Source organism: Anser brachyrhynchus (genome assembly GCF_964034855.1).
Source record: "Anser brachyrhynchus genome assembly, chromosome: 1".
Taxonomy (NCBI): Eukaryota; Metazoa; Chordata; class Aves; order Anseriformes; family Anatidae; genus Anser; species Anser brachyrhynchus.
The window spans coordinates 5,547,069-5,619,157 of record NC_137694.1 but is presented as its reverse complement, the minus strand read 5'-3'; the positions used below and the strand labels follow the sequence as shown (position 1 = coordinate 5,619,157).

The 72,089-nt window shown below is 36.6% G+C and overlaps 1 long non-coding RNA gene across 7 annotated transcripts; it reads left to right on the top strand.

The window, feature by feature from the left end:
• Positions 1 to 18,358: 18,358 nt before the first annotated feature.
• Positions 18,359 to 70,938, top strand: LOC308190161. 7 transcript variants are annotated; one of them, XR_013946956.1, is made up of 10 exons: positions 18,359 to 18,924; positions 29,657 to 29,723; positions 33,660 to 33,724; positions 45,118 to 45,302; positions 45,679 to 45,799; positions 47,558 to 47,685; positions 57,375 to 57,576; positions 62,374 to 63,111; positions 65,870 to 66,057; positions 68,215 to 70,938. It is a non-coding gene; the product is annotated as an uncharacterized lncRNA (long non-coding RNA). The 7 variants fall into 7 exon arrangements; XR_013946957.1 differs by having other exon boundaries at positions 62,374 to 66,057; XR_013946958.1 differs by having other exon boundaries at positions 45,516 to 45,799; positions 62,374 to 66,057.
• The last annotated feature ends 1,151 nt before the right edge of the window (positions 70,939 to 72,089 follow it).

The window sequence follows — 72,089 nt, the reverse complement described above, 5'->3', positions numbered from 1 at the left end:
TGTTTTTTAGAAGTGTTCAAATGGTTCTGAATATCTTTCTGAGACATATTAAGGATGGGAGTTGTGTCATCTATGTGAAGGAGAAGGTGCTTGTTAGAAGACAGGGTACGTATTTCCAACAAATAACTGAGATTTGTGTGGTAACTTGGAATAGAAACCATATTGGCAAGAGTTCCCCGACACTAATTTCACAGGTAATCAGAGATTATTTTCTCTCCTGTGGAAATTTCTCACCTCATTAAAATAGTTCAGTGGACATGGATCAGAGACTGAAATCATCACGTGCCCACAGATCACAAGTGGGTGACCTGTCTAGAAAGATCAAGGACTTGCTGTTACTCTTAAGCAACAGTAGTTTCCAGAAAGAATTAGTGTTTTAATATTAGTTATGCTATCACCTGACCAAAATGTAAAGATAACCATCTTTTTTTTTTGGGTGAATTACTCAAATTGAGATTGCTGTTATGAATCAGGCAGAAATGGGCAAAGAATTGAAGTCACGAGTAATCCTACATGGTACCTGAGTGATTGGAATGTGAATCAACACATCCATTTTATTAGAGGTATCTTTTGAGTTTTTAGCTTTGTTATTTAAAAAAACATTTTTAAATGACCAGCACCTTTGTTATTTAAAAATAACTCAGAAAACAGTGCAACGTTTCATATCATCCAAAATAAAGTATGATGATAAACAAAATAACAACAACAGCCATTTGGTCAATTTGGAAACAATTTGTTATGATTTGGCCAAGAAAGCAGAATAAAAATGAGGTATGCAGCTTTAAACAGGAAAACTTAGCATTTTACAACAATAATACTTCTGCTGGTAACACAAATTTTATGCACACATCTTCCAGATCTGTTCTTAAAGTCAGAATCTAGATCAATCTTTTCTTAGCTACTTGTTAATGACACGTATACTTTGGGTAAATATCACTCACAGTTCAAAGACCTTTGATATTTAGTCTATACACTGTATGTGTAAATCCTGGGGATGAAAACTTATGCAATCAGCCTCTGTTAGGAAATGCGGAGTTAGAAACTGAAAACTAATCAACAAGTAGAACCTAATCTAAGCATTGCTGAATCTTCCTGTGGTGTGTCTACCCAGCTTCCTTTCTCCAATAGCAACACACTGGCTGCTGGATTGGTCTTAACAAAGTTTCTAAAGCATATAAAATGTTCTGAGTCTAGGGTGGAAATCGTCTGGACAAATATTTAAATGTCTACATTGTAATGCAGTTAGCTAAAACAGGTAATAAGAATCATTGTCTAAATTTCTCTTCACTAATTTTACAAAGAGATGAAGGTGACTAGATCAGATGGAGACATTTGCATTGCAGATGTCTAAAGTAATATAAGACATTCCCAGTCCTCATCATCACTTTTAATTACGTCAGCCATTTAATTCTGGACATTTTTGATAACTATTTTAAGTCACCTTGTGGCCCTAGAAGATCACGGAAATTTTCAAAAGAATGTAGAGAAATAAACTTTCCTAGGACAAAAAAGATTGAAAAGGATTGTGATTAGTTTCCTCCTAAAATTAACATTCTGTATGAGTAAACTACATAAGGGGTTGGACTTTCAGGTGAAAAAAAAAAAAAAAAAAGGCAAACAGGCAAACTTGACTACAGAGTTTCAGCATGTGTTTTTTTTTCTATTTTTTCCTTTGGACTATTTTACTTAAAAAATCACAACACCTTAGTGAAATGAAAGGACAAAATACTAATTCAGAAGAATTAAAATGATAATAATAAAAATCAGTAGAAACTATTTACTGCATTTTAATTAGAGAAGGGCTGTAAGTAAAGATAATAACTTCTGTTAAACTAATTAGACAAAATGTAGACATTTTTGAACACACAAGTGAAGTAGTGTGTTTTAATGCTGAAGCCAAACTGAAAAAAAATTTGGTCATCTTAATTCGACAAGTATCAGGTAATATCCCTATAAAAAGCAGTAGATACCATTAGATAGGATGGATATTTGCAGAAGAACATGAAGCTATTCTTTGGCAATGGGGGAAATATTATAATGCACCACAAAATCAATGTGCTGATTGAATCCTGTTTTCTGACAAGCATCACAAATTTTAGTTCCCAGTTTCAGCTTTGGGAGGTTTTTGTAAATTTGTTTTGATGTCCAGGACTGAGTAGTGAGTAACTGTTTAGTAGGAAAAGGAATGTCCCTGACCGGGGGTGTTTTTGTTCATTATTTATCACCTCATGGTTCATTCTTTTTCCTTCATTTCATGAGTGGGACATCTGGTGAATTTCATGAAGTATATTCAGTTCTGTGAAAAGACAAGTGAAATATCAAGTGTTTTATGAGCCCACTGTGAGAATATTTACTGTGGTTTTACTGGAGATGACCTGATAAGGTTTAAATTTCTTCTTCAGTTATGATCCGAATCCCTTAGTCACGCTTTTGTCCTACCGGGTAATTTTCTTTTTCTGACGAGTTTAGGGATTTGTAGACTGCATGAATAGTTTGAAGAATTCTGATCAGATATGATCTTCCAATATAAGCTTAATGTATAATTAAATAAGTTATTTAATCATATTGTTCATCTATTTCCCACATAGATTCCAAGGAAGGATGGCTTGTAACATGTTGTGACTACAACATGTGGAAATAATTCTTGTGATGTATTTGAATGCTTCTTTCAAAATAATCTATTCCCTTGGAAAAGTGCCTTGCTGGATAAGAGTCCTCTTTTAATTATTTAGGTAGGGATCATGAGTGTTCTCCTCAGAGCAAATATAGAGGTGTCCAAGGGAATGGTTTCATAACATAACTGTTTTTATGTATTTTGGATTGTTAGTGTCTTCATGGAAACAGATGTGTTGATTTGGAGGTTTTCCATAGATTATAGCTGGCAGGTTGTTGATTTTGATTTTGTCTCTAGTATCTAAAACCTGAAGATTATGTTGAAGGATTCCAAACAAAGTATAATCCAATGCTGTTTGTTACTGAAATAGTGGTGGAAATGAACAAGAAAATCTAGATATCTAGTACAGATGACAAACACACTGATTTTATAAATTATGTACAACAAAAACTTTATACTACAATTGTTAAAAAATATTTTTATTTACATTTACTTCCATTTAGATGTCTTCTTTCAGATTAGAAATATAAACTGTGGTTAGAAACTGATAGTGATAGCCTTATATGAAGATCGCCATTAAAAACAAACAAAAAATAAAGATAGAAAAGCAGAAGACAACCATGAAGTACAAAACTTAAAAAAAATAAAATAAAAAAATGTGTGATTGCTCACAATAACATTTTCTATCATTTCTATTTCATCATTTTTCTATGCAATGTAATTTATTCTCAGTTCATAATGATGAAAGCGATGCTCTGGACCAATTTTAAATGTTACTCCCTAGTGGGGCAGATTCATTGCAAATGGTTGAATAAACAGTACAAGCATCTGGCCAACTGGGAAAATACATCCAATATGTCTACTTGGGTGAATCCAAGTAAAGCACCCACACTGATGTACTGACCTCTTCTCTATACGAGACTTTCCCTTTTCCCTATTTTTATGCTTTTATGTGCGTGTTAAGTGGTGTGAGATCTGAATGGATATATTTAAACATCAGGCAGAGGAATTCAACAGTGGTTGAATGAACTGACCTGATTATCGGAGGCTGGGTTAGTGAAACAGGCTGGCTACAGCAATTCTTATACACCCTTTGAAGAATTCAACTTTAGATGAAGTTTGTCACCCACCCCCAGACATATGAATAAATCATGTAGAGATGTAAAAAAATATAAAAATTAAAAAAAAAAAAGATCAATCATAAGAGGGAAAAAAATGTAGCAAATGAAAATCTGAATGCTGAAGAGAAAAATTAAGCGATTTTCTTTCCCACCTTTACTAGATAAGGAGTTGATACTTCCTACTTAAGAGTTCTGTTTCCTTCTTTTTCAGCTACCTTAGTAAATTCAGATTATAAACTCACTTGGTAGAAGAATCTGAGCCTGGGATATTTTGAGTGCTCATGATCCCATACAGTTTAGCAGCCTTGTCAGAGGCACTGGCTCAGGCCTCTTCAGAGACATGAGCGAGCTGACCCTGATGTCTTAGAGCCAGGGTTAAATGTGCTAACTCTTAAGCTACTGAGTAAATGGTAGATGATGTTGTTGCCTCAGTGACTGCTTTCCTTTTATTTTTCTTTTATTTATTTATTTATTTATTTATTTATTTATTTATTTATTGCTTGTTTCTTTGTTTTTGTCTTACAAGTGCCTGTAACAGAACTTTTCATTTGGGGTTGAGGAAAATAACTTTTCTTATTTTAACAGTAAATCTTTCCCCTTCATTCCCTCCCCCCAAGTTCTACACCTAGGTCAATTTGCTGTTGTTGTTTTTCTATTGGTACTACCACTTTTTTCCCTACTTTGACAGCAAACTCCGAGAAATCAATTTTTCAATCAGACTGACTCAAGAACGCAGGTTGATGTTGGGCTTTCACCAAACATGGGGCTCTCAATACGTCAGGCCAACCTGGGTGCACACTCAGAAAAGATCTCTCCTCTATGACTACACCTGCCTGTGCTTCCTTTATTGCTAATGCAACAAGGGTGACAATACGTGGAAGGCCTGGTCCTTGCAGCAGACGTGCAGTCAGCTACAGCCTGCTGTCAATTTTACCTGCTGGCAACTCCTCCCAGAGGCCTGAGTCTGACATAGTTCACAAAAACAAGGACAAACAATGCTGCTGTTGTTGTTATTGATGGTGTGCTTTTTCTTATTTGTTTGTTTGCTTTGTTTTGTTTCATAAACCAAATCAGAAAACAGGCTGACAGAGGGCATGTTTTGCCTTCCTATTTGCACACACACGTAAAATTCACTGTCAAACAGAACTTGACAAGGAGAAAAAAAAATCACTCTCATTTTATACATTGCATAAGACAATTTAGTAATCTCAGACTTCAGATGTTAAACTTGGTTTGCAATCCATTAGGAAGACAATATTCACACACACATAGACACCCTGTAAGAACAGTATATCTGATTAACAGCAAGAACAAAGTTTGCTTTCTGCATTGACATCTTCCAGAAGTGGCTTAAATAAATCAGTCAGATATTGGCTTAAATAAATCAGTCAGCTACTTGATTTTGGATAATTTTGTGTCCCTCCAGATGATAACATGCAGGGGGACTGTGTACAAAATGTCTTTGTTCATTATTAGTTTTGCATGGCTTGGACTGGGCTGTGTGTTGATGAGAAGTTTGACGCTATCTCTAAGGAAAAGATTCAAACTGAGGTCCCATTCCAAGAAACCATCTTCTTCTTTTTTTTTTTTTTTCTTATTAAAAAAAAGGGGGTGGGGTGGGTGGGGAGTATTCTGTACAAAATACGCCTTAGCACCTTAGGCATTGCAGGGATCACCAGCCAATGTGCTGAGGAATAGCATAGCAACCGTCACTAGGGAGAATGTCAAAACTCTGAGACATGCAGACAAGAAAAAAATAAAAAAAAATGAAAAGAAAAAAAACAAGAAACAGGCAACTGGGGGAAGTTCGAGCTTCCTTTAGATCTCTGAAAAATTATTTAATTCCCAATTCTGGCAGATAAAATACAGTTCAACTGCATTGAATCTAACAACGACAAAAAAGGAAAAAAATGTATATTTTAAAATATATAAAGTAAACTAAAATATTTTTCAGAAGGAGGATGCAAACTTTTCAAAGAGAGAAGGTGAAAATGTGTTTTTAGTATAATGTAGAGAATAAGCTGGTTGTATTCAATAATGCACTTATTTAGGGTAAAATCCTGTATGTATTGTGGATTGTATTGTGGATCTTTTTTTTTTTTTTTTTTTTTTTTATTTAAGATCTCCAAAGATCAAGAGCTCTTTCAAAGATCAAGTTCTCCTTTCAGTCCTTGCTTGGGGATACAGTGAGAAATCTCAACTTTAACTTCTAAAATTATTTTTAAACAAGTACCAAATCCTTGCTGTCACAGCATCCAGATAGAGAAAGTGGCCTACATGCACAGCACAGATGCAAAAATACGAAGACATACATCAACTGCTTAACTATATAACCAGTCTTGCTTTTCTTTTCTTTTACTCGTGATTTGTATACTTGGCTGCACTGAAGATTTTTATTTTTTTAAAAATCTAACTTCTCTCCCATCTATTTCTGGTCAGTCCGTAAGTCCATAACTCTATATTTTGGCTCACTTCTGAGAAGTGGAAGATAGGACTTGGCAATGCTGTAGACAAAAAAGGAACTCATATACTGATGTCTTCATCCTGGGCAAAATATTCTTACCCATAACTCTAAAATGACTCTTCAAAACCATGTGTTATTCAGTTGTTCCCTTTTGGGTGAGGACATGGAACTCTGTTCTCAGTAGATACTGACAATAACTATGAAGCCATGATTTGTAATTTTTTTTTTTTTTCTTAATGGACTGGAAAGATCACTGTTCTGATAGTTCTTCTTGGCAAAACCTTTTACTCAGCATGTAGGAGCCTTGCATTATTATTTTGTAAGCATTAGTTATGTAACAAGCTGAGGCCAGAAGCTTTTTCTTTAGGCATCTGGATATCCAAAGTAGATGTGTTGACCTTGTTCCATCACTATTTCACTAAGAGATTTAGGAACTGGGAACAATTCTCATTTAACTGTGAGAACATTTTCCCCTAATTCTGCTGGAGAAAAATACAGACATATCAAAACCATGTCATGCATTTTCTTCTTCATTCAGTACTTGTAATTATTTCCTTCCCTCTTGAATTATTGCCTATGGAACTTTGACACCATTATTTAACTATGTTAAAAATCTTGAGGTAAAGTATTCATGAAAGAAAAAATCTGTAGGACTCACTGGGAAATTTTAAACTATTTCTTTAACTGACAATAAATTGTTGATCTGTTGGAAACAGTCTCCTTTTGGAAAGTAGTTCTATCGCTAAATAAAGGATTAGCAAAAACATTCAGAAATTTCTGGAATAACAAATGTGGATAGGTACAAATATATAAAGGAATAACTCACTTTTTTGAATTTAAAGATTTAGACTAAGTTAAAAAGAATCAGAAAAGTGTCAGTGTTAAAAGGAGGTTTCTCATGAGAACTTCTCCTAATAGATCAAATGATACTTAAAAAATACATAATGTTTCAATTTTTTTCCTAATATATCTCTCTAATAAAAATAAAAATTACTACTTTTCTTTTTTTAAAGTTTTACATACTGCAGACTCATAGCAGACAGTATGAAATAGTTCCGTTAAGCAGAGTTTATCCTCTATATGTGTTTGTCAGTTTATTAGTATTTTGTAAGTCACAAGGTTTTGTCCAGTTCAGAATAGAGAAAACCTGTAAAATATGTATTAAAAAAAATCAGGTAAAATATGGTTCTTACCAATTACTAAATATGTTTATGTTGTTCTTGTTGGTTTTGTTAGTTTGTTTATTTGTTTTAAATAAAAATGTGGATTAGAGTAGTAAGCATATTAGCAAGAAAGCAACTTTACTGTGCTTGAGCTGTTCAAAATTATGCAAGTTAATTTTCTCTCTTGTGTTACAGTTCTGATGCATGGATACTCCCAGGAAGTCAAAGGAGAATATGTTTGGAACAGACCATTCTGCATATGGTCACTCTGGCTAATTCATTGCAAACGGGAATCATTGAGAAAAATTCTGACTCCATCTGATAAGAAACTCAGTAATTTTACAGCCATTAGCACTGCAAACTAAGTCTGTAAGGATGGTAATCAAACATCACACTTCAGGGCATAAACTAATTGCCCAGCAGGTCAGAAAATTGTGTGTTGCTCCTATGGTCCATAAACAGTTAGATGTCCTATGAGTTTTCACCTTTTTTCCTGAAACAAGGGAAAATCGAATACCGAGTGAGCCTCTATTTGCTTGGATGTAGCAATGAAGAAATCCAGAACTGTAAGTGGTGAAATAAATTTTGCATTAACATAGACCTCATTTTCCTGGGTAATTCCATTATTTAACATATAACATCTTTCCACTGTATCATATTTCTAAGTAACTTAAATGAGAACTGTGCCAGAAAGAAATTAAAAGACATAAGAAGAGCTTGAGATATAATATGTCAGGGTTGTAGGCTGACAAAAATTTAGCCATACAGGTGGCTCCTTTTCACTTTATTACCCTCATTGATTAAAATCAGAGATGGGGTTTTGACCCCAGCCTTTCACGATGAAACTGTTGTGATGGTTAACTGGGAAAATAGAAGGAAATGTCATGAAGGATCCCCATCTCAATACAGAAATGCGTACTAGTAGTTGTATCCAATTTATGTCTCTTAAGAGGCACAGAAAGAACAAAAGAAAGGAGAAAGCACCATATAGCAACACAAGGATGCCTCTATTTCATTGTTTGCCTACAGGGCTGCCCTGAATCCTTGATCCCATTCCATCATAATACAAGCAGCAATCATTTTCCCTTCAAAGTACAAAGGTTGGCCACTTATGGAAAAGAAAATGAAAAGGAAAAAAAAAAAAAAGAAAAAAAAAGAAAAAAAAAGAAAAAAAAAGAAAAAAAAAGAAAAAAAAAGAAAAAAAAAGAAAAAAAAAGAAAAAAAAAAAGAGGCCTTCCTAGCTTGGAAGGTCTTTACTAGGAAAAACCACCATTCAGGGGAGCATTGCAAGGACACATTTAAGTAGTGGTTATCAGGAGCTGGGAGGGTCTGAGAGAGAAAGGTCAAGTCTATACATATCCTAAGCATTTGCTACTTGCTGTTTCCAGGCAAAGGTTACCCGGCTAAATGAACCTTATGTCTAACCCCATGTGGTATTTTTTGTGTTCTTATCTGAACTCCTGTCATGCTGAGCAGAGCAGCTCGCACCTGACATTTTTCCCTTTACGGCCTTTTAAGCTTCTAAGTCTGATTGGTATAGCGTCCTTAAGGAGTGGGAAGATGCAGGGCAGGAGGAAAAAGGGGGCAGGCATTTGCAAGGCATGAGAAGGGTCTCCCTCCCTCCCAGACTTTTAGCCATCTGTGTGGCTGATTCTCTCCTTCCCTCCCCTCAGTGACTAAAGTCGAAGGTGACAATCTGACCCTCAGTCTTCAGGATCAGTGGTTTTGGTGGCTGCCCATGAGAAAAAAAAAAATCCCTCTTTGTTAATGAAACATTTAAATCTAAGATTTTAATCACACATCAGGACACTCAAAGTTAAGGTTGCCACAGCAACCTTACAATAAAGCTTTGCACATAACAGTTAGTGAAATGCACAGTTCAATTAAAAATTGTCTCAATTACCTGACAGCTTTTCATTCCTCCCCCCCCCCAGTTCTGTTCTCTCCTCCACCCTCTCCAAATTTTTGTTCAAATGAGGGGAAGGACAAGAGCCACGACGGCAGAGCTGAGAGCACTGTGCTGCTGCATAGAAGGGCTGGAGCCAGTACAATGCACTGTGCTGGGCGGCCTTCATCTTGGGGGGAGTGTGTAAAATCATCATGAGTTGGCAGAACCAAAAGCTTTGCTGGAGTCTAGGTGGAAAAAAAACAAAACAAAACAAAGCAATAGTAATCACAGTAATAACAGTAATAACAGTAATAATAATAATAATAATAATTAATAATAATAATGTAATAATCAATCAAACAAGCAAAAAACCTACAACCAATTCTTTGCTAATTTGAAGACTTTTTCAGTAATAAGCTTCTAATACAAAAGTGGGGATGTTTTGGGGACATGAAATGTGAAAAGGTGTTAGGGGAGAATGGCTTTGTGGGGCAGAAGTGTTGGTCACAGATGACCTTGAGTGGTGGCTATGTTCACTGACCAACAGCGACACGAGCCAACAGATCAACCTCAAAAAAAAAAAAAAAAGTAATATTCATACTTCGCAAACTGCATAATGATATTATGGTGCTTTAGTTTTATAGGTCAAGCATTTTGCATTCCTCAATGAGAAATTAGTATAGAAGTGTCTCATTAACATCACAAGCTGATTTTGCCTTGTGCTTTCTGCAAAGTGAGTGTCACTTCGTGTCGTTTCTTGTTTTCACAGCACCTCCCTGTCTGCATGCTACCTGTAATGACTTCTTGTCCTGTGGTGAATTGCTGGTGTCCCATGCCAGCAATGGTAGGTTAGCACCTGGTTCAATCCTGTTGTTGTTAGAGCAGCACGACATGGTGAGTGCTGGGCTGCTCGACAGCCCTTCAGCACTCATCTTTTTCCCCCTCCATTTTTCAACCTGAGGTCAGAGCCTCCTGCTCTGTGGGCAGGAACAGCGGTGGCAGAGCAGCCCTTTATAAGACTGCAAGAGAAGCCGATTTGACGTGGACTCATGGGGAAGGAGCCAGCAGAAATGAGAAGAGGCAGCCAAAGGTCGCTCTGGTCTGCCAGCTGTAAAAACAATCCAAGTGACATGACTATAAAATCCAGGGCTTGGGAGCGACCTCCCCCAGCTCCTAATGGTGTACTCGCTTACCCCTCCCCACTCCTGCCTGCTCCCTGCATAGTGCCAGCATGGAAGACGTAAGGAAGCCAGCAGGAGGTATGAAGCAGGGAGCAAGGGTTGCACGGAGTGAGAGGAAGCTCTGCCTGGCAAAGGCCAGCGATGATGGGGGGGCAGCCACTGCAGGCCATTGAGATCGAGCTTTTTAAGTACATTTCAGCATAGCATGTTTGCTCCTAAGAAATCTAATATCCTTTGGGTCAGTGCAGGCCAACTGTTAGATATAAAGAATTCATAGCACTTGCAATCCCCAGATGAACCATTTTCAATTCTTCATGTTTGTGAAAAACCATTGTGTCGATCTATCAGCAGTGGCTGTGCCGCATAACAAGGGCCGTCTCCTGCCTTAATGCTAAAGTGTAAATATTGCATTGCAGCAAGCAGCAGTAGATAATGCATAATAATGAGCTGGGTTTGTTATGTGATGTGCTATCCAGAGCCCTTGAAAACAATGCATCAGTTTAAAAAAAAAAAAAAAAAAAGTGAAAGATTTTTTTTCCAGAAAAAAAAAAAAACAGCCTTTGTGCTGCATGTACAAGTGAAATAATCATTTACAATTCTGAAAAATAGATGACATGGTCAGAAATATGAAGACAAGGATAAAAGACCAACTCTGATCTGATGAGCCATTGGAGTCGTCAGTATAAATTCACTTAGACACCAACAGAGCTCTAAGCAGAGCTGAATTTTCATGCTGGAAAGATGGATGTTTTTATAAAGACTCCTCACTCTTATTTAATGGGACAGGAATTTTAGTCTCAGCACATGATTAAACATGATGAAAAGAAATATTGTTTGAGCCAATAGTAATCAAGTGCTAGTTCCATGATTTTCATAGTTAATTTTTACAGTTCTCATCAGTAATGTGTTTTTCCTCTCTCAAAAGACAAGGTATAGCACTTTAATGGCTGTCAATCATCACACATTGTAAGCTACAAGCACTTTAGGAATTACTGAACCAGTGTTTGGCAGAGGCTAACAAAATCACATCCATGCGGTGTGAAGAATCTGATTCATGTATCTTCATCCAAGAATTTTAACAATGTGGGCCAAAATGAAGGGCAGTTTGCTCTCTTCTTAATGCATATTGTGTTAAAATGTTTGCAGCAGAAAACAAGCTAACGGCTAATGATCAAGTTTCTGACTGCTGAAGAAATGCAGTATCTGCAGGCACTTACATGAATCCCACCTGGTCCTCCAGTGCTCTCTCAGATGTCCCTTGCCTGTACGGCTCTTAGCAACTCAGATGGGACTGACTGCTGGCAAGTTGCTGAATATCATCAGTTTTCACTGTAAGCAGTGGGAGCTGATGGAGCTCTGCATCTTCCCAGATTCAATTCTGAAGGTGCCAGTAGTTTTATAATTCAATCCACCAAGAAACAGGCTGAAAAACCATTTCATACAGATCAACACACAGACTAGGCAGCAATCTCTCTCACTCATAGCAAGGCAAGGACTTCGATGCCAAAGGCTCTGCAATATATATTTTTTCACAAGCTGTCATAATGCTGTTTCCAGGTGTTTATTCCCTTCTGAGGTATCCAGGAGAATAAGAACTTGACAGGTACACTAATCCTCGAAGATTTGCTTAGTTAAGTTTGCACTGAAGAAAAAGGTCCATACTAACCCAGTTCATTCCAAGCAAAAACTCAAAATAACATTATTACCTACATCTTGGAAACATTTTGACTAAGTCTTTAGTAACCTAAATTTAAACATCTAAGATTTAGACACCTAACCTTTATCAATTATCTAGGTTTCATCAAAAGTGCATAGAGATAAGTATAGCTAAGGTAAAGAACTATCTGTAGATAGGACTCAGAAATATAGTTTAGGCTAATAATAAATCAACTAATTACACTAAAAAACCCTTTTGCACTTAATTTTAAAACTTTCACCGTATATTTTTTATTTTTTTCCAGCACACATTCAAAAATAATACAGTGGAGTAATAACACCTAAGAGTTTACTTCACATTAGCAATGAAGACGAGATCCAGGAATTGATCATGCTCCACAGAAATTCAATAGAGAAAAAGAAGTTTGTTTGGCATTAAGTGCTGCAACATGGCACAAGCCAGTCCTTCTATTTCCACACTGCGCCTGTGTATTTTGTGTGGACTCGTGACTAACTGAGTACTGTTACCCTGCCTATTTCTCTTTGTTGATACAGCACTTTCTCCTTTAAGTGTGAAGTAATTGATGATCTGCTACCAGAGATTTCAACTAATTCTGAACACACTCAGGCATTATTCCATTGGAAATTCCAACTTGAATGCTGGTATATTTGGAAGAGCTCAGACAAAGAGAGGAAAGGGGTATAAGCGGAAATAGTGAAAAAAAAGCAGAATGAAAACTTAAGCTAAAATACAGAGTAAAGAGGAGAACAGCTATGGAGCGATTATTTTTTTAGGAAGAAGGATTATCATTACGAAATCTTGGACCTTTACCTAATGATAGATTGAGCTAACACACAGTTATACAAAAGTGAGTGGCAGAAAGAGTCCTCTGGCAGATGGGTCCTCAAATTAGGACGTGATTTTCACAGACCTCTACTGTGACTAGGACAAGTCTTTCTCTAGTGAAGTTCTGTGAAAGTAGAATGGGAGTTTACAGTTTTGGAGGGATGTTGAGAAAAAACTTCGTCCCATTCTTCCCGAGGTCTTCAGATGTATGTGTGTGTAATCATCTAAATAGAGACGATAGTAATAATAATATAATATAATATAATATAATATAATATAATACAATATAATATAATATAATATATATATACAATATATATAATAATATAATCATCTAAATAGTTCTATACAACAGCAGTATTAGAATCATAGAATCATTAAGTTTGGAAAAGACCTTCAAGATCATCTGGTCTAACCATCACCGTACTACCAATGTCACTCACTAAACCATGTCCCTACTCTTTACAAAGACCTTCCCACCATTAAAAACACTGAGAACTTTCAAATATAATGTGGAATACAGAAACCAGTTATTCACCTTCACTAAGGGTAAACAAATATTTTATCTGCTAATTTTTGAATACAGATTGTGTAAAGTACCAAATTATTTCCTCAGTACCTAACTCAACAGTGCTTTTTGATTTGATGCAAACAATGGATTTTTGTCTTCAGTTCGTTATGACCAAAATAGATACATCTGATGTCACAGATACAGACTCAAGTTATCCATGAGTAGTCCTAAGTATTTCAAAATTACAGTTTATGTACAATGGTATCATTTTAGTATTAATTTTAATATCACAAAGTTTCTTAACTAAACCATCTTGTATGGCCTCCACTGTTCAAAAAGTAAGTAATAGTAGATAGGTAACAATTTCAACTTTTCTGAAAACATACTTAGGTATTAAATTCTATATTTAAAGTACTCTGGACTCTGTCCAGTGACCATTACCATGACTGGAAGGCTTAAATAAACACATATGCCTTTAAAGGAAAAAATGGACCTTGGAGGAACTAAACATCCACAGAACTTAATGAGTTCTATTTAAAATAGTGACAAATGTTCATCTGGGAAACTACAAATCATTTGGGTGACTTAAAATCAGCTTCTGTATTAAAACAAAGACAGTTCACTGCTGGATTCTAAGAAAACACAGAAGTTTTGTGCTCAAAACATAGGCTTGGAAGCCAAGAAATCTTTAGTTTTATTATCAGCTCAGCTAATGACTCCCAGGGTAGCCATGGGAGTTTAATACATCTCTCTCTGTCTTTGTTTGTATATCTGATATTTATTATAGTATATTGCTAGCATGAGAAATAATTAAAATGGAGAGTACATTTCCTTTTCCTTCTAAATCTCCCAGACATCCCCCCATCCTTGTTTGTCATAGGCAGAATTGAAAAACAAATAAAAGCATTGCTGAAATATTTTATGTAAAGAATATTTTAACTTAGATTTTGCACTTATCAGAAAAATGACCATTACATTTTATTTGAAGCAGAAAAAGAAACAAAGTAAATCAGACTGAACCCTTTCCCGGGAAGTATTTTTTTTCTTCTTTTATAAAAGCAGGAACTTTTTCATTGATGATGGCATTTGAACCCCAGGACTATCAAGTGTCCATTACTGAAATTCACCAAATGATTTTATATCTACTGCAACATTGGTTTTACCCTCCATTATTGCTCTGCCTGGGAGGAATGGAAGATGTACTACAGTGCAAGTAACCTATTAAAAGGGGGATATTTTACTAATTTTAAAGCATAGACCGAAGTGTTTATTAGTTAAAAGTTTTGGGTGGCACTGTTGTTTAATATTTAGCATCCAAATTATGGCTGTCAGTATCAGAGACATAAAATTAATTGCATTTATAAAAGAAGTGGAGAAACTATTGTCTTCAAAATGCCTTCTGTCAGAAAATACCCAGGTGTAAAACTGATATAACCAGTAATATTGGGTTTGAGTTTATATTTATAGAAAAACTGAGTACAACTCTGTACCAAACTGCTTTTGTTGTCAGTAGACCCTGGAAACATCATGTGTCTTCCAGCCTCTCCAAAAGGAAGGCTAATAGAGAAAGAAAAAGATGCTCCTTTGCTGTCAGAGTGCATCACACTTCTTTTCCATCCTGTAAAGTGGAACCTGTGGCTTCAGGAGCTCTGATCGTCATATTGGGCAATTGAGCAATTGGTAGTGGTTTCACAAGGCATTTAAATGAATGTCCACAACGAGCTGTGAGGTAGAATGAACTCATCTGAAGACTAATACTAAAAATACAAGCATCAGTTGAGGTCAAAGGACTATAATATATTCAAATTTCCTTTTTTGTTATTATTTCTTTTAATCTCTGGTACATCAAGGAAAGTAGGTGCACACTTCAGAGAATGAATACTACTCTATATGGACAGCTATCATCTGATGAGTCTCTGTGTATCACTAGTTCCACATTTAGTGAAACCTTTGCTTACACGTCGTGACTGCCTTTCCTACTCTCTGTTAGAGTATTTTATTAACAGAATTTGAGGATTTGCTTGGATACCAGAAGCTCAAACTTTCAGATACTTTTCAGACTTCAAGTGAGATTAGGTCTTACATATTTTACATAAGAAAGGTTCCCAAGATGAATATTAAAATATATAATGATGCATGTAAAAAAAGCTACATGCCAATGCACCCTTCTTATCCATTTCCATATTCAGACAACCTATCTCTGTCTCTGAATGAAGCACACAAAAAAAAAAAAATTGAAAAGAAATACAAAACAGTCTTTGTCTCAGTCAATAGGCCTTAGACAGACAGCACTAGATCTTTTCTTCAGATGTCCAGTCTGGCATCCAGAATATTTAATGATATGTCCACGACTTCTTCAGAGCCACATTGATGCTATCTTGTGTTAGGCTAAGCAGCATCCGGCTTCCTGGAGAAGACAACTGCATATATTATTCTGATATCAGCCACAAGCTGTATTTCAAAAATCAGGTGCTTTAAGATGACATGGGAACATCTGGCAGTGACAGATATTTTCTTGATTTTAAGCTGTCAATTGGCAAGATTCTTAGATGAACTACGATCGTTCTGATTTTCATATATGAAATTGGCTGTAGGGCAGACCTGACTTGGAAACATTTTTCCAGGAGGCAACAGTTGACAGTTGGATTGTCTTGTGCTAGCTGAAGTATGGAAAACATTTCTCCTAAACCATCTATTGTCTATCTAGACAAAACTAAAGCAGAAGAAGGTATTTATAGATGAACAACAGCAATGTTCTAACTTAACCAGAGTGTCTGATAAGATCTGGAGACTAACTATAGGTTTCCTAAGTCCTGCTCTGAGTTCTTCATAAGAAAACTCTAGTTTTTTTCAAAAAAATAGATTAAATTGATTTCAAAAAAAAATAGATTTTCCTACAGAAAAGGAAAACACTGGGAAAGCAGCACTTAGCAATTTGAGCAAGCCCTGGCTATAACATGGGGGAAGCAGGGCTATCTCTCAACCATTTAGAATTCATGTGTTATAACAGCAGGACATGATCATTCAACATGGCAAGAAAAAGCTGATTTTTATGGCCAAAACAACACTCCACATAAAATTCTGACATATCAATTTAACATTGTTATTTGCTTCTGCTCTGGATTTTGGGACTGATGCTGTTTATGCATTTCCAAAAACATCTTGAATTAATATTCAGTGTTTACTAAGCCCATTGGATTTCCTGATGTAATTTGCATTAGCTCATAACAGCAGAGGCCTCAGGAGAGTCAGTACCAAAGAATTAAATAGTAAAACAAATGCTTTGATGTGTTAAAAAATAGGGTCTCCTTCACCTTTACTATATAATCATCTGTGAAAAGAAGCAAAAACAAATAAGTCACATCCATTCTTTATTCCATTGCTAAATAAAACAATGCAGATCTTGTTAAGAGAATATTTTAATGGCAGCATATTTGAATATAAGTGATTACTGAGTATTTGACAATTCTCTGTGATGAAATCTTCACTCTCACCATGCCTATAACTAAGGGGATTCTCAACCATTTCAGTTAAGCCAAATATCCAAAGAATGGATGGGTTTGTAGCATTAAAAGGTGTTTTGAGATTCAAGTCTATCCCAGAAAGAAACCCTTTTTGGTAACCTTTTTTATAACCTTTGAGAAGTTATTTACTCTGCCTGTGCCTGCTTTTTGTCTAGTAAATGTCTTGTTTGATTACAGGGTAGATTGCTGTAGGAAAGATTGTGTGCCATTATATAAACTCACATCTGTATAGCAGATTTTAGCACAGGCCAATTCTGTCTGTTAGGGTCATTTTCTTTCACAAATAAATTGTGAACCTTGACCTATCAATCATCACCTTAAAATTCCAGCAGAAACAAAGTTCATAAACATTTATATTTAATGCTTCATATCGCCCTTGTGTGTAGCCTTCCAGCTGAGGGTTGCATCAGCTTTACAGACCTTACATGGTCAAAGAGAAGATCCAGAAATCACACCTAAATCTATATGATAAGGTTCTAGACCAAATAGTTTCTGTATGGTAGATGAGTATGAGTTTGTAACATCAGCTCTGAATATCTGCAGACAGCTAAGGTCATATATCTTCAAGTCACTTTATGCCCTAACTTAGTGAAAGTTATAATCTGATACAGTTAACTTGACAGCTTCCTTGTCCATAAGGCCACCATTTATGTCATCAGAAAGCTGGAGATACTTCACATACTTATTTCTGAATCTTTTAATTACATCCTGGGCAAGCTCTTGGACCAGCATCTTCACCAAGAAAATTTTCAAAATGGCTTTAATAGTTCACATCCCCAAATAGAAAGCTTGTATAAATGTTCTACATTCTCTGAACACCTTTTGTAGTTAAGTGAAACTCTGAAAACTTCACTTCGCATTGAGACATGCTGACATTAGACGGCACTGCCTAGCAACTTCTTAATTTAATACTTGGGTTAAGCATTTTTTACATTCATGAGATAACAGTTTAACAGCAATATGCAAGTTAAATGGATAATGAAAGACATTGTCAAATGTATTCGAAAATACTGAGAAATTCATCAAATGAATTAATCAACCAATGTTAGAGTACTTATCTGTGTAGGTATTTCTACCACCAGAGGTATCTGACGGCCTCTAGGGTAACCATATTTTTTATTGTTAAATTATTAATGATGCTTTCATGCCTGAGGCCTTACGGAATACTACATAGCATCTTTTATCTAAGGATCTCATCGTGATTCACAAAGATTAAGCATCAAAACATCCCTATAAAGAAAGTAGGCTGTACAGTACAGTTGTTCTGTACTGCACTGTATACAACTGTAAAGTAAACCTAATATTCACCTAATATTTGTGCTTCAGGGGCTTAAATATCAAACTCTCTGTTCTTATAATTTTATGAAGGAATCGGGGGGGGGGGGGGGGGGGGAGCGGAGGGAAGTTGGTGAGAAATTAAGTCTTAAAGTCACCGAGTCCAGATTTCTTTTCAGTGGACTGTTCTACCACCACTCACCTTTTCTGCATGACATGAGAATTTCACCAACAGCTCTCCTTTTCCAGCAATGTATATACCAACCTGGAAAATCATTGAAGAAAGGATTGTTCTGAGACGGCATTGTGGCAGATGTTTAAACATATGGACTTTGCCTTTGATCTGAGTTTCTAGATAGATGGGAAACATGTGCTATGGTTTAGTACACATTGTGGTTTTGATGACCAGGAAAGTGAATTGGGTTTCGTGTCAAGGTTTTGGTAGCAGGGGGCTGCAGGAGTGGTTTCTTTAAGAGTCCAGAAGCTGTCCCAGGTTAGGTAAGGGCCAGTTTCAGATGGCTCCAAAAGGGACCCGCCGCTGGCCAGAGCCGAGCCAATAAGCAACGTTGTTAGTGCCTTTGTGAGAGCATATTTAAGAAAGGAAAAAAAAAAGAAAAAAACCTGCTGCACAACAGCAGCTGGGAGAGCAAGGAGTGAGAACCAGCCCTGCAGCCCCTAAGGTGAGTGCAGCAGGATGGCAGGAGGCGCTCCAGGCATAGAGCAGCAGTTCCCCTGCGGCCTGTGGAGAGGCCCCTGGCGGAGCAGGCTGTCCCCCTGCACCCATGGGTGCCACACGGAGCAGATCTCCACGCTGCAGCCCGTGGAGGAGCCCCCGGTGGAGCAGGTGGATGTGGCCTGGAGGAGGCTGCGGCCCACGGAGAGCCCCCGCAGGAGCAGGCCCCGGGCCGGAGCTGCAGCCTGTGGAGAGGAGCCCACGCAGGAGCAGGGGGCCTGGGGGGAGCTGCTGCCCGTGGGGGACCCGTGCTGGAGCAGTTTTCTCCTAACAGATGGAACCCGTGGTATGGAGCTGTGTGGGAGCAGTTCTTGAAGAGCTGCTGCCTGTGGGCAGCCCCCGCAGGATTAGTTTGGGAAGGACGGCATCCCGTGGGAGGGACCCCACGTGGAGCAGGGACAGAGAGTGATGGTGAAGGAGCGGCAGAGACGAAGCATCAGGGACTGACCGCAGCCCCTGTTCCCCGTTCCCCTGTGCTGCCCGGGGGGGAGGACGTAGAAGAGGTTGGATGGGGGGAAGGTGTTTATAGCTTGCTTTTAGTTTCTCATTGCTATAGTCTTTTAGTAATAGGCAATAAATTATATTAATCTCCCTGCGCTGAGTCTGTTTTGCCAATGACAGTAATTGGTGAGTGATCTCCCTGTCCTTATCTCAACACTTCAGCACTTTTCATTGTATTCTTTCCCCCTTTCCTTTTGAGGAGGGGGAGTGAGATAGAAGTTGTGGTGGAGTTCAGTTGCCCAGCTGGGCAAAACCACCACACACAGTGATACCGGAAAGGTACTGTACCATTCATATGAGTGTTGTGATTCTTTCTTAACCTCAGCTAAAAATGGGAATTAATGTATCTCTGAGTGGAGCTGAAAACAGAAATTTTAGTTTACAGGAACAAGCCTGACCTGTCCACTATTCAGAGAGGGGTGAAACCATCCATTTTCTCAAGTGCTCGGTAAACTTATGGCAACTTCTGGACAGAAGTCAGGTTGCCTGCATATATCATGCCTCCTGGTGATTGCAGTGAGACTGTCTTTAAAATAAGCAGATGTCCATTTTACTAAAAGCTAAAACTGAGGCAGGGATCTTATGTTATTTGTTTGAGCAGATAGTAGTCTGTAGCAGATAGACATTCCCAATAGTATATTTGAGATACTAGGATTGTTTTCCAGTTTTGTTTTCTTTTTCTTCTAGAGAAATACAAATGCAAGTGCCACCAGCCTGCCAACACTGTCTGAGCAGGTCTAGGAAAGCAGAACATCATTTTTTTACGCGTATATTCTAGGCTCACCAGCATCTTGCCCTCAGCTTTTACTCTTGTATGACAAGCATGATCAAATATACAGAAACCAAACAAAACAATACCCAGAAAAATCTTGCTACACAGCCTATAGACAGAACTCGTCTGAACACAACAGGAAAGCAGTGCATGCAGCATGCTGCTCTTGAACACAGAGGTTTCATTTCTGATCTGGACAGTCAAGTTGGGAATTGTATCTGTGATAATAATGGCATCAGTCAGAGGGAAGCTATTTTTAAAAGAACTGCCTGCAGGCCAAAGGGTAACTCCCAGGGGGAAAAATAATCAGCTCTGCCTTCTTTATATTTAAGCCTACAGCACTGTCAGGGCCTGACAGTAATGGCCAGCATCAATTTAACTTAAGCAAAGAGAAATAAAAATAAATAAAGGAGAGAGATGTGTGAAATAAATGGACAAATGTCCCTTATTCCAGAGTTAACCTTTGCATGGTTGAACCAGAACCTAACATACAAGAGACAAATTCATAACTTATCTCTCTTGCATGCCTGCAACATTAGAAGACATCAGATTCAGACAAATGTTTATAGAAAGAATCCAGCTTAAATAATACCAAATGTATGCGAGGGTGAGCTTACTGCCTAAATTTTAAACTTGACTACACTGTTCCCCAAAATCTTTCTCATATTTTGAATATCTCCATGGTAAGGAAAAAATAGAAAAAGGTAGAAGTCATCTCACATAATTTTTAACTGCCTTGTCTGAGCTAACCAGTAAGACTTGTAGTCAAAAGAGAGAAATCCACAAATTCGAAATTTTCTGTAATCACAATTTGGAAACTGCAAAAATACATAAGGGGTTTCTCTGATTTTGAAACACACTATTCCACACTCCCCACACAAACAAAGCGGGCCCCAAAGCTGTCAATATGTTCTATCAAATACTTGCACTTTTAATTCTAATGCTTTAAAAGTTGATTTGAAATACAAAAGCCAACCTGGTTAGATTAAGGTTATGATTTGTAAAAGCTATTGGGAATCCTGAACCCAATTTAAATGGCAATCTGATGTGGTAATTAAGCAATTTTTATTTGTAAGTGGTCCATTAAGATAACATGCTTAATGTAAGGTTATAGCTCTTGTACCACTAAGTTAGTTGCCTTATTTTCACAGCCTGATGTTTTGGATGGGTTAACTGCTACAAAGAAAGAACAGTGTCTTTTGGATAAACTCTCTGAGACATAAAGAAGTACTCTATATTTTCTTTCAAACTACCTTTTCTACAGTCACAAAGTAGTTTGGACTGCAGACCCAGAAATAATTTCCTCTGATCTTATTAGTTGATCAGTTTTGAGTTAAGATATTGATGATGTTTTTTATAGGAATTGGTCTATAAAGAGACATGGAAGCAGAATAAATTCTTGAGGTTAACTACTGAACCTTCTTTCTTCTAAATGGCTGTATACACTGAAGCAAGTCACTGAAGTCACTGAAGAAATTTGATAATTTAAAAAGTTAAAGGAAAATGAACAAACATGCCCTCAAAAAGTTGTGAATGTAGCATGCCAAAATGGTGTTCCCAAACACTAGCTTCAAGGAGAATAAATAGTGGATCATTTCTTAGCCAATTAATGTCTACTTAGTAGCTTATACCCTGGTGTGCACATGTAACTGTATTTAATGTTAATGAAAGCGATGTGCATGCTACAGAGAAGGCTAGACTTCTTAAAAGGTGTTGTTCAAATTACTTCCTACAGATATAGGTCAAAGATTAATCACTCAATTTGGCTTCCTCTGCATTACCCCAAAAAAAAAAAAAAAAAAAAGATATTAAGAACAATACATAGTACTTAACTACAACATTTAGAGCTACAAGTATTATTCCTACAATATTTTTGTCAAGTTTTCAATCTATCAAGGTCTCTTCATTTTCCAACAAAAAGTAAAATAAAATGTCAGATTACTGTTGTGAAATGTTGAGGCTGCTTGCACAAGTGTAAAGAGAGCTCAGAATCTGGAGATTAATTTATCACTACCTGTGATTTTAATTCTTCTACTGGTCAGGGAAAGAGAAAAGAATGTGAAAGAGAGGTTCTGCAGATTTTGGTGTCACATAAACAATTAAAGATTAGCTTGGTTTTACTGGATTTGAATAGGTCTACCTGGCATATGCAGAGTTAAATAAATTGATATAGTGCTTATAGTCAGAGATTAATGGCCTATTGACCACAACAGAAACATAAATCCATCAGAGCATTCTTCACCAGATTTTATTTCCATTCACATACGTAAATCTTATTATCTAGACTCAGACATAATCACTAACTATATCTGGGTGGAAGGAATAGAGGACCCAATTTTCCTTTTTTTTTTTTTTGTCTTATATGATCATTTTCATTTGGACTAGATGTATGAAAATGCCACCTGATCATATCAGTACCTAATCAAGACCATAGGCTTGTACTTTTACTTCTACTTCCACTATGCATAAATGACCAAAGGAAACTGTGAGGGAGAAGAGGAAGGAGTTATTAATCATATTCTAATTTAAACACCTTCTTTTGGTCAAATGGATTGTACCTTGAATTTCAGTGATTATGTTGACAATAAGGTAAGTCTAGACAGATGGTTCAGATAGGGACACATACAGCTTTCACTTAGGATTTGATTTAGTTGCCTAAAACCAGTCATTTACCGTCATTCGAAATGCCCTGAGGTATCCAGAACATCTGTGCAGGCCTGGAAGGTGTAATGCAAGACCCATGGGAGAACCATACCTTTCTGGAAGAGCAGATGGATGTCAGATGGGATATCTTAGGAAATCTGAAATGGCATTAGGCGGCTTGAAGATAAAGCTTCCTATCCTAGTGTAGCCCTCAGATTATTATCCATTATTGATTTTCCGGGTAGGCAGTGATGGAGTTCCAACAAAAAGTCCAAGGGCAATTAAGAGAGACTTCAAAGCCTTGGGACAACTAGTTAACAGATCAGGAGCATGAGTAGTGTCCTCCTCTATCCCTCCATTTGCAGGGAATGATGAGGAGAGAAAACAGGAAGAGCCAGCAGATCAATATATGTCTCTGAGCCAGTTGTCACTGTTAGGACTTTGGATTTTTTGATCATGGGACATTTAACGTGACACCAGCACCACTGGCAACAGACAGGGGAAAACAGTCTCAAAGGGGGAAAAGGATTTTTTGCACAGGAGTTAGCAGGGCTTATTGAAAGAGCTTTAAACTAATTTTGAAAGGGAAAAGGGATGAAACCAGGATTGCTAAAGATAAGCCATGGGTCAATACACCAATGATTATGGGGCAGTGTGCTAGCAAGGTCCTTCAGTCTGACATCCCAGTGGAGGTAGGGGTTGGAGAGCCATGTGACAGCAAAGACACAAGGGGTATTATTAGAAATCACAAAAGTGCCTGAGAATGGTCATGTAGAAATTAGGGCTTTTCCCCCCCAAAAGATGACAGGATCACTAGCCAACTGAAGTGCACCTACATCAGTGCATGCGCAGTATGGACAACAAACAGAAAGAGCTGGAAGATGTTGTGCAGAAGGAAAGCTATGACACAGTTACTCATCACAGAAACATGATGGGTTGACTCGCCCAGCTGGAGTGCTGCAGTGGATGTCTGTAAACTCTTCAGAAGAGATAGGCTAGGAAGGAGAAGCAGTGGGGTAGCCCTGTGTGTTAGGGTGTGTTTTGATTGTCTTGACTTTAATGATGGTGACAATAGGGTTGAATGTTTATGGGTAAGAACCAGGGGTAAGGTCAACATGACAGAAGTCGTGGTGGGACTCTGCTATAGACTGCTCAAACAAGATGAAGAGCAGGTTAAATATTCCATAGGCAGTTGGGAGAAGTCTCACAATCAGTACTCTTTGTTCTCATGGGGGACTTCAACTTTCTTCACTGAAAGAACAACCAAGTAGAACCCTCAACCCCTTGCATTATGAGTATACATTTTCTATATGCAGGCATCTACACGACAGCTGTAAGTTTAAGCTCTTTTGTAGCAAAAGGAGATTTATGGTCTGATTTGATTACTCACACATGGGTATACGGCGATATTTGAAATGCCCAAGATTATCCTGGTGCCTTCCCAGCTGCTCGTCCAGAAGGACATGGCTCTCCCTTAAGCTCTATGTCATATTTGTCAAGGCCAAGCTAATGTTTTGAACTCCTTAGTTCATACTGAATGACATCAGGAGTTTGGTATATGTCAGTGAGTGGAGTCTCAATACACCTAGCAGTCCTTCAAAAACAATAATCTCAAGGAAAAATACTGTCAACCTTTATTTGGTCAAATGTGCAGATCAGTAAACTTCACTGACAGTATTGATTAATTGTCCATTGACTATAGCATCCTTAAATACTCTAGGTAACATGTAAGCATCTCAATGTACACACTCACATTTGTGTATCTTCAGAATAGGGATATAGCTGCAAAGAACAGGTAAAGAGGGCAAGACGTGTGTCTGGGTTTATACCAGGGATGATGTAGATTTATACAGCAGGAGAGAATGTGGTTTGACATGGTAGGGAGAGGCAAGAAAAGATGAGCTTATGCTTGTAATACCTAAACTATTGTCTCATGTTTGTTTCCACGTCTGCTGATGCCATATGTCACTTACAGCTGTGAAAGAGTGGAAACAGGAGGAAACAATGCAGATGTCTCATCTCAGGACTCTCAGACCATGGTCCAGTTTCTCAGATCTCATTCCTCTAGTTGTGCCTTGTGAGATATTTTCCCTGTACTCTGCTTAAGTAGTTGTCATCTACGGAGCTACGCTGGAGCTAAATATGGGGCAGTGTGCTAAAATGATCAAAGTTGTTCAGTTGAGCTTAGAAAGGATTGCTAGAGACACCAGAGATTTTTGACAAATGATTCCTAAATAAAAACGTTTTGCCAAGCATCAAAGTTTGACCTGATAATTCTTCTGTTATTCATAACAGACACTTCTTATGGGGCCAATTCTTAAAGTCAAAATCCTGCCTGATTTTACCCCTGTGCAACTCCATATTTTCAATTAGGAATGACAGTTTGATCTTAATGGAAAACAACACAGAAAAATAGGAAAATGTTAGAAGAAAAGCAGTCCTAAAAATGCCATCTGAGTGTTATTTCTTTTTTTCTGAAGTCATTTGATATTTAAATGCAAAGTATTTTTCTTCCCATGACCCCATATAAACCTGCATCGTATTTCTATATTTTTACTTTTCTCTTCACTCTTAATGTAAAATGAACTGCTCAACTGCTGAGTTTCTGACTAATACGCCCAAAACAGTACCAGTTTTGCATTTCAGAAATTCTGTCATCTCTCTAAAAACATTGTCTCCTGAGGGAAGGCAACAGTTGGCATTTTTAAAACCTAGAAGCACGTGTTGAAGTTTGATGAGGCTATAAACTCACTGACTGATGGTCTGTGCTCAGCAAGAGAATGGGTATGGGGAACAAAAGTGTCTCCAAGGAAAGGGTCTGCTCCGTGTCCAGACCCAGTAAATCCTTTCCTACTTCCTGAGGTTGCAAACAAGGCTGCTGATTACACGCAGTTTTATCGCAGGGTCTTTATCACTCTTCTGACAGTTTGAGATTATTTATCAGCAAGATCTAATACCTTAAACACTTTCTGGCAAGTTCTCTTCTTGAAAACTCTATAAGAAAATGTTAAGGCAGACAGGCAACACAGTATTCCAAGGGTGAAAACAATTCTTTAATAAATCTGATATTTTTCAATATAATATGCCATTAGTGATATTTCTGTAATGAAGAGATATTTGACAGATTCAAACAGGATAACCTATCATGGCTGTAAAAGTAAGCTTTCAAACCTCAGGAGGTCAGACTGACTACGTCTTTTCAGTGGGTAGGCATGGAGCAAGGCAATGACCTAAGAGCTGTGAGAAATAAAGAAACATTCTGTCATTGCTGCCTTGCTGATTAACTCTCTGACTTTCTCCTGTGATTACTGGAGATTTTCCAGTCAAGGAACACCTTCTGCCTGACACTGATACATGCTGCTTATGTGACATGAGAAAATGTAGGAAGCTGTCATCTGCTCTCCAAGTGGTGAAAAAGTAGGCAATGCATTTTCTTCAAATCCGTAAAACAAGTGTTGTTATAAAGGACCAGGTTTATGTATTTGTCCAAGCATGAGGGGAATAAATGGAAAAAAGGTATTTTGCTGTTGACTGTAGTGCTTTTAAGAATTTCACCAAAAGAGAATTTGATATAAGAATTTGTATTTTCACACAATTATAAAATTTTTTATTAGTACTGTGTAAAAATTAATTCTTTCTGTGATTGGGGTTGCACAGTATGATAAAATTCTGGGAATGTTTATCATATGTTTTAATATTTATACATGGGTGTTCATTCCTGGGGACTGCAGTTCTCCTCACCAAAAGCACCTGATGCTTTTGAAGTAAAGCTGTACACAAGTAGTAGTCAACCTATTAAAATTAGTGGGCTACTTCACCTGTGCTTTGTCTCGTTAGTTTCTTTATTTATGTTCCTTGAAGCAAGCCAGGACTTACTGAGGCTGTACAAGAGAGATCACATGTGGGTTGCACTGATGCCACGTGGAGAAGGAGTTTGAGAAAGAGGGTTTTAATATTTTCTTTCTTTTGAAAAGTATGTTGGCTTCCTTTCAGCAGAGGTGTCAGGATAGATGAGAACTTCACATAACCTCTTTGAGGAGTGAGCGCTACAGTTTTCCTCTGTGCTTGTCTGTAGTGAGTATGATTCATTAGTGTAAGACAGTTGTTCAGACTTTTAGCTCTGAAGGTCTCAGGTCAAATGCTGGTGTGTCAGACATCAGAACTGCTGAGCTTGCTTATACCTCTTGTGCCTAGTATTGGGTCTGCTGGAAACTGTGAAGGTGGCAAATAGCAAAACTGGCAAAAATGCAGTAGATCTCATTAGGACAGGCACAGTTCACAGTCCTGGATAGTTCTCTAGTTTCAGTTGGGTAGCCAGAAGACGTGCTTCCTCGTTCAGCCTAAGCTAGGAACGGATTAGAGAAGTCCTGTACAGCCCTGGACAGGCTAACACCAGAGATACAAACATTACCAGTGAAAATCCAGGATGGATGTGTGCTTACTCCTTAGGTACATTGAAACAGGAGGAGTAGTTATTTCTGCAGAAAGAGTAGTTACTTCTGTCTGGTGATCAAGAACAAGGGAGAAAACTGGCACTGGAATCATCCAATTTAAGACACAACTGAGCCCAGATAATCACCCATCTCCTGAAGGAAATGAACCTTGTAAGAGAGTGAAATACAGCATGGAAGGAGATGGACAGACAGATAAAGAAAATATTGCCTTTTTTCTTCCCTTCCCTTCCCTTCCCTTCCCTTCCCTTCCCTTCCCTTCCCTTCCCTTCCCTTCCCTTCCCTTCCCTTCCCTTCCCTTCCCTTCCCTTCCCTTCCCTTCCCTTCCCTTCCCTTCCCTTCCCTTCCCTTCCCTTCCCTTCCCTTCCCTTCCCTTCCCTTCCCTTCCCTTCCCTTCCCTTCCCTTCCCTTCCCTTCCCTTCCCTTCCCTTCCCTTCCCTTCCCTTCCCTTCCCTTCCCTTCCCTTCCCTTCCCTTCCCTTCCCTTCCCTTCCCTTCCCTTCCCTTCCCTTCCCTTCCCTTCCCTTCCCTTCCCTTCCCTTCCCTTCCCTTCCCTTCCCTTCCCTTCCCTTCCCTTCCCTTCCCTTCCCTTCCCTTCCCTTCCCTTCCCTTCCCTTCCCTTCCCTTCCCTTCCCTTCCCTTCCCTTCCCTTCCCTTCCCTTCCCTTCCCTTCCCTTCCCTTCCCTTCCCTTCCCTTCCCTTCCCTTCCCTTCCCTTCCCTTCCCTTCCCTTCCCTTCCCCTTCCCTTCCCCTTCCCCTTCCCCTTCCCCTTCCCCTTCCCCTTCCCCTTCCCCTTCCCCTTCCCCTTCCCCTTCCCCTTCCCCTTCCCCTTCCCCTTCCCCTTCCCCTTCCCCTTCCCCTTCCCCTTCCCCTTCCCCTTCCCCTTCCCCTTCCCCTTCCCCTTCCCCTTCCCCTTCCCCTTCCCCTTCCCCTTCCCCTTCCCCTTCCCGACGTCTATTCTATTTCTAAAACATTTTCCTCATTGACTTCTATTCTTTTCTGAATTATTGCCAAAATACACTTTTTTTTTTTAATCACTCCTAAACACTGAGCATTTTTGTTTGTTTGTTTGTTTGTTTGTTTGTTTGTTTTAAACAAATCATTGATTATAACCTCATGATCTAATTTCTGGCAGATACAGATCAGTTCATCATTGTATATGTAAAGTTAAGGCTGATATTTCTCAAGTGCATTTCTTTCCTTTTTTTTTTTTTGACAATAAATTACATTTTCAATCTTCATTTATCCCTTGTTATTCTGTAGTTTGTTTTTATCCTGAATAACCTGAATGCCTTGAATAACACAGGTGGTCAACTTTCTCCATTGCTGTTTGTAATCTTAACCAGACCACATTTGTCAAATAACATTGGTCCTCATGTAGCCTGGATGAGACTGTTCTAATTCTTTTCTTATCTGTTGTGAAAGAACAAATCATAAGAAATATTGCTCTCTTTGTAAAGAAGCTCTTCACATTTTTTACTAGTAAAATGAGGTAGACCTGTTTTGTAAACTGTACTACATGCTTGGAAAACTCTATTGATATGTGATGGTCCAGTCAATTCCTTTTGCTTTTAAATAGATTTAGGTCTCTTTTAAGGTATCCAAACTGTGCTAGCTAACCTGCCCTTCCAGAACTATTACCAAGGTTATCTACAGAACTTTTACCAAAGTTCCTTGTCTTAGCAAGCAACTGACAGCAGTCTAGGAACAAGATTTCTTACCTCACTGATGTCCATATTAGGACATTCTATGACAAAAAGTGAGCCTAGCAAAATAACTGGAACAGCACAATTAGAGGTAATTAGCCCAGCAGGAGAGTCATTGCCATAAAGGTGTCTGGGAGGCTGGCAATCTGCGAAAGGTCAAAATAGTCACTGAAGATGGATATATAATTTTCCTATTTAGATCATGAGATCTTTTGGGCTCACAGAAAGCCAAGTGCAATAACCTCTGTTGTAGCCTTGAAGTGCTACCATAAAAAGATACAAACACATATAATGATAAATGCAACAATAAAGGTGACCTCCATGAGGAATCTGAACTAGGTGTGGATGATATTTTCTTTCAGAGGCCATGAACTCAGGAATAATGAACTAAGTTTCAGGAGCTTGTAATCACTACTTTAAAGGAACATTTGACTGTGGATTATGAAATTTGGCCTTGGTTAAAAACAACAGTAGTCTCTCTCTTTATCCCCTGAGAATAATTTGGTGGGTATATGCTTGCATTCACTGCTAAACTGTTAGCTTATTAATAATTTGAACGTTAAAAAGATTCTTGCCCTTATGAGCCTTTGGCAATTTTATATTTCAGGTGGGGCAGCTTGACCTTGGGTGTTGAACTTTGCTTCTATCCTGTTCCATGAAACCATGTAGAAGCAGTAAGTGCTATCCAATCCATCTGAAATCATCATCCTCAAATTGTGGGAGGTGGAGCAGTTATTCACAGAGAGAAATTCTGCGTTAAAATGTACATTTGATGCTAACAAGTATCACAGACAGCTCTATCACCTTTCAGGATTTCACTTGGCTATCCTCAAGTTGGGCATCTTTCAGTTCAGTAGTCAATGGGATCACTCATGTGAGCACAACTCATTTGGAAGCAGTGACCTGGCCCAAGTCCTCTGGCACCACTTAAGTCTCACATAAGCCCTTCTTGTACTCAGTGGACTCAGTGTGACTAATACCTGCTGAAAGCTGCCGTCTCCTTCAAAACTCTACACCTGAAATGAAGACGAGCAGTTCTGTACTAGGCTAATAGAGATAACCTCAAGCAGTAGTTATGCACTCATTTCAAACTCTTGAAAGAGGAGCAAAAAAACTATGAAGTTGCTATTGAAGTATAATTAAGATGGTGTTTTCAAGTACAGTGTAACCTTAAACTGGAGGAGTAAGAGAGTTAAAATGGAACCACTTACAAAGCAGTAAAAGCTCCACTGCATGAGGCACTCTGCGTGTACAAAATTACAGGATTAGAAACCATTCAGCCAGTCCAGTGCCTGTGTAGACTGAGATTTGTAAAGAACTTCTTATTGCTTTTCTATTGAAGGATGTGAAAAACGAAAAAAGGAAGACTGAGAAAGGAGAATATGGGAAAGTTTTCAGAGGGGTCTTCTAGCTAAAATAAGCAGAAGTCCAGACAACCTCCTTCTGAAGACTTTCATGAACTCCTTCAAACTTCAGTAAAAAGATTGAAGCGTCCTCTGTGGCTTCAGCATATACTATTTTTTTCCTAGATAAGAGAAGGGATCTCTGCTTACAAACAGTTTCTGTTTTCAGTTCTTTTGTTGCCATCAGCAAAAAGTGTGATTCTTTTCTGATAAAAATTTCAAATCTAAAATGTTTTTTTTCTGCAGAAATTTCTTGTGATCCCACCTTCATATCTTGAGTTCCACTGAGGAATACCAGTCCTGGGAGCTCAATGAATCTTCCAGGATCATGCTTTAAATGTCTGTAAAGTGCTGAGGGAGGAATATATTTATATACACATAAAACACCAGTAGAGCTTGACTTGGGGAGGGTGTTAGGAAGATATATTTTTTATTTAATTATTGTTCCAAACCCGAAAATCCCAAGTTATGTTTGGTGAATAATTGTATAAGAAAGATAAAAGCTCTTCTCATAGCTCGGATTCATCACATCCAACAGAGTTGTCTATTTCTCTCCATTTAAGTAATAAAAGAGCATTGAATAACTACCTTTGGTTTGAATCACTCAATTTTGGACAAATACAGTGAGGTCAAATGAATCCCACTTGAAATAATGCATGGCACAATATGTAGCACATTCCAGTTAAAAAAAAAATCCTTTTACTATTTTATGTTTTCAAACATGGAAAACAATAAGAATATCACTTTTCTGAAAAAGAAAATGTTTAACACATGTCAAACAGGATAGGGCTTTTTCATTTTGTTTATTTGTTTGCTAGCTGTAATATGTTACCAAAAAAAAGTATATAACTGATTTGGGCTAATTACTAGATGAATGTTGAAAAACTGTTAATAACACTGTATAGAAAGTACTAGTACGTCTTACATATATCAAATATTAACTTTGGAATGAAACAAGTTGTTGTATCACATGGAGATGACAATGAAATACTTCTCATTCCGTTAATGACCAAGGAAGATGTTACGCAACATCCACTGGGGAGTAAATATTTTTAAATCTGCAGGCTCATATCCAAGTCTTTGAAAGCCTTGTAAGTCTGCTGAGATCTCTTTTCTATTGTTGTAAGTTTGAAAATATTATTAGAATAATGTAAAAATTCCAGATGATTTGAAAAATACCGGTGACTTAAGTAACTAACCTCTCAATCCTAAACAAAATAACAGGAAGTATAATAATGGCTAGAATTGACTGAACTATAGTCAGCTATACTCAAGATGGATCTGTGAAGAAATCTGTGTCAAAATGGTTTGAATTCATTCTTTGGTGAAAATACAGGTGAATTTGAGTGATATACATAAAGCAAAATAAAGAGTGGAAGCGTAATAGGTTTTACTAAGTATTTTCAATGGGGAGTCATCATCACATTTGGGAATACTGTGCTGTGTTCTGCATGCTGGCACTGAAAAATTAAGTTACTAAATCACTGCAGAATCTCAGAGGAAGCTTTAGAAAAGGAGGCTTTTTGTTTAGGTCATGAGCTGCAGGAATGGTAGGTGACTGTACGATGATATTTCAATATCATCAGAGAAAATGATGAGTAGCATTAGCACAGGCAATTCAGAACACAGAGACAACATTTAACCAGTGGAATGTATTACTACACCTCAATATCTATGTGTTCAGATATTCCAGTTACATTTTTGCATGGTACAATGTAAATAAATTCAACTTATTAGGCTCAGTACAAAAGTAAGCTGGTGAAGTTTCATGATGTAGTATAAAGATGTAAGACCAAATCATCCAGTGGTCCCCACTGGCTTTAGACACAAAGAATCCGTGAATGAACTGTGTTTAACGACTGGTTAAAGTCATATTCAGCTGGGAATCCAGACTTGAACAGCAGAGGAAATCCTGCAGGAATTCTCAGTGTGATGTACATGCATCTCTGAGTCTTGAAGAGTCAAACATTTCCATCCAGGCTATTCCTTTCTTGTCTGGTCAGCAATATGTGTTAGAAAAAAGAAGTGTAAATTAAACTTATCAGTGATATTGGATCTCAGGAGCTCAGATTCTTCCAGAGAGTTTCAGAGATCACCACTCATTTATTTTGCTCTTCTCAACATCCTATGCACAGCTTGAGGTCTAGATGTGCTGAGATATTCGAAGTTAGACTCAAAAGTGAGATTTTGGTGTTAGGGCCTGAGAAAACCCTCAAAAATCTGTCAGGCCAGAAAACCTGGAGGTTAGATAGGTTGGCATGTTATTTGGACAGGAAACAGCTTGCTGTAGGGAGCTCCTGGTTGCTTTATATTTTTGGAGTTGTCATCAAAATCAAAACAGCTTGAAGCAGCACTTATGACTCATTTCCAGTGTGGAAGAAAGCCATAAGTTAAGCACCACATGCTATGAGTGTAACACATAACAGGCCCCTTAGCTACACCAAAAAGTTTTACATGGTTTTCAAGTGTCAATCGAGTTTTCCTTGTGCCTAAGGCTCTATGACATCTAGACAATCATAATCAGGTTCTTTCCTGGCCCCACTGCCCATTATAACCTGTCACTCTTCACCTTCTTCACTTACTATTCCACTACTATGGATTTAATCTGCAGTTTTCTATTCACTAAATTTAAGGCCTGGCAGTTTTCATGTATTATTCACTTCCATTTGCTATACTTGTTAAACAGTATATGTTCATTGGACTTAATAAATCACCATACCCTTTCCTTTTTGCATTTCCCAGAACAGAGTTATTACTCAATCTATCTCTACCGACAGCAGCTTCATAGCTACCACAGATTTCTCTGTATTCATGAGGCTATTCATCACTGTACCTGTCTTAAATATTAGCAAAGTAAGCTTGCTCGAAAGGCTTAAGCTATAATCTGTCGGAGGTGTATGTGGAGGCATACATATGTCTGACTTTAAATCGTGTGAAATGTCTACCTATCGGTTGTGCGACATCCACCTCAGCTTGGGTAATCTGAGGTTATTAATATGCTCATCAAAGCAGAATAGAAAGAAGGTTATCTTCTTTATGTGTCTCTTACAGATAAAGAAGAGACCAGAGCCTGAAGACCTTATTAATTTTGCATATCTGCTTTTGCTCTCATCCCCTCAGGATCATATTACTGGAGTCAGTGATCAGGGTGTTTGCCCTTTCTGTGCCTCAGAAGGAAGATGCTCAACTCCTCTTCCATTCCTTTAGCAGGGTCTGGGAAGCTGTTCTGAGGCTGCAGCTAGGTAGCAGAAGATGGGGAACTGCCTACACAGGTGGGTTCAGGCAGGCACCAGCGTGTGCTACCTGTAACTTTGGTGAGTGAAAAGTTATTATTTTCGTAACCGAAGCCAAGCTGCCAGTGGAGATATTAACAAATCTGTTGTGCCAGTGTTTCCTAGTGTAATTCACAGACCCAGTTCTTTACCTCTTACCTTCATTCCAATTTCCCATGTCAATTATTTTTCTTTTGTCTTTATTAAAATATGTCCTGTTTGGTTGCAGCCATTTAACTACATCACACAGACGCTTTCTCAGCTATAATGTGACTTTTCTTCATTTACTAATTCAGTAACCTTTGTGTCAGAAAAATAATAATAATAATAATAATAAATTATATCAATCTAGCCTAAACCCTTGGAGTATGCCACTAGACATAACCCCATTCAAGAATGCTTCCTCATTATATTAATCAAATCAACTCTGTGAAAAATAAATAAATAAATAAAATTTAATCAGAAAGTTTGAACTACTTCTGAAGGTTTTTTTTTTTTTTAAAGATTATTACCTTGGAGTTTTATAGTTAGACATAATATTTCTTTAAAGTACCACACTTATTTTTTATATATTTAAAGAGTTGCAAATTCATAAAGTTGACCTTTCATTTGTAAAAATCTGTCCCAAGAATATTGCCCAAAATAAACAAATGTATAGAACACTTTTAACCAACAGGAAAAAATGATACTTCTAATTCTCTGCTTGAAAATAAATATAGCCAACTATACAGCCAGTGACAATAATATGAATACATGTTTTTAAGCACGGATTATTGGAATAATCATAAACTAATTGTTTAGGTCCAATTCATCAAAGTGCTTCATGTGCACCCTAGAAAAGTGGCATTCAGATAAATAAATTCTTACAGGAACAGGACAGCATTCTCACAGGAGGGATATTCCTGGTATTTCCTTTTGCCTGAGGAAGGGAAGCTGCTGAGTCATCGTCTAGAGGACCTTTTCCCTCTTCAGAAACTATGAAGTTAAGTAGCTTTTGCTAAGGTTTATGTTCTGAATGATGCCTTTGAGCCTCACTACTACATCTGCAAAGTGAGAACAATACCAGAGTGCCTTTCTTCATCATAGAAGATAGTGTCAGTTTGAGACTTCAGAGCATTTGAGTATGTGCCAGGAGTCCCAGGAGACATCTTGGAGATATTAGTCTTAGCTGATGATAAGAAAACACAATATTTTTTCTTCAGTTACAAAGTTTAGCAAGAATTTATAAGTTTAGAACTGGATTTTTCCCGTCTTAAAGAATAAACGTAAGCCATTTACTTCTAAAGCTATGGGTTTTGGAAAATCCTGCATTACCAGGTCAGTACTTTGGGCAGAGACAAACAAGAAAATAATTCTACCATTTTTATTTATCTTTTAAAATTCCAAAACTTGAAAAATGTAAAACTATTCAAAGCAGATATTCATGCATGCATCCATATGTGCTAATGCATACGTGGGTAATTCTATGGAAAGCAGTACTCATTATTTTATTTCAGCCTTCTAGAATGGAAACACACGATCTAGGTGTCATGTAGATAGTGGAAATGTTGGCATCTTCACAGAACGATTCATCTAATCCTAAAGTAAATGGTCAAATAGTTGTGACAGCCACCTCATCCTTGCACAACTAAAATAGGGCAGACAAGTGCCGTCCAAAGAGGTGACAAAGAAATGATACGTGTCTACAGAAAAACAAAACAAAACAACATCAACAAAGCCTAAAAATCTGTGATACTGTAAAGGTCATCAATCAGAAATTACTGCTAGTCAAATATGCTGTTTCTTCTAAGGAATGATAAAAACTGCTGAGCACCAATAGCTGCACATTATTTTTAACAGTAGCTCTGTTAATTAAGAATAGGGACCAAGACCCTATCAGTGATATGACGAAATGTGTCGAATTTAAACCCTGTGCATTCACGCTCAAGGCCCAGCAAACCACCTGTCCTGGTTCCAGTTAGGACAGAGTTAAGTAGCTCATAGTAGCTGGTAGGGTGCTATGTTTTGGATTAGGATGAGAAGAGCGCTGATAACATGCTGATGTTTTAATTGTTGCAGAGCAGTGTTTACACCAGGCCAAGGACTTTTCGGCTTCTTGCTCTGTCCTGCCAGCGAGCAGGCTGGGGGTGCAGCAGGAGCTGGGAGGGGACAGACCCAGGACAGCTGACCCAAACTGGCCAAAGGGGTATTCCATACCATCTGACGTCATGCTAAACAATATATAGGGGTGGCTGGCCGGGGTGGGGGGGCCGGCTGCTCGGGAATAGGCTGGGCATCGGTCAGCGGGTGGTGAGCAATTGCATTGTGCATCACTTGTTTTCTTACACATTATTATTGTTAATACTATTACCATTATCACTATTATTATTATTATTGTTATTATTATTTTCCTGTCTTAATAAACTGTCTTTATCTCAACTCACAGGCTTCACTTTCCCGTTTCTCTCCCCCCATCCCAGAGAGGGAGGGGGGAGGGTGAGCGAATGGCTGTGTGGTGTTTAGCTGCCAGCCGGGTTAAACCACAACACCACCACACACTGTAAAAAACAAATAGTTGTATTTCTGTTAGTATACAGTTGAGAACAAAACATAGACATTTATTTGCAATGGATTTTCAAAGCAGTAATATGTTCTTTCTCATATTGGTTACTGTAGAAGTCCTCAGGTAGACTTATCAGCTAAATGCATTCTGTCTATTATGGATGGGCTGAAACTACTCCTTGACCAAAGGGGGTTATCTTCAACTTGCAATAGCAATCTTGCAAGCAGAAATTCAAGCACAACCTAAATGAATTCTCTAGGGGATGCTGAGTCTGGTATGTCTGTCATGGTTTTGTCTGTGAAGGAGTTAATTTTCTTCATAGAGGCTCACACAAGAGGCTGTGTTTTGGATTTTTGATGGAAATAGTGGTGATAACACACAAATGTTTCAGATGATGCAGAGCAGTGCTTACACAGAGCCAAGGACTCTCCTGCTTCTCATGCTGCCCTGCCAGTGAGAGAGCTGGGGGTGCACCAAGAGTTTGGAGGGGACACAGCCAGGACAGCTGGCCCAGGCTGACCAAAGGCATGTCCCGTACCATGTGGTGTCATGCCTAGTAATAAAAGCTGGGAAGAGGAAGGGAGAAACATTGGGAGTGATGGCGTTTGTCTTCCCAAGGAACCGTTACACATGATGAGCCCTGCTTTCCTGGAAGTGGCTGACGCCTGCCTGCTGAAGGGAAGTAGTGAATGAATTCCTTGTCTTGCTTTGCTTGCACATACAGCTTTTGCTTTACTTAGTAATCTGTCTTTGTCTCAACCCATGAGTTCTCGCAGTTTCACCTTTCCTACTCTTAATGCCATCCCACCTGGGGAGAGGGAGCGAGCAGCTGGGTGGTGCTGAGCTGCCTGCCAGGTTAAACCACAATAGTCCGTTTGGGGCAGGGCTGTATGAGAAGTTGAAATTATGAAAAAAATGAATTTAATCCCAGCCAAAACTATGGCAGTGTCCAAGCAAATTTGAGTTATGAGCTGTTTAAAACAGACATGTTGATGAAAAGCAGGACAAAATGCTTGGGACAAAGTGGAACATACCTTGTCCAAGGACACTTCAGAACAACTCTCTCAAGGATTACCAGCACTGGTAGTGCTTACAATTAAATTTCCTGCCACGTTCTTGTAAAGTTTCAACCGAATGACAGGATTTGACATTTGTGTGTATTTATTATCTATAACTTTTTTGTTTTCAATGCCCACCCTGATAGCAAGGTGAAATTTTGGAACCAGTGTCGCTGTTGAACAGCATAGTACCTTATTTCTGAAGTAGCAATATCTATTTCAGTGGAGATATTTAATGGTATAGCGTCCTCCTCAGTAAAAATGGCAGTGCAGAATAAGACCCTTTAACAGAAGACAAGAATAGGCTATAAAAGCAGGATTCATGTGAGGCTTTATCTAGTTTATCATCAAAGAAGGTAAAAGGAGTGAGCCATTATATATTTCTAAAGAACACGTTAGGCAAGGAATAAAATAGTGGTTATTGGTAAAAAACAGGTAAGCCTTTCAGCTTTGTTAAGTATTATTAAACCATAAATATTAATACTTAATAGAATGTTGTTTAGGGAGACAGTGGAGAGTTACTTTCAAGGGAAGAATTTTTTTTTTCCTTATTCTTATTTCCTTAGTCTTATAATGCAATCAGGAAAAAAAAATCTACATGATCTGATCTTATTAGTTTACATTTTCATGTTTCACTTTTGAAAAAAAAAAAGCTTCCATAATAAAAAAAAAAAAAAAGCTCACCAAAACCCAGTAGAATACACGAAGTTAGTGTCTGTTTTTGAAACCTGCATTACAAAGGATGTGTGGTGCATGGATGGGTATTCTACTATCTAGTAAACTTTGCTTAAAGACATGTTTGTGCTTAGGGCTTTCATGAAACATTTTTCACTTTTCTATGTGGATTCTCTAGTGTCTAATGAGAGCTCATCTTTCTTTCTTTCCCTAAGTGGAATCATTAGTTGGTGTTCTTTTCTTTCCTTAGAGTGATTTTCATAAGACCTAATGTCAGACCCTAATAACTTTGAGACTGCTATCCCATCTGTCATATTTGGCTGGAATATCAATTGGCCATATCAATTAAAAAGCTACTGGAGTGGGGTGAGGGAGAAGGAGACAAATAGAAAAATACAGAAACTCTCGCATACACAGGGAGCATCTGTCTCATTTTCTTAAATGTCTAAGTGAGTTATGTGCATGAAAGAAAGATTTAAATCACTCAAGCTAAACAGGGATTAGCTCCCTAATTCACTTGGCAATCTCAGAAGCCCAATTTTTTTTATTTTTTTATTTTTTTTTATTTTTTTATTTTTTATACAGGAACCAGGCAGAAGTAGTATGCTACCAAATGGAGATTCTGGGTATTTACATTAATTTTACGTAATAAGCTGTGAAAATACTAACACTTCCCCTTTCCTCCTCCATGATATGTGACTTTCACTGTCACAAAGGGCTGCAAAGGCAAAGGCCATGTGTCATTTACAGTCCTGAAGCACAAGGCCAGTACTTTTTCCTCTGTGCATCATTCACTGGATATTTTTTTCAATTTCTTAATCAACTAAAGCTTGGGTCTTACAGACTTTAGTCTGTTCAGTGCACAGCCATAGTCAATTTCCCGATTAGCATCCATCATTTGGAGTGTTTCAAGGGGAGGTACTTTCAAAAAATAGTATGTGATGAAGTAGGTAGCACAAGGTTAGAATAATAGAAAAGATCCATCTTGAATTATCTGTCGGTGAATAGGGCATTTATTTGTAGGTTAATCTAGAAATATTAAAGCTAACATTTCCTCATTTCCCATTGTATTTTTAAACATACGTAAAAAGAAGTAGAATAGATAGGATGTCTATTGTAAAGTTTTAAAACCCAACAGCTCTATTGCGTTGCTTCTAAAAATGAAGCAGACTGGAGAAAAAAGTAGCAGATAGACTTAGGAATCATCTGTGGTCTGTGCAGAAGAGCCCAGCTTCATTTATTTATTTATATTTTTATTATTATATTTATTTTATATTTTATATTTTTATAATATTTTATATTATATAATAATTATGATATTATTACTATATTTTATATATTTACATTTTATTATTATATTTTTATTTTTTTATTTATTTTCAAGATTTGTAACTTTTGCTTTTCCTGATTTATTGTGATGTTAATCTTTTTTAGTCCATATTTTGTTAGATTAAATGAGAGAAGCAATATGTCTTCCAAGAGATCAAAAAAAAAAAAATTTATTCAAAAGACCCAATGAAAACTAATAGCTAAAAATCAGGTATTGTTTATCTGAATACAAACTCACTATACAGGGCTACCTCTATACTGCGTACAAATCTTGCATGCACCTTTAAAGTTGTGAAAAAATCTTGACAGACAATTGCTCATTAAAATCTGATAATTGTAATCAGAGTTCTTTGACTCCCTCTAATTGGTAACAACAGAACTAAAGTAATCTGTGCTTTTGGCATTCTGTCTGTCTAATTCATCTCATATGAATTAGAAAGCAATATATAGAAGAAAAAATGCTTTATTAGTTATGGGATTTAAAAGACATCAATTAACTTCTTTAAACCCTCCTCTTTTTTTCCTTTAAAAGACAAGGCAATTTGTTTCCTTGATGTGTGAGCCATCATCAAATCTAAATTCACAGCAAGAACACTTCTGAGATAGCCCAAACTTATCATGAGGTTAATGAACCATTGCACTGGTCCGATCAAACCCATTTGTCAATGAATAAAATTGCTCATCTGCTGTCTTGCAACATAATTTGGAATAAAACTGCCAAAGTAAGAACTTATTTATGTTTCTCTTTAGCAAAGATTGTTCCTTCAGAGTGGAAAATGTATGTATAATAGGTCAGTAATGTAAGGAGAGTTTATTATTTTACAGCAGAAGTCACAAATTCAGTTTGAACCAATTTCTATTTCTTGGAACATATAATGTGAGAGCAGAGTCAGACCTACAATATTTCAGTTAATTTCTGTTGTGAGCCCGATCAAGACAATTTAATACAGGATTGTGTATGGGTTATGTTACCCAAAATCTTTCAGTGAACATCAAAGCTGAAAATTCAGGCATAACAGGTCTCTACCACCAAGATTCCAGGTCTCTCTTATTGTTTTGTTTGTTTGTTTGTTTTTCTATACACTATAAACCCAATTTTAGCTGAATATAGTATATCCAAACCTGATGGTTCCAGGTTTGGAACAGCTGATGATGGAAAGTTACTGATAAAAAAAAAAAATAAAAAAAATCATTGCATTAGGAACAAGGTCTTTTCTACTGTTAACCAGAAGGTGGAGGATCAATAAAGGAACTTTTGCTGTTATTCAGAAAAATAGTATAGCAGTCCTACCATTGACACTGAATGTGCAAACATGAGCCTGGGAAAAATGTGGTTTAGAAGCTGAGTAATGACCATCCACAGGAATCACTGCCCTCCTCAGTTACAGATGAATGGGGCTTGGGGTTTTGAGCAGAGTATAGAAACCAACCAAATAAGTCCTCTTAGACCTCTGGGCCAGAAAGGGTGAAAAGGTGAGAATGAAGTGTAAAAATCCACTGTAGAGTGCACTTTTGGATTCATTTGGCTGAAGCTGGAGAAAAGTTTAGGAAACACTGCAAAACTCTTCCTCGTCCATTCTTCCTCCTCCTCTTCTTTTCTCCATTAACATTTCATTGTAAACAGAAACAGCTGTTTAATTCTCTCAAAGTGATCAGAGCTACATCATAAGAGCCCTATTAGATGCTGAGTGTGGGGGGGTGGCCCAACCTGTGAATAGGATGGTCAGTGTGCATGTGGAAGTTAGTTTTAAATTTAGATTTCTTTCATATGAGATGAAAAGCCTTCAATGGCACCTGTATATTTTGTGATATTTCTCTGGGTAGAGCAGTGCTCTGAAGCAGAAACAGAAAATCTTTAAGAGATAATGAAAAGTCTTGTACTGTTTCAACTAAGACCATTAAGTTCAGGAAACTGTTTACACTTACTGTCTACTTACAACTTTTGATTACCAATGGCCCACTTTCAAGTGCTCTGACATAGGTGTAACCTGTAGCAGAATATCCACCTGTTAGTCTTACAGTACCATTGTTGTACTCACCCTTCTTGCTTAAAGATCTTGCCTTTAAAATATCACTTTGCATTTCTCAAGATCATCCAATAACTTTTTCAATTAAAGCCAAGTTAAAATCATTGAGGATATGTGCTCCTAAACCCTACAGAAATCTCACAGTTTCATATAAAAGGCAAGAAGTTAAAAATTTGAATAGTGTTTCTGAAAACATGTTTGTTCTGGTTTTCTTTTAAGACTTTTTTCTTTGGATGGTCATGTCCTGATGCTGCTGTGCTGTGTATATCAGTGATACACGGTACCTTTAGTATTGGACTGGATGTTCTGACCTGTAAATTCTCCATCAGACCTCAAAATTGAACTAATTAAAATGAAAGTGAAATGCAACACTCTGTGAAAAACCCATGTTCCATTTAAGTGTTTGCTTCACATAATAATTAAAAGGTTCATAAAATAAAAGTTCTCTTTTGGGGAATGCCATTTTGGTTTCTGTGTTTTATCTGGGATCAAATCAAAATCAGTTCTGAAGATAGAATACATCACCTACAAAATTTTTTTTTCAAACATATTGTTGACTGTATAATTGCCAGAGGGGGGAAAAAGGAGGACAAAATGAAAATCATAAATGCAAGAAAAATGCTCATCATAGACTAAGAAATTCAGAAGTCATAAAATTAAAAAGAACCGATGTGATCATCAACTCTGATGATCAGGTCTATACATAGATGTACATATAGATCATAGATGTATGCAGTTTTAAGAATCTGTTCTTGTTTGAAACATCCATCAGTTTGAAACTTTCCATCAGTGGACCCTGAAGTATCTTATGTTTTGAAGATGCTGTTAAAAAGCGTTACTTGTGCTTACTTATCCTTATAGTTTGGGATGAAGTTGTCTTTTGAAAATCTAATTTATAATATAAAGAGGTTAATCAGGTGGAATCTTTCATACCAGGGCTTGCAGATAGGATAAATAAGGAAGTACTCTCTCTTCTGGAGCAGAGATGTGACTGAAATAATCAAGGATTTTTTCAAAGGGGCCTTCAGGAGTTAGCTAGCCAATTCAGTAGTAGATGGGTGGCTCACTTGTAGATCTCTTCGAAAATCCCAGCGTTAATTATCGGTGTTTGTACAACTCTTTGAACTTTCAAGATGTTTGAAAAAAAGGTAAGTGTGATGATAGTTTGTATTAAACACAGCTTGTAAATTATACAAATCACACTTTAAATCCCTGAATAGATTGATCATGTTCTGGGAGTTTTCCCTCTAGGACAAGTATAATCAGATTCAGTTACAACTCTATAATGCATAACATAAGCTTTTTAAACAAATCATTGAAAACTACAAAGCAAGAGACTGTGAAACTGACCCTGAGGTAAGTAAGTAAGAGTTCCACCTTACTTTCAGCATCAAGTTTAAAACACACACTGTATCTGATTTCTTTAAGTGTTTTTGGTAATACTAAACTCTTGTAGTTAAAGTTAATTTAGATACTAAAAATTCATGATCTACCTAATGAAAGTCTGTTGATGGAGGAGGAAAGGACTTTCCTACATTGCTCCTGTTCCTGAAGTGGAAAATACCTTGGGTTGCCATTAGTGGAGACCAGACGTTCTTACAAGGTCTACAAACTCAAAGAGGCCAATAACTAATGAATAGAGCCAAAAGTCATATAGTTGGAACAAAACATAAAAGGTTTTATGTAAATAAATTGCTGTAAGTTGTTTTTATCAGGGGTTAAGAGGGTAAATTTCCAGTCCTTCTCTGATACCCTGATTGCTGGAAGGCACATTCATTTAGTACTGGTGTGGAGGTTTTCTGGGTCCCTGGGATGACACAGCATTGCCTTTTGACCTTATCAGATCTGTGCTGCTACAGATGAACTGAAGTCCTGAAAGGAAGTGAACATCAGTCATTTGTGTGGAGTGCAATACAAGCAATTGCTGATGAACCAGAGTACAGATATAGAAATATATCTTCACATTCATTACTATGACAGCACCAGAAGGCCTTAACTCCAGATTCACATTATGTTACATAAATACTGGCTACAGTAGGAAAAAGACCATGTCCCTAAAAGGCTGGGATTCAAGTAGACCACATAGCCAAACAGTGAAGAATAGAGGCACTGAAAGACTGTACATTATTTGTAGTTGCAAAGGATATGTGGCAGAAACAAACCCTCCTCAAACACCATCCTAGACCCCAGTCAGTATTACTTTTCTAGCATTATCTTTATTCTGAATCAAAATATGAAATTAAATTCACATTGAAAAGGAAAAAAAAAAAAAGAAGCAAATATTTCTCTTCAAAGTTTTTTTTTTTTAAGAAGAAACTTACTAAATTTAAATGCTTTATTTTGTTCACAAACCAGGCCAAAATAGTTGAGAAAAACATCCTACTTGAGACATTAAGCAATAGCAGACCTTTTATTATCACTTAATTTAAAAGTTTTTTTAACATGACACTTAATAAAAAATAATTTTTTATGCAAAACCAACATAAAGTTAATATCTTTTAGCACTATTTAAGGTATTTTATTTTTGAAACCTGTAAAACTCCTGTGCTATATTCCAACTTGAGGGCTTTCCAACGCAGCAATCACTCTTTATTTTACATATGCTTCCGTAGGTACTCTCATGATACCATTTCCACACTGCCTGCAGATTTATTATAGAAACTACATTGCAGATTTGTATGACTTGGAATTCCAAGGCTTAGGGACAGTGGATCAATCTTGCATATGTATGTGTAGTATGCATGTGGCAAAAGAGCCATTTGGACTTCTGTGACTTATCATTGACAGAAACACTGGCTTCCAGGTATCAGAAATTCATTATTGCAAAGACTTGCACTAGGATGCTACTTAGCACATGTAAACGCACCTAGTACTAAATATGGGTAAGACTAGTGACTAGCTCTTTATCCACAGAGAGATTACTGCTAAAAATATTTTGGGAGGCCATGGTAAAGTACTTCCAAGAAAGCTATTATTTTTTGTTGACTACACGATGGTAGTTCTTTGTGACCCAACTTGTTCATGTTCAGATCTCCCATGTTGCACATATGTGGTGTGAGACAGTCCCTACCCTGCTTTTCCTGCAGACATTTCTATTTAAATACAGAGTTCTGCCTGTCCTTTTTTTTTTAATTCTTATTTATTTTTATTTTTGTCTTTTAATTATTTAAATGACAATTATTAAAATGATGACAAATAAAGATGACACTCACTCAGTCATTTTTGGTCCTACCAATAGATGGTATTGCAATGATGGAAAGTAAGATACTACTGAAGCCTGAGGAAAAGCTTGATGTGTTACCTTGAAGAAAAATTATTCATGTCCTGGAAATATTGGTGGTAGGGGGACAGTTGGACCAGATGATCGTGGAGGTCTTTTCCAACCTTAATGATTCTATGATTAATGGACTGAAGTCATTCTGAGGGAAATTGTACCCAAATTACCCATTTGGATCCACATTTTTCTCATTTAGGTTGTCAGCCCAGTTTTTACTGTACACCTGTCTACTCTGCACACAAAGTGTTACTTCATAACTTCATATCACTACAAAGACACACCTAATTAAGTGTAAACAGAATAACTCCAAGGCAAACAGCATAATTCAATAAATACTTTTCATTCAGTTTTAGATTTAAAAAAAAAAGTTTACGTGTCACTTGTGTGTATTTATAAATAAGCTACACTTGCTCCATTAACCCTTAGTTGCTCTTGCCTTTTGAATTTGCTGTTTTTTGTTTGTTTGTTGTTTTGTTTTGTTACAGAAACACCTATAAGCAAATTGCTTATACATTCTAACTCCACTTCTCTCAGCAATAAACACAACACAACATCCTGCCTCCATAGATGCCAAAGAAGAAGATGTGGGAATTTCAGCACCCTGCAGTTCAGCTTGATGTTGCTGACTTCACTGTAGTATTATTTCACACAGTAATGTTTGCAAATAAAGGTAAGTCTTTTGAGTGACTCTGGTAAATGAGGCAACTAAAATGTTTTAAATCACTCTGCTAAAAATTATTGGTATTGAAAAGAACTGTTTGCTGTAAAAATACATTATCTGATCCTAGTTAACAGAGCAGGTAAAGATAGTGAACAAAGTTATAGAGATAGAAATGTATTCTCGGTTCTAGTTATCACTGTGAATATTTTCTTCTAAATACAGGTACCCGTGACTAGATTGGCAGTTTTCTGTGGACTGCTTGTCTCAGTTAAGTGGAGTTTATGAAAGAAACAGTACAGAGAAGCTCATAGAAAGCAAATATCTGAGTTATATACCCAGTTTCACTTTGTAAAAGTTTTGTTGTCCGATCATTCTGTTTTCAAAGTCTTAGATATTTTCAAAAACTTGGACACTTCCTAATGACAGAATTCAGCATATATAAAGAACCTTCTCTCTCTCCCATGGAAGAGGATATGAATTTCAATTTCCTGTGTCCTCTCTAGAAGGTAGGTTTCCAAGAGGCTGAGTCCTCCTGTTATTCTACAAGGACAAATTGCACTTTACTTTGTGATGTGTTGCATCAGGCAAGACAAGATGGGCAAGCTCTGCTTGCTTTATTGATCTTTTCTTTATAAGTATCAGCATAAAATGTCTTTTACATGTATGAATGCTTGCAACAACTGTGGCCAAGTACCTTTTCAACTCAAAGAGAATATAAATTTTAAGATTCTTAATCTGAACTATGGTACTGTACTGTTGTGATACAGTACCAGATGTTGAGTTTGGAGCTTAATAGAGGGTGAAAAAAATGTAAGTCTATATATAGAATTCCTTGGAGGAAAATTGCTTTCCTAATCCAAATAAATAGATAGATACATGATAGATAGATAGATATATAGATAGATAGATAGATAGATAGATAGAAATATAAAGTAAAAGCAAAATCCTTGGAATGACTACAGGAGTGGTTATTTGGCACTATCAGACAAGATTAATTAATATAATTAATAAATATTTATAAGTCAGAATAGGATCCATGGAATTCATGGAAGGGTATTTATTTTCTTATTTTTCTCACCCTGCTTCCTGTTGTATTGTATCAGCAATCAGCCTGGGTAGAGCAAATCTGGTTTTCTGTATCAGTTACAAGAGTAGGTTTGTTAATTTATTACCTTGGAAGTTCTCAACCACTTCCAGATTTCTCCTGTGGAAACTGGCATACAGTGTTGGCCACTAGTGAAGCAAAGCAGTGGTGGTGAGAGCAATGAAATCATACCATTTGTGATCTGTCTCGTGAATTGGATAGAAAAGGCTTAGGCAGTCAGGAGGAGAAATATCCCTGCCACAGCATACATTTTCTACCTGTTATGAAGGCATTGCCAGTGGCCAGGTAGCCACCAGAAATTCAGGTCAGCAGATAGTAATGATTATTGTCCATTCATCATGAATTTGACTCATTTAAGAACATTTCATGAAAGCTATGGTACATTCAACCCCTGGAGTCATCTAGTCCATCCTACATCTCTGATGCTCACTGAAAAAAAAATACAGTATGAAATAAAGGAACAAATTGTGAAATGTATGTTTTCCTGATGGACGGCAGGCTAAAGTAATAAATTTATTTTACAGTGGCATGAGGCACTGTGCATGCAGCACAATACAATAATGATGCAAGTAATGTGTAATAACACAGATTCAAGCAGCATCATTTTGAGTTATGACTATACTTTACTTTGTAATGGGGATAACACTGTCCAGTCTTGGCTAATCTGGAATCAAACCAGCTATCCATAGAAGGCAGCTTTTACCATAAGCAATTATTAATTCCCTTAACCATCTAAGCTAATTCTATAAGATATATTTAAAAAGAAAACAATCTCACTTAAGGCAACATGCTTTAAGTAATGTGGAGCTATTACTAAACATTTTTTTTCTTTTTCTTTTTCTTTTTTTTTTTAATAATACAATGTGTTTTTCATTCAAGCCAGAGTTTTGACAGAAACTATTTTGAAATAAGAGTTGTTATTTGTGAGCATCTAATGGATATTTGGTAGAGATAGAATCTAATTTGTACTGGCCTTTAGCTTTTATAAATATTCCCTGATTATTTCTTATGAAACTAGATTCACTGATATGGAGATTTCACACTGAGATGTAAAAAGAAGAGCCACTGATTAAGGGCATATTGCAAACAATACTTTTGCCTTATAGCTATTTTATTGCTCACCTGTGGCTATGGAGATTTTTCTGCTTTTCTTCTGAAGTATTTTGCAGAAGTCTTCACTATATTGCTCGTTGAGTTAATGGGCTTGCTTACTCATCATGGTTTGGAGAACAACAAAGGAAACTGCGTGTGTCCCAATTTATACTGCAAATGGAACAAATGTCTTCTGTAAGTATAAAAGGATGATTTCTGTTAAAGAATAAAGCCCTTTGAAACCAATTAATAGTTGACCTACATAGTAATGCACATATCTCCATGTTTCCTCCCTCTTTTCATAGAAGCGATCTTTCCGTAGCAGAAAAAAGAGTAAACAAGTATGTGTTATCATCCACTTCTACAACAAAGAGTTTGAGGTTAAATATGCAAGCATTTTTTGCATCATTTCCATAAAATTAAACTAATTTTATTTTTATAACCTGCTACAATAGTAGCTGAGGAAAATAGGCTGCAACAAATCTTTCTCCACCTAAGAGCATCCTTGTTATCTTTTTGTAACGTACAATGGCCACTGAGAACTTGAAAGCACACAAACAGAACCTTTCATTCTAAAGATCCAAATCCCCCAAACGTTTGTGTAGCTGGAGGCATTTTGGGTCTGTGATTCTTCAACACACAGCCAGGAGAGATATATGGAGGCTCAGGGGGAGTAGCATTGCAGTTGCACAACATTTTATTTGTTGCAACGTCCTTATTACCATTCTTGCTTATAACTCCTGATGTGTATCATTACTATTCTTGCTTACAACTCCTGATGTGACAAAAAGAAGCTAAGAAATATGAATAATGGATTTAATAAAACATACTATGTATACTGGGAAAGAAGAACTGCATTAGAATAGCAACTGTGCTAGCTGGTTAAATGGTTACACAGTCAAGGGAAGAGAAGCAAGAGAGGCCTAGCACTTTATTCTACATGAAACAAGGAACAACAGTAAATGGTAAGATTTTGGCAAACAGGTGTTCTCTGTATGGCTGCTTTAGATAAGGTTACTTTCTTATCCTATCCAATAAAGTGAAATTTCATGTTGATCTCACCTTGTAATCAACAGAAACTCCTGAAGTGGTCTTAATAGACTGTATTTACCCTATATGAAGGCTAAAATTAATCCCTTCCCAAAGTTTATTGTTATTAGAAAAAGCTGTGTGTGGGAAAAAAAAAAAAAAAAAAAGAAAAAAAAAAAACCAGTTTAAATCAAGCTCAAATACTTATATGGGAAAGTTAGTAAGTTGATCAAGAAAAAAAGATATCTGTCCTGTAAATCTGAGACTAAAAGAGTCACAAAAAGTAAAAACTAAACCAAAGTTACTGGTTAACTTACTTTTCAAAATACCACAAAAAAGGAGAAAGGGTACAGAATAACAAAGGCATAGGAATAAATGTTTCTGCATTAGTCATGATTATCTTTAGACTGGAACCTGAAAGGAGGGTGCTAGCCATCAGTCCTGTGACATATGTCCAATGTGAAAAGAGAAGGACAGCATTTTAATTACTCTCAAAACAGAGGTTATTACATTTTTTGATGAAATTATATAATACACTTGACAGCACAGGCAGGATACTGGTCTCAGTGATCTAGTCTGACAAACCAGTGGTAAAAAAAGGACTTCTGTTTTCCAGTGACACTTCTTTGATCCAAAATTTATCTCCCTTTGCCTTGAAAGAGGATTGAATTCCTGTTATACTCTGATTGGGTCTAACTGAATGTTTTTGGTACCAAATCTCATCAATAATTTCACAGTATCTTTGTGTTGATTTCAAGCATTGGATAAATGAGTAACTCAAAAATAAAACTGTTACATAGTCCAGAGGTGTACGGAAGAATGTAATTAAGAAAACACCTCTATTCATAAGCAACAAGAAAGTTATGTTTTTGCACTGTGGGCAGAACAACCAAACCGTTATTTTCAGCACTGTATGTAAAGAGCACTATATGTAAACCGATGTGGCCCTTGTACAAGAATTTAAATGGGAGTGTACAAATCCATACTCTTTGTTCAGCTCATCTATAGAAAGGTGACTACCCACAGTATAAACTAGTGCTTGCTTCTTTGCTTTCTTCTTGTTTTGTTGATAACATTCTTTGTTCAGTAAATGGAGCCATATTTAACAATTAGGCTGCACACTTCCTTCTATTTCAAAAGCATGCAGCTCTGCCAGCTTAGTATTTGCATTATATAGCCTTCAAATACAATTTTTGGATCACTGCACCCTGAGCTTATTTTCACTTTGAACCATTGTCTCCTCATTTACCCTTCCTAATATTATCTGTAAATTATTCTTTTGGCATTTTGTGTTATATGAAACCATTATTCACTGTCAAGGATCTCTACCTTACTCAAATGCTTTCTCAGACATTTGCTACTCTGTCTTTATATAACTCTCTCTTTTACACTGAATTATTATTAAAATTAAATAATAGTGTTTTCCACTTATATATCAACTTATACGTTGCCCATATATATGGTTACATCTGTATCAGCCACAGAGGTATAATGCAATAATTATTACACAGACTACAGAAATGCTGTATAACAGTTCAGGGTGACTGCAGACTATGTGGGTTGCTTCTGAGACATCCAGAAAAGTTAACTAAAAAAGCTAGTGTATTTTCTAGGCTAATGTTCCCTATACAGAAGTGTACATAAACACTGGTGATTTACTGGAGGTACATAAAAAAATCCAGCACCACAGGTTTAAGCTAAAAAGTAGAAACAGAAGATTCATCAAGTAGCAACTGAAGGAATATGCTTTTATAGCCCAATGGAACTTGATTAAAATTGCAGTGAATACTAATCCTGCTCTGCAAGTAATAGTAAGGGATCTCTAAAGTTTGAACTGTTCTAAAAATTTCATGAACTTCCAGATGATTTTGCTACCCATAGAACTATGCTTCATAATACACTTCTTTGCCATCTGTAACCCCTGTATGCCAAAACAATGGCATTTGGGGTTATCTCCTTGGAATTTCTTCCAAACGGATTAACCAGAATTTTTTTTCAAAACAGACATTTTTTATTTTTTTTTAATGTATTTGTCCTCTGAAATAGCTGCATTATAAATATAGTTTCTTCCGTATAAGTTCATTGAAATATAATTGTAATTTGTCAACTAATATAAGGTTAATACTCCAAGTTTCTACATTTGATTTTAAACTAATGATAACCCATATTACATAGTGTCCACTCTCCCATTTGGAGACAATGGGAAAGAAGGAAAGATAGACATGGAAACAGTTATTCTAGGGGAATCCAGGATTTTACCTACAAAACTGTTACACTTATTAGACTCACTGCTCCAGATGGAAAGAGCAAGAGATGGTGTTTATCTGATTTGGGAAATGTGACCTTCGTTATATAGATTCTCTCTCTCTCTCTCTCTCTCTTTTTTTTTTTTTTCTTTTTTCTTTTTCTGTTTGCAAACACAGCATAACCTGAAAAAAATGTCTTTCCAATAAGAGCTGACAATAAAACTGCATAGTACCTATGTACAATTAGTACTCTTGCAACCTCTTTCTTGGTCTTCTTCAATAGACTCAGCAGAAATAGCTGCTGATGAGTATTTCAAATCTAGTACATTTTAATAAAACACAGACAAAGACCAACAAGTGTAGCTAAGATATTTCAGTGCATGCTTCCTTAAAAATGTGTCGGGCTTTAAAATCTCAGAGGAAAATATCGGCATCATGTGTTGTGGCCGTTGCTATAGTAACTATACTTTTTGCTTTTATTCAATAACAGTGTGAACTAGCTCTTAAGCCTGTGCAGCAAACATGACCTGCTGAAGACTAAATTACTGGGGTTCTACATACTTATACAGACTTTCATTTTCATTGCATTTTGCCCCTCAAGAATAAACGGATTTTAACATAAAAGCAAAGATTTTGACCAGCTGAGCCTTTTCCACTACTTGCTGTGCCTCTCACTTTGTGGTTCATAAGAAATATGGGGTAAGCACTTATGCAGAAGTAGAGGGGTTTTCATCAATCCAAAACTTCCATCATTTTGTGAAAATAACAGTAGGGAAAATCTCATTCTTCAGCACAGCAAAATTCACTTGTATTCAATCATATCTTTGTTGAAGAGTAAAAAAGATCCAGACTGAAGGACTGCAAGCTGTCTAAAGACTTTTTAAAAAATGCTGACTATCAAACCAAATATATTTATTAATACATCCTTTGTCTCTCAGTAACACAGTATCTCACAGTATAATCTCCATTTGAAATTGGCTCCATTAAGCACTGTGCACAGACACAGAATAAGAAGGACTTGCTTTAGTCTTCAAAACTTATCACCTTGTAAAACTATTTCTTTTTTGTTTTCTATTTTTTTGGACAAAATATATATAACATTTTGACTCTGTAGGAAATATATATATATATATTTTTAAGGGGAAGAGGTCTTCTAGCATGTTTCTCAGCTATTTCTAACAGTGAAACTAATCTTAGAAAAATTTGGATGGAGGAGTGGAAATACGTGTTCTGATTTTGCTGAGAGGATGAAAAGCAGGGAAGAAAAGTTGGAGGGGATTAGGCTTGAAGGATAATTTGTCTGCATTTAGGGACTTTTATCTAGATGTTCATTCATGAATTTATCATCTAACTTCAATAGCCATATATAGCCAATAAATATCCAGTCAACAGAATATGGACAGATTTGGCTCACAGTGCTTGAGACATACAAATATGGACAGTTCATGAACAGTTTTGACCAGTTTTGACTAGACTTCTATTAGCTACACTGAGATTTTGAACTTTTTAGGTAACAAATGGACAACACTTTCTTTCAAATGGACAACACAAGTTTAAATAAACTAATGAATCAACATCTTCATCAAAAATTTGATTTTCTGAAGCAGAACTATATTTTTTTTTTAGTAATATCATACAGATATTCTGTTATGCATCTGTTCTGTTGAGAAATAAGTTAGACTGTCTGTGCTTTATTTTTTCTAGAGAATTAGTGCATTGCTTGCCCTTTCTGTCATCTTTGATTTAACACTGTGTCTGATATTACATATTGGCAATCACTACCACCTCTAATAGATGCTCCATTATCTTCTCTAAGATGTATTTCCTTTAACCTTAAATGTTTACAGTTAAGACCTACATCTAGGTTACCGTATGGTCACCACTGGTGGTCAACACCAAATTATACTGTTCAGATCATTAGAGCTACTTTGAGAGCTTGATTCTGTTACTCAAACTAAGGTGTATAATCTGTATTTGTGATGCACAGTGTATCCCAGTGGGCCTTCCACTTACTACAATCAGGTCTTCACTAGGTGCTTTGTTGCCCCTTTTGATTCCATGTGGATGTCTTTAATATCCCAGGGTATCTCAAATTGCATTAGGTTAGTGTAGGCAGCCGAATCAAATCTTAAATATCTATCTTAGGAATTACATAGCAATGTACATGACTGATTTTAAAGAGAGGTGAGACAGACAGCTGAAATGGGGTTGTCTTCAGTGTATGCAGCTAAAGCTGGCTGAGGTCAGTCCAACCCTTGCTTGTTCAGCAGCATGCCAAGTAGATCTCTTCAGTAGATGTATAAAGCATTCATTCAAATCAAACAGCAATTTCCTCACTTAATATTTGCTATGGGTCAAATAAAGATTCAACCAAGCTTGCTAATTTATCACATATGAGAATCTGTTCTGCTGTGCATTGCTCCTGTAGCAAAAAAAAAATTACTAATTTAAAGTTTTCCAGTGTGATGCTGTTCTGAAGTAGACTGCTTATGCATTTGGAATGTGTGAATTCATTCCAACATAAAAACCTAGAAAGATGACATATGTCAATCTAATAAAATATGAAAACCCTAAAAAGAAGAGAAAGATAGGTGAGTTCTTATGTGGTGATGCCTTGAAGTTGAAGGTCTTGTCAAATAAACACATAATGTGATTTTTTGTTGTTGCTCAGCAATTGTTGTTCTTGTTGTTGTTGGTAGTGTGGACACTAGAAAATATGATAAAGACAAAGACCTTTAAAAATCTTTGTAATTCTCCATGATTGGCTATTTCATAAGTAAGAAAGATCAAATCATTAAGAAACCATCAAGAAAAAAATGTATTCTGATAGCAACATGGGCACAAAAAGCACAGGTAATTCACTGGGCCATTTAATTTCCTTTAATTTACAAGGAAATGCATTATGTTTTTTAAATAAATAAGAGGCACCTAACTATGCAAATAATTATATATCATTAACTTGATGCACTGCTCATGAGGGTATGTCTATGTTTATCCATAGGCTTCCCCAGCCTAGGAATGAAATACGAATGAAGATTTGTGAAAAACAGACAGGTAGTTATTAGAGTTTAAGTCTCCTCTTACTACATCTTTACATTTTTACCACATTCATATCATTCTTTTGTAGTACACAGGAATATAAGCCTGGAAAAGATCACTAGGAGATGAAGCCCAGCCCCTGTAGTGTTGTGCACCGATATAATTCAGGAGGGCTGTGTTCTTATTGAGGCTTTCAGTTGAAGTGTTCTTCTTCTTTGTGAATTATTTTACAACTGCTATATTTATTATATTAGATTTATTAGTGAAGAATCATTCATAGCACAAAGGTATGAAATTTTGGCTTGTTGCCTCTAAGACACTTTTGTTTCCAGGTACATGTAGATTTTTTCTTCTACATTCTTGAAATACTAGACTAAAAATAGTTTTTGTTTGTTTTTCCTTTGAAGGATTAAGTGGTATGCAACTTATAAACAAATTTGTCTGCAAACCCACAATAGACACTGAGCTACAAATTCCCTTTCATTCCAATCCTCATACCCTCTGAGAGGCAACAAGAGACAGAAAAATATATCTTGTTCACCCAGATTTGCCTCCAACCATCTGTTCCTTCCTCTTTCTTTGACCTCTGTTTCTAGGCTACTTGTACAAGACAACCATAGTAGATATGCTAAAGCAAAGGGGACTAGCATCACAACCCACAGTGGAGATAGGAAATGTGAAGAAAAGAAATTGGGAATGCTATGGAAATAAATCTGCACTGTAATGAACTAATGCGCTCTGCTATTTGCCACCCTCTAGTAACTCACTTACAATCCTATTATCAGTCCTCATAAAGGGAATTGTTACATTTATAAAGTCTTGAGGATGAGCATTGCATACAAACAAGAAGTAGAGATGTGATGGCAAGAGCTGAAGAGCGTATTTAAAGAAGTTTGTGATTTGGAATATAAAAGAAGCCTTGTAACTTGCTTAGAACCCCAGAACCCCATACGTGTGTGTATGGATGTGCAAATACTATTCCTTTGTACAGCTTCAGTGTTCTGTTTATGTCTCATCTCCCTGTAGAAAGCATTGTTATTTTTCCAGGACAGAATTGGATTTTTGTTGTTGTTTGTTTGGCAGCTTTTTACAAAATGTTGGAATCACAGCAGTCCCCCTAGGTGCTCTCTCACCAGCACAGACACATTTTATAGCAACCTGTTCTTCCTGCTTAGAGATCTCATTTTCCAAAAAATTAAAATCTGCCCCCAAATCTTTATATGCTCTAACCACCAGAAGTGGGAATCAAATCACATAATTATCTGTTTACAATATGGACTTCTCCATATGAGCTGTGACTTTCCTCATAATCAGTGGAGAGGAAAGGAGCACTTCTGAGACAATTTATCTAAGTTATTTCAGGCACTGATTTCAAGATCATATAATTTGACATTAGACCCTTTTCATAAGGAGAGACCAGATGACTAGATGTTTACATTATCCGGGACTACAGTAAGTCAGATAAATGTCCCCCAAGGTTAGTAGGATTCTGAAAGGAGAATGAGTCTCAGAATAATGTCTGTTCAGTCAAGAGTCCAAGGAATTGAAAGACTGGGATGTATGCATACAAAAATTAAGTACAGTCTTACAAAACAAGGCAAGTTAGACTATAAACCTTTATCATTTATCAAATTCACAGTGTTTTTGTCTAACTTCTGAGTTTTCCACATTGAGTCATCAGTTAATGATAATATTTTCCAAAAACATGTTGACATTTTGTAACTGTGCAACCTCTTGAGAAAGTTCCTTGGAATTTAAACTGTAAGAATAGTACAATATTGCAATACAATGCCTTTTTTTTTTTTCATTGTTTCTTTCCTTTTTATTGGGAATTTTTTATTTAGAGGAAAACATTTCACTGAATGGTAGAAAATTAAATCCTCAGTCATGAACTCTCCAGAATGATTGAGAGAAACTCCTTATAAAACTTACGAACCTAAAATTCTCTTATATTCTGTGTGGAAGGATGAGTAGGTTGAGTTTTATCATCAAGGTCTTTCCAAGGCTTCCAAGAATTTTATTTCCACTTCTCTAGCACTTTTTGAGAGGACAAATGAGTACAGATGGGTAATCAAATCTCTGTCTGGGGGAGGAATTGAGCAAGCAGCTGCTTTCTGAGGCTGACATGGTTGGTGAAGTACTTCTGGGTCTCAGATGGTTGCAATGTGTAGTTTTATCCCAGAGCTGACAATAAATAAATAAATTACTCAGATACTATTTTCTTTTCCTGCCTGCAAACCATTTCTAGATCTTTACTTTCACTTGCAGTTCTGAAACGTGTGACATTTATCTGTTGAGATGTTGCAGTCAAATGACGATTGCAGGACCATATCCATATAGATTATGCTCACAACACAAATTCCTGATTTATTGAACAATTTATGAGAATCCTATCAAGACCTGAGTTTATAGAAGGTTTACAACATCTATATATTCAATATTTTGGAGACTGCCTCCCACAGACTTTAGTACTGTAGGTTCTGACGATCTTACATCAATTGGTTTCAGTGATTTTGGATTTAATTATTTATGTTTGAACAAAAATACTAAATCATGGGACTTCCTAGGTAGAAAATTCAGTATTAAAATGTCACAGATGGTGCAAAATGTAGAACTAAATCTTGTGCATTTTGTCATAGTTGTACTAAGCCTGAATGGTTAAGAAGGATACAATTACCCTTTGTTCATCAAAACAAATTGAATTTAGAATTTAGACAATCGATAGACAAAGGGTATGTAAAATAAAACTGTCACTGTATGTTGAACCTTCTGACTATGAACATTTTGTTACAGACACAATACAAAGCTGAGACATTGACCTACAATCACCCAACTCAGTGCTAGGTATCCACTATGAAAAGCAAACCCTGGGTGAGACATCTGAGGTCCTGTGCAGACACACTCCTGTGGAGGGGGGACATAACCTTTTAACAAAGCAGCAAGATGCTGGTGCTTCTTGGCACCTACTGAACTTACATCCAATGGTAGTCCATGTTTATTAAGCCTAAAACCTTTTAGTGGGTTTACACCAGAAAAGCATCAATGGTCTTGCCAAGTTGAATCATCAGAAAATAAAGAGAAGAACAAGAGAAGAGCACTTTAAATGTTTTGTTCACCCTTTGTGATTTATATTTTGTGCACAGCTTTTAGAGTAATACATATATATATATATATATATTTTCTGCCTAGCCAAATAATTAGCTTTTTTCTTTCCTATTAAGGAAGAGGATTATATTTCATACTCATATTGCTTAAGCATTCTACACAGATGAATCGGGTTCCATGGGTGAAACATTATTTCTTTTTTCACACACTGTTACAGTGTAATATTGGAGTATCTTTGCAGAACATTTAAATGTTAGCTCTATGGCTCAAGAAGACTGAGATGTGAATGTCAAGAAATTTCTTTTAATTGGACAGGTGTCTTGTAAAATGGCCAAATGTCTTTTGATTGAATCTGACTTAAGCTTTGACAGTTATTCAGAAATAAAAGACAATACTTAATCTTAGGCAAGTAGCAGCATAATAGATTTAATATTATACTATAATACTGTTGTATCTTTTTTCCAGTAAATGAAAGACTAGACACTGGGGATGGAGCAATCAGCATTGCTAAAGGCTCAACTGGCTCTTCCTATGTATTCAGTCTGAATTTGGCCATTGTCTTCAACAGAAAGAGATGTTTTTATTTGCGAATACTGCTTTGGATGTGAGTTCCTCAGTACATCTCCACTTTTATTGCCCCAAAACATGGAGAAACTTTGTTTCTATGGTTAGTACTTTATTATAGGTATTGTGTCCCACAGCATAAATTGTTACCAAATTGAATTTTACGTTCCAAGCAACCTGCACACAGAATGTCCCACACGTTTGGTAATTACCCTATTGATCGGTAAGTCTTCTCAGAGTAAGAAATGTCATATCTTGCAATACTTACAAAAAATGGGACTAATTTCCATTAGCAAGCACTAAGCATTGTGGCTTAGAAGAAACCTGGAATTTTTGACCCAGGATCCTTACTTTCCATCTTGCTACATCTATGTTTGTACTTAACTCTCCCTATTTCTAATTCACTTTCTCCTGCTTCTTCATCAAGTGAGTTTATTTAAACTAATTTAGTAATTAAGTGCTTGGTGCTTGATGTTTAATATTTGTCTGTCCTCACCTGCAAACTTTTCAAAGCAGCTTTGTTCATAGTAGACCCCAGTACGGAAAATTGTAAGATATCAACTCATAGAAACATTTTTAATATTTTCAGTTTTCTTGGTCAAAACTGAGCTAAATTGTGGTGATGATGGTGACAATCATGGGGTGATTTGGAAATAATTCTTTGTAGAAACAATTCAGTTTCTGAGTTGTTTCTTTTTATGGTTTCAGTACACTCAACACTTACTTTTATGTCAACTGTTACTATATATTTATTTTTTTATTGCAAGTGAGCATAATGTAGAACAGCCATTGGGGGACATATTTTAGGTTTCTTTGCTTGAAACATTGAGATAATACATTTTAAAAATGAATTTCAGTAAATAAGTTCATGTAAAATGAACCTTTCCTATTGACAGTTTAATTTTTGACGACCTGGAGTTTTCTAATGAGGACTTGCCCAGAAAAGTTCTATGACTAATCTCCTAGCTACTACTAAAAGGAATTATACTGAAAATGTGTGCTGAAGGAAGGCTTTTAATTTAGAACAGAGGACAGAATCATCTTGGTTACACATATAGTATTCAATTAGTAAATCAAAGTTATTCAAAGACTATCTGAACACAAGAACATGTGTCAGGAACTGCTACTGTCTTACTCATACTAATCAACAATATTTCATTTACCTCTTTTTAATCAATTTCATTGTATTTAGTGTTAAGGAAAATACATTTTTACTTACTGTTTTTTGACAATTCCTTGATTTAAGGCACCTTCTGCTTCAGCTACCTATGATTTGAATTTAGACAGTGTTGTAAATAGCAGGGTCCTGTAGCTAGTCTGTGCAGCTAGGAACTTGCAAAATAAATATTATTCAGGTATAAAACAGGGAGGGGGTACAATCAGGAAGCAAGGTGTAACATGCAGAGTTGTGTCCCAGTGGTTTCCCTACCTTGATGTTGCTGCATCTTGGATGATCTGTTAAAAGCAGAATGCTTTACGGTAACTATTTCCCCTCCTTGGAACACCATTACAATTTCCACTCTCTGTATTTATGTATGCCAGTTTCACCATGGAAGAATCTGAACCTTCCAATGGTATATGAAAGAAGCTGAGCAACATCTGTCATAGGTGGTTTGTTCTTTGTGTAATCTCCTCCCTGGAGAGAAAGCTGTGTACGTAGTGGATAGCGATATAAATAATAGATTATTCCTCTCCACAGTCAAACTATAAATAAATAAATAAACAAACAAACAAATGGTTTGATCGAGACTGAAATTTATTTTGTTGTATTTCCTAAGCCAAACATTAAAAGAAAAGTCAGGGGCATATGAAACTTTCTATTCAACTTGAGAGGAAATATTTTGGTTTTGCAGAATAGACAAAAGAAAATGGAAATGAAAGGTTATATTCATAAAACTTTGCTGGAGAAGAAGCCGGTAAAGGCTCCTAGCAACTCAACATTTATAAAACTCAGAGCATGGCAGACCACAGTTTGGCTCCCTGCTGTCTCCTTTCTCCTATCTTAAGATGTTCATCCACACCATCAGCTAGAAAGCTTTTCTAGGAAACACCATAGCATTTGTATCATACTATAAAAATAATTATGCAAATAAGATTTCAAACAGTTACTGAGTATGGGCAAGACATCTGGATTCTGGTGGTTTGGATTGTCACTTAAATCATTGCATGTCTGGATTCCAGATGATGGTAATGGAATAATTCACTGTTCAGGGCAAAATGGAGCAGCCTTAATAGAAGATAGAGAAAAGTTCCTGCCTGACAGTGGCTTCTTTTTATGTTTGTGGACATTTCCTATTATGTGTTACCCTTTTTCTTATGGTTTTACAAGGACTGACTCTTTTGTTTTTTTAACCAAAATATATCACAATTTTGAGTAATGTATTAAAAAATTCAGGATGATTGGAATCACAGTTTATCCAGGGGATATTTTATGAAATTCCTGAATTTTTTTTTTTTTTTTTTTTACTTAGAGGAAATTGTTATGTTTGTAGGTAAATCTTACTTATCTCCTACATTTTTTCTCATTCTTTGGGAGCTCCTGCATGCTTGTGATTTCTTTTTTAAGCAGTTGTTTACTAGTAGATAGCAATTTAAACTAGTTTTCACATTGTGTCATTATATCAGGTTATTATAATCCTCCTGGATATAAATTAAAGAATGTCTTCACAGGGCGTATTCTTCCTGGGAGAGATTTTAATGCCAGAGCGGATCAGCCATGATATAATTAGCAGTCCTTGGTATTCATATAAGCTGTACTGTTCTTTACCTCTAAACAAGTGACACTCAAAAGCATAGGGAATTGCTTCTGCTATTAAAAACAAGTAGTTTTGTGAGCTAATGAAACTTTCTGATGGACCATATTTTACCTTTTCTTTATTCCTTCCTTGCCTCTTATAACACAACTTCAACTCTGCCCTCCATCCCTTGTATAGCCCCTGAACTTTAGCAGCAGACTATGATAGCATAATAGTATGGCTAGCTGGGAGCTCTTAATGTGCTCATTGCCCACAACTACTGCCAAATAGAATATTTATCAGCTGTGTACTTTCTGCTTGTTTTCCTCATTAATTTTAACCTGTGTCCTCCATCTTATTGGTGAAATTCATAAAATCCATGAGAATTTAATTTTCTCTTAAATTACAATGTTTTTGTCAAATTTGTTTGAAAATAACCAGTGGAATCAAAGCTTATTAGGGTAAAGGGCAGGAATGGACAGATAAATTCAATGGAATTCCTTTTCCTTGCATAGGATAATAGTCTATTAAAGGAACATAAAAAACCTAAAACACTTCTGATCTCATACACATTTAAAATAAATAAAATAAAAAAAAAAGTAGTTACTAGACATTAGGAGCATACCCGTGGTACTGGAATCTCTTTTTTTGGGGGTGTTTTTTCTGATCTTTTAATATCATTCAAGCCCTTAAAACATTCCTCGTTAAACTAAAATTTCAGTTTAGGTAGTGTAAAATGGCAGGTATAAGAGGCCACGGTCTTGAGACAGTGAAAACTAAACAAAATAAAACCAACAAACAAAAACCAGCCAAACAAACAAAACACCCCTGTGGTTCAGTTTTCAGGTCTTCTGGCCACTTCCTCTCTGACTTTGTTCATGTCATTAGAAGATCTGAAGTTGGTCAACATTATGTAAACAAACAAACCAAACAAGCCTATGTAGATATATATATCCATAACTACAAAAGATCTCCATAACCCAGAACCTGAAAACAAGATAACCACAGCCTGACTCTTGAATTAGAAAGCAAAGCTAAATTATTGCAGATATAATACCCTTCTGAAAGAGTTTCATTCTCCCCTTTACAGTGTGTACTAAGTGGTACTGCATTGCTCTGGTCTTTTCTCTAAGTCATAAGTGTCCCAGATCATCTCAAAGTTATATTTCTCAGCTTATCTTTCTATATTTTGCTGCAATTTAATTGTAAAAAGCTTTCCTGATTTGGTAAGAACAAGGATATTTACCAAGAAAGAACTCTATTAGTCTTTTAAGTCTTATTGCTGTGTTGCATTCATTACTAATACATAGATTCTTGGCCCTCTAACTAAGAAATCTCAGCAGAGAAGAAGCCACTCAAGATATATCCTAAATATATTAACCAAAATTATTTTTTTGCTCTCTCTTTTCTCTCTTTTCGTTGAGGTTTCACAACTATGTTGCTTCAAACAATGGGGAGCTGATTTTATTATTATTTTTATATTTTTTTTCAAGGCAGAGAGGCTCTAATCTTAAAACAAGAATGTTTTGGAAAAGATTGAACAAATTAGAAGTTTTCTTAGAGATTTTTCATGTTTTAGTAGTCCATAGATTCTCCCTGTGGAGATGTTTTTATAGCACACTAAGTACTATGAAATAGAAACGATGATTATATTCACTCTGGAGAGGTTTCTCTTGTAACTAAATTTTATTTTAAAATACAAAACTCCCTAATTTTTTGTGGATTCTGTGTCTATGAATCTCTTTTTGATTATCTTCTTGACTGAGACAGATTGGTGCTATCTGATCAAACCTTTGAACTGAAGTGTCAAACTAAATATAAACAACAGTGACATATTCACAAGTATAGTCTCAAGTGTACCTCTTTTTTTTTTTCCCCCCGTTTACTTTCTAATTAGAGAAAAGTATAATTTCCAGCATTAACATCAAATATCCTCAAGCAATATAAATCTTAATTACCGTATGCTGGAAGTAGTACTAACAAACACATAAGGTACTTTACATGGAAGCAAGTGTGTCCCTGTGTACACGTAAAGAATCTCAGCAATTTCTTTTCTGCAGTTAACAAGACCTAAATCTGTTTAATGGTAAGTAATCTCTAAGAAGCAATATAACGTGGATAATTATTCAGAACTTCAAACTCTCTTTCTACTATTCTTTTAACAGTGTTTTCCTGGAAAACAGCCATACTAGGTCTGACACCTAGTGAACTGATGAACTATGAGTGACATTCAACAGTTAAGACCATTCATAAAAGAACTTAGACTGAAGTTGTGAATCTGGATGATGACGTATAGTGGGAATTCAGGCATTGAGATGCTTCAAAACTGTTCAGCAGAAATCCATCAACAACACATTTCTGCAGGAAATGTTGAAGGGAAAGATCATTTCAAAAGTGTTAATCAGAATTTGTGTTTCTGCAAGCAGAGAAAGCACATAAAATGGCATTGGAATTGAGAAAATTGCAGCTCCTCATGTAAGCAAGCCACAAAACTTGCTGAAATATCGTCTTTGCTAGAACTACATTGAGTCCATCACTCAGAACTAACTCATAAGAGAAGATTTTCAAATTCCCTTCTAAGTGTTTTGTTTCTCTTATGGTTGAGAGGACAATAGTTATGTCTTTCAGGATCTTCAGGAAGCATGAGAAAAAAAAAAAAAAAAAAGCATTCATTTTGGGAGCTAGAAATCCAGGAGCAGATTGCCTTCCTTGGGAATTTACTGCACAGACAGCATGGGCCCTGCTGGCTTGGCTGATGCAGGATCGCTGCTCTTTGAGAGACACTTATCTGCAGAAAATGTGATGACAAGGACTGAAGAATGTTCTACAGCAGATAGCTCAAAGGTGATGCTGTGATGCCAAGACAATTACCTCAGCGGAGGAATATTTTAGATATTCTTAAGGTAAAAGCAACCTTAACTCTGCCCTTTTCACTACTCTGTTGCTACTACTGCATATATCTGGTGTTGGTGCTCCTAATAGCCAATCTTTTTCTATGAGACGGGCAGAGAAGATGCTCAGAAACCCCAACGTTTAAAAAAGTTGCTAGTTTTGCAAAATAAAAGAAATGCTGTCCTCAGGAAAACCAATAGTCTTGCTTGTACAGTTCCTGAGTTTTATAAGACCCAGGAGGTATAGGATCTGCTTTGTTCAAAGGCAACCTGCGTGAGTAACTGCAGAAGTTAAAACAGCCAAACCATATATGTACATGTTTCTTATTTTTATTTTATTTTATTTTATTTTATTTTATTTTATTTTATTTTATTTTATTTTATTTTATTTTATTTATTTTATTTTATTTTAATTTTATTTTATTTATTTTATTTTATATTTTATTTTATTTTATTTTACAGTGAGCTAGAGAATATTTTTAACTAATATTTAAGTCCCCAGTTACTTTCTCTTGGCCATTAGTGGTTAGTTGCAAGGACTTAACAAACCCTGGTTACCATAAGTAATTTCTATACTGTTCAATGGACATAGATTGATCGTTGTAATATATATATCTATTTAACTCTTTTTCAAAACCTTGAGGAGAACAAAAGTTCCTCTACAGCAAATATTTATAGTCATTTTAAACCATTTTAGCCTTTTTTTTTGGCAGCAAGCAGAACATGTCTTTTTGCTCTACAGCTTCTCAGCACCTCACTTAAAATAACAAATTGGCCTCTTCTGCTCTGGGATTGCCTAGCTAGATACAGGATAAATAGCTCCTTAAACCCTCAGGACATTTCTCTTGTCTCTTTGGCCTAATCCATTACCAATCCTGTCATTATCATTCACTGAAGAAAATGTCACAGCTAATGTACTGTAAGACTACAATTTTAGTTCAAAATCACTATACGGATACTTCTTTCTTACTACAGGCTATGTATCTATACATATAAAATCTTTATTTACATTTCTAAAAGAAAAAAAAAATAGTTCATTGAAGCTACTTGGGTACTTGCATGATAATATCTGTATGGGACAAAGTACTCAGCAATACATTAAATTCCTCCAAATTCCCTCCAGCACTGTAATGTGTCCGTTTGGTATGGACAACCACAGTGAGGCTGCAAGAAGGACAAATGATTTAGCAGAGAATAAATTTTGGTCTCAGGGCATCTAGACTGTGTTCATCTAATGCAAACTGGATGTTATGATACTGTAGAGTATGTAAATATCATCTGATTGTTTTAGTGAATCAGCGCTACTACCTAAGTAGGCAGTCAACATCTGAGGTAGCTGATATTTCATGATATTTATGGCATCTTAGAAAAATTAATGAAAGAAAAAAATGAATGTTTCTAAAGTATTTTATTTTGTCTTTGACCATTCCTATTTAAAATCTGCACCTTAAGAAGCTAAATTTAGGTTTCTATATTCATAATATAAAATAAATGGACAAATTTAGGGACACATTCTTCTTTATGTGTGTGTGCTTGGCTCCCTAAAGGGAGTATCCTGCTTACCATTTCTCAGGGTCAAATGCTAAGACATGAAGATTTCCATTTTGTGTGCAAGTCTAATAAGCTGGTAATTAGTCATTTTAGGTCCACCTGTCTTGTCCACTAAAGATAATAGTGTGTCACTATCCCAGCTTTAGAAATTTTCCTACTTAGTACTACTTGCAGTAGTCTAATCCTTAATATCCTGTAATTTAATACCTTCTGTGTCATCAGATTTAATAGCCATTGCACCAGCTACTTCTGTTGGTTGTGTCCTACTTCAGTCTGAGCTTTTCAAGGCCTGGCTGCTCCAGCCCCTTACAAACAAGAACCTTTGCTTTGCTTTGCTTTCTTTTGCTGTAAACAGGCCTGAGGTAACTCAATAACAGAGTGAAACAGTCCAGTGCACCAGGCTGGGCAGCTGGGTTGAATCTAAGCTAGTGAAATAGCATTTCCCTCCATACCATTTTCACCTGAAGATAATAATAAATTGGCTAAGGATTGCTCACCTTGAGAAACAGCCCAAGCTTTTGCTTTGTGAAGAAGCACAAAACTAAGCAAAACTGCAGTTCAGTTTCATTACAAACACTTTGTTCAGCTCTAATATTAAAACATTTTCTTTCTACTTTTATCTTTCAGTTGTCACCTTCTCTAGCAAAGCACCATTTTCTTTCATCAGGGTTTTAGAAATAGCGCCAATTTGTTTCCACCTCCTCTCTGTACAGCTGTGATCTTTAATCCCTGGTATCAATCTCTTTTTCTGTGGTTCCTGCCTTACTCTGTAACCCCTGCAACCTTGGAGCAAATGAGTCTATTTTTGTCTCTGGAGATTTGATGGCAGATAACAGTTATTAGGGACATCTTTTTCTTGCTCTAATAATGATGATCTGCCTTCAGTAATTTTTCCATGCCCAAATTGCCAGCAAGGCTGGAGGAACGCTCTGACATGTTTTTCCTGGGTGTGCAGATTACTATTTTTTCCCTTCCCTTTCATTTTTATTTCTTTTGTTGTTGTTGTTTGTTTGTTTTTGTTTATTTTCCTTCTTCTTCTGTCCAAGTTATTTACTGTTTTCAAATTTTGTTTCATTCAGTCCCCTGTTTGGCTTATCCATTTATGTGTTCCTTACAGCTGTCAACATTTACACTAGGCTCCTCAAATTTATTGCTAACCATTGATACAGCTACAATTTCATTATGGTGAAATGCCTTAAGTTCTCTCACATTGCCACAGTGTGGATCCTGGGCCAGTGCTCAAGCAAAGAGATCACCCCTGTATCATATGTGACCATTCAGCTTCCCTGGATTGTGGCACAAGATTATAGAGAAAGGTGGTACTGGGAACAACCTGTTATCTCTGTCTCTGCTGAATCAAGACCATGAAGGACCACTACTCGGCAGAGCTGAAGAAAGTTATCTCAGGTAACCATAACCCCCCAAATTTGTAATAGTAGAGAGCAAATGTCACATTTACAAAATCCCACAGGCGGTTTATTCAGTCAGAAGAACATGATGTATCTTATGGAATACTTGGGATATACATGATCAATGTGATCCAAATGCAGTTTAATTTAACACTTGAACTACAGCACCATGAATTATCTTCAGTTTCTGAGAGACACCAGTTATAATCGTGGTTTGAAATCCCTTTTCTACTGATGACAGTATGTTTGTTGTGAAAAGATAAAAGCAAACAAACAAACAAACAAAAACTTCTATCTTTCCGATTAGGTTGGCTGGTGAGATATTTTCTGAAAAGCACGTTTAATTCTGATTGTTGTTTTTTTTTTTCAAGTTTTTTTCCCCATATATTTTCACGAATTCTTGTGAAAATGTAGATCTTGAGGCTGCAAAAATGAAGAGCTCTTGGAGAATGGTTCTTTTTTAAAAAAAATGTGGCATCACTTTTTTGTCCAAACATTGTTAATTAAAAGTTTCATTTTGTGGCTTAAATATATTGCTTAGGAACATATCTTCTAACACCTTTTATTGCTAATCCTGAAAATCCTTTTGTCTTCAGCATCAATGGAACAAGAACTTAGAGCTTTAACTTTAGCCAGTTTGCTCTCAGAGTCATAGAATTATAGAATCAGAGAATATCCTGAGCTGGAAGAGACCCACAAGGATCATTGGGTTCAACTCCTGGCTCTACACAGAACTACCTAAAATATTAAATCCTATGTCTGAGAGTGTTGTCCAAATTCTTCTTGAACTCCAGCAGGATGGGTGCTGTGATGATTTCCCTGGGGAGCCTCTTCCAGTGCCCAACCACCCTTTCAGTGAATAACTTTTTCTTAATATCCAATATAGGAGGAGTTTCCAAACTCTTTGGTTCTAAAGGACACTGGTCTCTGTCAAGCTTTCCTGGAGAGCACCAGTACAGCCACAAAGAAGTGGGGATAGTACTGTTTGGTACTGTTCTGTTGGCCCCTGTATTAGAAACACTGCAAGAACTAACTCATAGTGAGTTAGAAAAGGGACACTGCCAGCTGTACTATTCTGGAAAACTAAATTGAGTTTTTATCTTCCTAAAACTTTTGGGAATTACATATAACAAAGAATACATAGCAATCCCTTATTTTCTTCCTACTAATACATCCTCTTTCTCTGATGTCTCTTGTTTTTCCTCACAGTAAATAGTTTATTTATATCTGCATCAAACCAAAGGACATTCTGATGCTTCCTCTGGAAAACTACTCTGTAAATCTCATTGCTAGGTGTTTTTGAAATTACCCTGACCTTTATGTCAAATTCCACTCTTATGATACAAATTCATCTCTCAGCCTGTTCTACAAATACATATGATGTAACAAAGTCAGATCTCCTTCTGGAGGAGCCTGGGCAAGACTTCAGGATGTCTTTAGCAACTTTGCTTTCCATGTTCCAGTAGGAAGCATCTTATAGAGAAGAATACATAAATCAGTTCAGGATATGACCATAATACTCTTAGTAAAGCAGGGTATAATCAAGGAAAAAAAAATGTATTAGTGGCTTGATTAAAGGTATTTGAAGAAGTTGAGCTAAGTGTTTGGTCACAGGTGACTGAGTCTATTATTTTGCTGCTCATTCAGTTTTATGACTGTTGCTCTCAAAGTTGTCAGAGTAAAGGAAACTGGGTGCTAAATCTTTTTCTTTTTATTATGTGGGTAAAAATAACTGAAAGCACTGAGGATGCTGTGAAAGGGAGACTTTGAATTAGTCAAAAAATTAGTCATAAGAATAAATAAGACAGTAGAACAGCCCAGAGAAGCATAGTCTAGAGAAAAGGCTCAGCCAATGCACCAAGCGTAACATATGAGAACTTGTGTGTGGGGTGAGTACTTCAGCTCTGGAGATATAAATTGGTGTCTCACAGACTTCCCTGCCTTCTTTCTCAGAGAGTGCCAGAAGACCCTTTCACTATATCCTTAATACATTCACAGTGATGTCACTAAAAATAACTTTAGTCCACAATGATATACCTTTTAATTGCAAACAGTTTTTGTCAGAAGTCAAAGTTTGGATTTTAGCTTTTTTTTTTTTTCTTAATTCCCTAGCTCAGAGAAAACTGAATCGATTTTTTTTTTCTCTTTTGCTTAGGTCCAATAACTCTCTCAACAACAATTCTTCACTCAATGTTTGGTGGGGAGTGGAATTTTAAACTCCCAATCAGCTGATGTGAGCCATGCTGTTCAGACTTCATTTTAGCTGTCTCAGGAATTTAGAAGGTTAAAACCATTTCTGTCTCAGTGGGATACACAGCTCCTGATTCACTTTTTATAACATCACAGTTGGATTATTGCCACTTTGTGTTTGTAGCCTTCCTTGACCATTCACTGTATAAATCCCCAGTTTGCACAAAATTCAGCATCTAGAATGGTCACTTACAAACATTAGCTTATCACGTTGCAACTGAGGACACTGCACTGGCTTCCTGTTAAATGCACAATTGCTATCACAATACTTAGACATTATTCACTTCTTGTAACTGAGACTTGCAGTTGTTCTTTGTTAAAAAATTGATTTTTTTTATTATTATTTATTTATTGTTGTCGTTTTTGTTGTAAGGTGCTTCCCATCAGAGCTATGAGATATTTTTTTTATTTTTATTTTTTAATTATTATTCTGAGTCTTGACTTCTCTAGCAGTAGTTCTGTTTAATTGTAATGTAGTTTAAGTGTATAATGCCATGTGTTGCTTCTGCATGAAGTGTGCTATATAAATGCAAATGAGCTAATTAATTCATAACAACAAGTATTATAGCAACACATTGACTGTCATGCTCTGCAGTTTCCAGTTGAACACTCTGTATATGTTTTGTTGGTAGAGGAATTGCAGCAGGAGGGTTAATAATTTTAAATCTAAGTACCCTTGGCTGTTTATATAGACCTGTGATTGTCCCTCTGAAGCCTATACAGAATTTATTAAGGGACCAAAGGTTCTGCTCTCACTCCTAGTTGATGACTTTCTTCCGTGTGAATGTGGGAGAAAGCACTTTTTTTTGATGCTTTCAGACATCACCTGCTTAAGAAATAGGGACAATGATTCTTTTTCCCCTCTGAAAAGTAAACGGAGAGCTATGGATAAAATGAGTTATGCAACTGGAAAGTAGTGAACATGTTACAAATTCTCAATAAATCATGCTGAGTTCAGCTTTAGCCTCATTTGCATCCAAATGTTAAAAAAACCTGCTAAAATTACATTATTACTCCTCTGTTTCTCAAATGTTTCTAAAGCCAGTTTCTCAAATGTTTCTAAAGCTAAGATCTAAGATTCTCTGAATTCTCATCAACCTGTAAACCAGTATTGGACACACATAAAACACTTTCCCTTCCAAAGCAGGATTCATGTTAATAGTTAATAGCATGGAGTTCCAACCTTTGTCTATACTCACAAAAGCAAAATTTTAATGTAAAAATATTTAATTTTAAGCTTATTAATTTAATGGTAAAAGACCTCAGCTCAACCTGAGCGCATGAAATTCCTTTCATGTTTCCAGTGAAAATGAAATCTACAGGAGTGCTTCTGTGTGTGCATGAAGGGTAAAAGTCTGGCTGCTCAGAGGAGGACTTGACAGCAAGAGTTTTATCACTTTTGGAAGCATCCTTAAAATAGAATTTCACAAATAGATAATAATTTCTGTACAACTTTTCAGTGGATAGCTGGCTAATTACTGAAAAGGAAATATAAAGCAATCAGAGACTTTATAAAACTTGAAGGTATATGGGTTTTAGAAAGTTTGCAAGGAAAAATTTGAGCAGGAAATTTACATAAATAAAAACACTAAAACATCACAAATACTGTTCTGTTAGAAAGTGTGAGCAGAAGTATCACCACCAATTTTAATACTTTTCATCAGATTCCCTGGCACTTGTATTGATATTTAAGCATTTTGGCTAATGTAGGGGCAATGGCAGCTTCATGTACTACTTTCTCACCATATCTCCTCCCCATTGCACGTCTCCAACTAAGCACACAGAGGCTGTGATCAAAACTCCGTTCTCTGAAACAATGGCTGTAACCACACTGCAGAAATATCTGTCCCTTTTTGCAGCTGAATGCTTGCAACAGCCTGATGCGTGTTAGTACAGCTGCTGAGTCAGATTTGCTGTGTACTGGCTCCTCACAAACAGCAACCACAGTGCTGATCCAGGTGTACCTGGATCTGGAAGAAGTAAAAACAGACTTTTCAGTTGAAGCAGTTTCTGTTATTTTTTTCCTCTCTTTCACTAATATAAAACATCTTAAACTTGTCTTTCTTCCTTGCAATTCCTTCCAAATAGCACCCAAAGAGTCACACAGCCCCCAAAGTGGTTTATTATCTAACAGTCTTCAGGAACGCATCAGAACAAATCTCTGTACTATCTTCACACCAGCAAAGTTTTCCTCAACATAATCAAAGAGTTATTAATAACCATTCTTCAATGTAACTTCAAAATAAGTGGATACTTTATATGATTATGGTTCCAGGGTATAACTGCTGATGAAATACTTCTTTATGAACACATATCCCCTCTATTTTTATATGCAAATACCCTGGAATATGTACACATATAAATGTATATGCATTCATATTATATAAAGAATATATAGAACCATGCATATTTTTCTGTGTCTCAATGTTTACATACACATATACAAACTGAAAGCAAATGTGTCTTGCTCAGACACAGACATTTAATATAGCAAGGAAGAGGAAGAAGAAAAATAAATCTAAAATTGCCCAGTTATGGAGAAAATTACCAAGATTGAAAAAGACTTTCAAAGATATAATGTTGAATGTAGCAGTGCAATTATGCAAGCCATCATATTTCTTTCTACTGTTTTGTGGCATGGTTAAATTCAATATATGAACAGTGAAAAAAAAAAAAAAGATATTGTATGAAGGCAGTTAAACACTTCAGATTGCTAAAAACGTTATCTTAATTATCTGCATATTATGCTCAGAAGAAAATCATTAGCTTTCTCTTTATGAGAACTGTCAATGCCAAAAATATTTCATTCCCAAAAAAAAAAAAAAAAGGATTTAAGGAAAAATATTTAAAACAACTAGAACTCATACTTAAGATTTGTTTGTTTGTTTGTTTGTTTGTTTTGGACTTCTTGATGTTAAGCACCTTGAAATCTTTAAATTAACTTAGACAGAGATAGGAAAATTTTCAAAACATCTATAAACATCTCTGCATCTATGAACCTGAGGGAAAAGATTGACTCCTTTGGCCATTTATGAATACCAACAAAGAGAGGATTGGAAAGACAAAGATATCTCGTATAAGAAAACTGTATGGTCCCTAGTGAAATAGAAATAAGAGGAGAACTGATACATCTGGACATTATTGTTATAAAACTAAATCAAGTAAGAAAGGCAGAAAGGGTGGGAGGGGTGTGGGGAAGGTGTGTGTGTTGTTTTTTGTTTTTTTTTTTTTTTTTTGGCGGGGGGGGTGGGGAGTATTATCTGGCTTGGACTGCAACAATCCAAAACTGAGGTCTCCAGTTTAATCTAATCATCAAAATTCCCTCCCTGGTTTAATAGAAAGAAACAAAGAGATGGTTACTTCCAATATGTGATTCATCCCACTCTCATCTTGGGTAAGAAACGTTATGTAAAAACCTGATGCTTAGGACAGGACTTTAGCACTTAATTTGGAGCAGGAGACGAGTGATCTGTGTCCTCAAACAGAAGAGTCATTTACCCACAGTATTTATACGGAAATCAGAAGCCTTTTGCCTCCTGGCATGTGTTCACCAAGCACAGCATGGCTAGCCAGCTGAGGGAAGAGATTGTCGCTGCTCTGCAGCACTGTGGCCTCACCTCGAGCACTGTGTACAGTTTTGAGTGCCACAATTCAAGGACATAAAACCATTAGAGAACGTCCAAAGGAGGGATATGAAGATGGTGAAAGGTCCAGAGGGCAAGACATATAAGGAGCAGCTGAACTTGCTTGTTTTTTTTCAGCCCAGAGAAGAGAAGACTG